Genomic DNA, 72,089 nt, shown 5'->3' on the forward strand with positions numbered 1-72,089 from the left:
GGTGTTATTTTTACATAGGGAGCTTCAATTGCGTGGAACAAGCCTTGCTTTTTTTCCAGGAGGTCAAACCAAGGACAGGCCCCACTGCAACTATTCGATCCCTGGCCGGCCTGCAGAGGTGGCCCTAGTTTGAGACCTGTTTGAAGTTTCACCTGCTGAGAGAACTTCACTCAAGAAACATTGTTGTGCTCCTCCCTCAAGGCCAGTGGGTTCAGGAGCCAGGGGCCAATGTGTGTTACAGTCAACAGCACAGAATCAGGGAGCTCTTGTGTTCATAAGTTTTTTTAAGTGTGATTTTGTAGCTGACATCTGGCGTGTCAACATAGAGCACCACATTTAGGACAGTGACCCCAGTGAGAGCAACGGTAGACATGTTTTCTACAATTTTGTATTTATCCTCAATGAACAAGTGACCTGCTTTGGCTCCCAGTGAGCATTCATGAGTGAGTAACTTTGTTGCAGATTAAACTGCCAGCCCCATTGCCTTCATTTTGAATAGTAAGCAATCAATTATTGAAAAGTAAACATTTGCAGAACATTATTCATTTGTCTAATAGGAATTAGCTATTAAGCACATTGTAGTGTCATGACTAGCACAGGAACTGCATAAATGTTAATCCTGTTACCTTGATTTTGTGTAGAAATAACTTTATTATTTAAAATTAGATTTTTGTAGAAATATCAGGAATTAATAATTTTTCCAATAAGCACCTTGCAGTTTAAAAAAATGATTTTTGAAATATTTTGAAATTATTTAAAAAAATATCACCATTCAACCATTTTTGTATTCGAGTTGGGCTGATATGGCTGCACAAGTTATATATTGATATTTTGAGCTTATTGATGATATTAAATATATATCCTGTTATATATATATATATATATATATATATATATATATATATATATATATATGTAATAGCATTAAAAGTGTTTTTTAATCAGAGGTACCATCATTTCAACCAAACAGCCATTGTAGCCAAGTAGTTTTAAAATGTTTAATGCGTGAAATTAAAATCTAAAATAATGAAGGCATGTTTTCCATGGTTTTTCACTAAATTAGCACAAGAAAAAACAGTATTTAATCATTTCATTAGATGCACAAATACAACTATACAGTACTAAACAGCAATATATTTACTTACATATATTTTTACTAAAAAAGTATTTGTGTAAGAACAGGGAGTGCAAAATCAACACCCTGTGTAGTGTGTAGTGTGCAAAAAGTTCACTCACTTTTTGTAGCCCAGATTAGTTTTATTATGATACTATATAACACTGAACTATTATTATTATTATTATTCATATTATAATTAATATTATATGTGTTTTGCACAATTGTAATATATATTTTGTCATATTTACTTCATCTGGGGCTTGTATATTGGCAAAAAGCTGAAGGTGCTCTTGGGGGGGCCTGGAGTCGCTAGTTCCGGGGCGTGCTGAGTGACTCATAAGCCAGGTCTCCTAACCTAAGCAACCAAATTGACCCGGTTGTTAGGGAGGGTAGAGTCACATGGGGTAACCTCCTCGTGGTTGCTATGATGTGGTTTGCTCTCGGTGGGGCACGTGGTGAGTTGTGCTTGCATTCCGAGGAGAATAGCGTGGGCCTCCACTCGTGCTGTGTCTCCGTGGTATCATCCTCCTTCACCCAGATTGAGGTGAGTCACTACGCCACCACGACGATTTAGAGTGCATTGGGAATTGGGTTTTCCAAATGTGAAAAAAAAAAAAGAAAAGAAAGTGCTCTCGTATTTGTTGCTGCCTTCACGTGCTATTGGAAATACACACACATTGTGTGTGTGTGAGAGAGATTTTATGCAACTGGTAGTGCTGTCATGTTTAAATGCAAAAACACATGTATACAGGTTAGTACAGGTTCCGTTCTCACTCATGCGAACCTTGCCACTTATCAACCCTTTTACCATCAATTGTGTTACCTTTCTGAATGCATAGTCAAATAATTTTATTCAGTGTGAGATTTGAGAATTTAGTAACTCTTTGTCACACAAAATGTTACATTTACTTAAAATTTACTTTGAAATCTCACCGTTTCAAAATAGAAAAGGCATCCGTTTGACACTATGGCCCCTGTGTATTCCGAGAGAAGTTGCATGTTTGGTATGATTGGTCATACTGTGCTGTGCTTTATTTCCTGTTTCCTGTTTGGAGGGAGTCATCTATCACATCCAAACGGACAACAGAATTTGGCCCCATGCTGACACCCTGCGAAGAGGAAGCCATCGCTCATGGACAAACACACACCAACATTCATTCAACATGTGTGTTAAAATGTAACATGTCTTAAAACTGTGTGAGTGTAAGTATGTTTTCAGCTGAGGTATTCATTTTCTCTCATTCTCTTTGATGGTATGAAGTGGACTTGCAGCCCCCCTGTTACGCGGCCTCCTGCGGTGGGGTCAACTCCAGCAGGCCACGAAGTCTCTAAGTCTCCACGTCTGGCGCTCTGGGCGAGTACAGGCTTGTACCAGCACCAGCCTGAGGTCCTGTCTCTATTCTCTTTAGCCCACGCTCGTGTCTTGACTCTAATGGCTCTCTTAGCACACTGGAAGCGCTGAGGTGGAACATGTTTAGCCCCTCGCTGTTCTCAGGTTGGGCAAAGACAGGACGCACTCTTTAGAACCCCTCCTGAGTTTAGCAGGCCACTGCAGTGCCTGAGGTCCCTGTTATCCATCTAGCTGATACGGACCTGTTTATCCGTGTGACACTGGACAGGGGCCGACTGTGTATGTGTTTACGACTTTGTCCATGATTCCTCTTGGTACTGGGAGCCAAGCACATAAGAGCATTGCTTCAACACCTTAGTGCAGCACTACAGGCAAATTGAACCATCTGCCTGTTTTCTTTCTTTCTTTGCTAAAGCAAGCATAACCATTATTATCTCACATACTTATTATTCTTCTTAATTGTAGACAGAAACTTCATCTCACTCGTCCCGCACTGTTTCAGCAACAAAAATGAATGATACCTCAAACCATGTGGCTTGTTTAGCAGATGTGTGCAACACTGAAATGTAAAATAATAAAATGTAGTAATGTTTATGCGTATTTAACTTTTTGCTAAATGCAAAAGTGTTCCATGATTCATAACGAAAGTGTATTTTAGTTTCCTGGTCTCCAGTGTTTTCACTGATATAAGCATATTTTTATGGATAATGTGATGTTTAGCATATTACTTTACAGAGTCATAATATCCATCATTTGACAGAGCCTCAACCATTAAGGAGTGGGTAGAGGACAAAAAGTGGCCCGAGTATCATTACGTTGAAATCATTAGGCTCTTTTCCACTACCGGGCCAGTGTGAACCAGGGCTATCAACTTGCCAGCCGGGGCCAATAGCCTCAGACCTCAAGCCACGAGACCAAAATCGACCTGCATTCCCACCATTGGACCAATAGCCCCACAGTGTTGCCCTAAAACCCGCCCTTAATACGCTGCCTTGGTGCCAACGTCACACACCCCGCCCATTTCATAAGCAAGAAGGAAGCTCAAGTTGAGGGATCATGTTATATATTTTTCTAGAATATCGAGTTTATATTGTTTGTAAACATTAGCTAGCTAGCCAGACAATTTAGCATTGACAACTCTCTGACTGTAACTGCCATGGTGTTCCGAGTGGTCTCACACTAACAAGATATCGAACCATGACCTTTGGGCACCGCTTTGTCCATTGTGCATTTTAAAGTATTTGTACTGTGCCCAATTTTTTGGTTTTTCTCGAAAATGTACCGTTGTGCGCTGGAGACACAACCAGCAAGTTCAGCGATCTTGTTGCTGAAATCTCTGATCTGACGCCGCCTTTAACATTGACCCCGCCTCAAATCCCATTTGGCCTTGTTTGGCCCAAGGGTAATCAGCAGGCCAATGGCCATTGGTCCCACGGTGGCACAATGAAGCAACGGAAGTCACAGTTAGGAACCCAACTGATCCTGGCATGCACTAACATTTGGCACGATAGTGTAAACAAGGCTATTAACTAATTCAAATTTTTATGGCAGCCAACAACTGCACAAGTTAAGCCTGAACTCATTTGTACTCCAACTAACATAAAAATGGTTGTTGTTTTCCAATTAGAATACTAGTTTTGGAAGTTTTTACATTGCTTCTTATGGAGACAGAAAGCAGTCCAGTGGCAATTAGAGGGTCTGTTCCAAAACAGGAGTCTCATAAGAGACCGATCTGGAACACTCTTTATTTCTAGCAACTCCATGCATCATTCAAATAGCACTCCTCACACGCAGCACGCAACAAACTCATCTCACAACTGCTTTTAATGGATTATACGCAGGGCCTGATATTAACACCCGCCCATCTGCCAAATGTGTGACCCATTTGAATTCTACACAGAACATTCTAGTAAAAAAGCTCTATATGAAGGAAGTCAAACTTCTCAAACTGCTGACATTATAAACAGCACTGACGAGGTAATGAGATAACAGTGCGTCCCTCATCAACATTGATTACAAGTTCAAGTTCAACTACACCTCATCATCCAAACTAGTTTTACTGCAGTAACACTAACTGGTAATGGAAGCGCAGCGTAGTTCTAGTGGGAAGACTAGCAGCTGTACATCATCACATCATTAGCTGGGTAACTCCTAGCCAATTGCATGTAAGCCATTGCTTTATAAGTCTGCTCACAATCTATCACATTGCTGTTTCAGTGCGCTAACACAGCAACCTCCACCACCCCACCACCACTAGTTGAGCCCTGACCCACACAGGGGTAGGCTCCTCGCCATCGCCTCCTATCTCCGGCAGGATATGATGGTTCCGAGTACAACTCCTTCGGACCGCCAGATGGGGCCTACGCCAAAGAGACACATTACTTTTCTGTTTTACATTCATCAAATAAATGGCATCTTAAACCTCACTCAAGCCTGCGTGTCTTCCCGATACAAACTAGTATACTGTACATGGATATAAAATCGATTAGGGCAAATCTATAAGACTTAATTTTTATTATTAATAATTATTCTGTCATTATTCATTCACTTTTATCAAGTAAATAGTAATAGTGACTGAGTTGAATCTACCTAACATCTCCTTTTATTATCCATTTTGTACTCTATGTAATTCTTTACTGTGAAAGTTGTAGTTAAAGGGTTCTAAATACGTTTTCATTACAAGTACTATTGTTGATTTTTTAGGAAGACTATCTATATTTGCTTAACCACAGTAATGCGGAGCCATCCATGGTACATTACACAAAAAGTACATTTTGAATGGTTAAAGGGGTTAAACTCTGGACTTCCATATACCAATGGACAAATGATTGACAACGTTTTCCTCCTGTTCTATTCTACTCCTGTTATAACTGGCCATGTTTTCCTTCAGATATTCTAAAAGATGACACATCATTTGGCTTGTGTCCTGCTTAACTCATATCATTCTTATTCAAATAAAATTGTCCAAAACAAATGCATGCAGTTACAGTCTCCAGTTAGTTTCATCACTTTTAGTGGGATGAGGGATTTTGGCCAGTGAAAATACAGAGTGGCTAGTGATTTTGATATATCACTAGCCACAGTGGCCTGTTAGACAAAAAAATTATGTTAAGCCCTGGTTATAATTATCTGTTTATAGTTAATATTTCTCTCGCTCTGTCCGCCATCTTGGATTTATTTTTGCACTGAAAAATGTCCTCATCATGGTACACTCTGGGATCGCCTACCTGAAGGATACATACGATGATACATTAAAATTTTGTCAAAACGAGATATCTTAAAGTAGGCAGCATAATAAAGATACCTACATTTTTTAACAGCTTTCGCTTTGGCAGCACACCTGTGATGTCTTAAAGTACTGCCTCTGGAGGCAGCTATCATCATTGTTTCGCCAAAAACTAGATGGCAAAAATAAATTAAATTAAACTAAATAAATATTAGCAACACTTTACAATAAGGTTCCATTTGTTAACATTGATTAATGTATTAGGTGTCATGAACTAACAATGAACGCTATATTTTTTGTACATCATTTATTAATCTTTGGTAATGTTAGTTTACAAAAAAGTACAATAGTTCAGTTGTTAGTTCATGCTAGTTCATAGTGCATTAACTAATGTTAGCATATACAACTTTTCATTTACAAAAATGTATTACTATATGTTGAAATAATATTACCAGAACCAAGTTTAATACATGATGTAAAGTATTGTTCATTGTTAGTTCATGTTAACAAATGGAACCTTATTGTAAAGTGTTACCAAATGATTTGCCAATCAATGGGGTAAGAAAAAAAAAATGATTCAAAAGGGAAAAAAAGTTTATTTTTCTTACCCCATTGGCAAACAGTTTTTTCTTGTTAATAGCATAAACCCCCACCAAATTTTTGTATATTTATCTGAAAAAAAGAATTAAAATCCTGCTTCTCAAATATGTGTCTCTTGTTTTAAGGATGTTTACTTATTATTACCAGAAAATAAGACACAAATACTCATCCAAATGTTTTGCATTTTTTTAAAACACCTCAATACAAATCATTGGGGTTTCCAACCACTAAATCATACGCATAATCTAGAAGTAGCCCTAATGATGGAGCAGATGGATGACCTCTTTGCTTCGGGGAGAGTTGTATTTGTGGTATTGGATCGTTTTATCAAATGATATCGCACACACATAACACACGCACAAATGTATTAACACTTTATAGTTTTGCGAATTAACTGTTTCTATCACTTTAATGTGCATTTTGACTTATGTAAAAGTCTAGAAAATCCACATCTGCCTAGCGTATAACATTTTAAACGAAAATTGAGGGTTTATGCGCATACCAAGCGTTTCCATTCAGATTTTCTTCATAAAATTAGCCTAGTTGGAACCCCAGCAATAAAGAATTAGGAATGAGGACTTTCGACTCAACAAGCAACCTTTCGCTAACAACATAGCAACTACTAGCAATTTTCTAGCAACCATATAGCAACATGCCCCACTCATACAGTATCTTGGCAACAGAATATCATAGAGACATGAGGGTTTTGACTTTTATTAGCAAATACACTAAATGCCGATGGAATATGTAAAATGGATCAAACAACCGTGGGTTACAGAAAATGCAATGGATTAACAAATAAACTGCCAATATTTGTTTTGTTTATGTAATTGAAGGTGTAAAAATGCCTTTCTGCATTCTACCAACCCAATTTAACCCCTACCCATGACATTGCCTTTACTAGAGCCATGCTCTACCGAATGAGCTATAGCAATCGGCTGGCACCAATCACATTCTTTTAAGAAAATGTACCTATCTAGTTTTATTTTACCATGTGTATCAGGCAAGCAAATGCTAATATTATGAGAGAATAGAGTGAAATGCTGAATGCTGTCCATTAAGACTGAGATGAGATGTAGAAGTAATGGAGAGGTTTTCTCTCTTCCGCCGTCTCACAGGTGATGTGAGGTGAATACATGTGAAATGCAGTGGCTGTGAGTGAACACGAGGGAGATGGGGGTAATGAACATTGCCATGTGCAGTTAGGTCAAGATGTGAGGGAAACAATGTCAATTAAGGTGGGGCAGAATGACTTTTAAACAATCTAATTTACAGCCCGGGCAAGAGGAGGTAAATGTGCGGCTTGTGAAGCATGTTAAAAGAAGAACGGCTATTTAGAGGTAAAAGTCAAACGTGAGCGGCGTGTTTATGGAAATGCAGAGCAGCGTGGAAGTAAATTTACTGAGGATGTTGCCTTACACAGGAGCGAAGAGGTCTACTGATATCACTGTTTAAAACAGATTCCCACCTGGTGGGTCCCAACTCAAAAATGGATCACAGGTCTGTTCTGATGTGTAATGGACAACAGGGAAGAACAATACTAAATGCAAAAAAATAGAGTTAAATTGACATGGTTGTGCATATTTAGGATGGCAAAATAAAGGGCTATTAACTTCCAAAAGGGAGGAGAAAATGCTGCACATATCTGTTGATGCATTCAATCAAACTCTACAGTATTTTGGGGCAAATTCACATGGTTTGGCCCAGTGGTTGCTGTTTGATGTGTTGGGCTGTTAAATCACATGTTTGCTGTAGTTTATGCATTTTAAAATTGCCAAAATTCCTTTTCAGCATACTGTATATTATATAAAAAATTTAGCAGTGTTGAGCATATGCAGCTTATGGTAATATTAATAGGCTCACTGAGCACTTTATTAGTACTACTATGGTTTTCTGCTGTTGTAGTCCATCCGCCTCAAGGTTGGACGTGTTGTGCATTCTGAGACGCTATTTTGCTCACTTCAATTGTACAGACTGGTTATCATAGTTACCGTCAGAGGTGTAGTCAGGACCAGACCCTCCAAGTCCTTGACCAATATCAGACTCCATAATACCCAGACCAAGACTAGACCAAGACCTGTTGGTCCAAAGAACCAAGCAGTGCATTTTTATGAACCAAGATTCTACATGTATATTTAAAAATCTTCTTCCACTACTGTGGCTGTCCACCACAGTAGAGGTCTGCATGGCAATTGGTCTGATTTTCACTGTACACCCATTCCTTCTATTCCCCCACCAACCTACCCCTCAGGTGTCACAAAGCTGTTTATTCTTCTACTGTAATAAAATTATGATAAAACGTGTCATATATGGCTCTTTATTGCAAGCATCATTTTAAAAAGAAGAAAAAAATCCTAAAGGAATGCTAATAGATTGTTAATTTATTAATACAGTTTTGGTTTATCCTACAGATTCTCAATGTATTCTTAGTGAATACTTATCGGATTCCTTTTGGATTGGTTCAAAATTATGCATCATAAATTAACTCTCAAAACACAGATGGCTGGTGCACATGTTAACATTAATTGCCAAATTCATCTTTGCTAATCAAAGTTACACAGAAAGATGGAAAATTAATTGAAATCTGTTGTTGGAAAATGCCAATCAGAGACATTTAAGTTTAAAGGATTAGTTCACCCAAAAATGTCCCATTAATAAGAATACTGGCAACTTCCGCAACGTAACAAGCTTATTGGGTTCCGCGGCTACACCAAGTAAAGTCATGGCCTCTTCATGGCAGTTACAACCATAAATCACAAATGAATGATTTGTATTGTTAGACCATAGTTCTTGCTGTTACAATTACTTCTCAGTGTAATGTTGAAGATGCCACGCTAACTAGTGGTTGAAATAATTATCACATTTAATGCACTGGTAATACAATGAGGTCTTGACTAAGAACATAAGCCGAGACCCAGATCCAGACCAAAACTTTAAGTGTTGAGACCCAGACCAAAACATTGAGTAACAAGACCCATATCCAGACCAAGACTGCGCTTATATGATCTCAAGATGTCTTGAGAACAAGACCACAAGATGGTTACCACAGCCTTTCTATCAGCTCGAACATGTCTGGTCATTCTCCATTGATCTTTCAAATTAACAAGGCATTTCCATCTGCAGAACTGCCGCTTGATGTTTTTTGTTTTTGGCACCATTCTGAGTAAACTCTAGAGACTGTTTTGTGTGAAAATCCCAGAAGATCAGCAGTTACAGAAATACTCAAACCAGCCCATCTAGTACCAACAATAAGGTCACAGTCTAAATCACTGAGATCACATTTTTTCCACCATTCTGATGGTTGATGTGAACATTAACAGAAGCTCCTAACCCGTATCTGCATGATTTTGTGCACTGCATTGTTTCCACATGATTGGCTGATTAGATAATCACATGAATATGTAGGTGTACAGGTGTTCCTAATAAAGTGCTCAGTGAGTGAATATTGAAATGTTAATTTTAACCCTATAAAGCCTGACATATGATATATTTGTTGGAAAATTATTATTATAATTTTTTAAATGGAGCAGTTTTTTATCTACTTTATAGACAAAATTAAAAAAAAGAAGAAGAAGAAAAACTCCTGCAGCTAATTAACATCTGTTACCTTTGAAGTAACATTTGCTATGTTGTAGTTTCTCAAGTTCTGAATTTAAATAGGTCATCGTTATTTGTGGTCACACTGCTTTTCACAAAACAGATGGAGACAATTTGATTCAACATTTTTTGCAATTAAAAAGAAACAAACAAACATTTGGGGGTGCGGGGGCATACATACACGCACACACATACATTCAAACAGTGTGCATACACAAATCCTTTCAAACACAAGATTAGAAAAGAAAAAATAAACTTAAGGACTTATTTTAAACATGAATCATGCATGTACAATGCTGTCATTAGCTGAAGTTTGACTGTTGCTCTGTCCAAGATGAAGCAGCAGATGGGTTGAAGTGTTGAAGGTGATTTCATCATATGTAATGGCTGTTCTCAGAGTTGGGAAAACTTGTAAAAGTAACATGTCTCATGTTGATTTTACCAAGTAAGATGTGTTCTTGGATGAACATATTTTGTTGGTCCTGGAACAACATTCTAGTCAAACTAAGTATACAGTATAGAGGGAAATTAAAGGTTGAAATGAAAGGTTGAATATAATGTTGTTGAAGTCCAGTGACGTGCGGTGATGTCTTAAAGAGGCTAGGCACTGAGTTATGAAAGCCAGATTACCTGATTTATTGTTTAAGCTAATAATACGTAATAACAGTGAACATTACGCACAAGCGCGGCATATCAAGAAATGTACAAATCAGGATGTATATATACAGAGTGTACTCACTCTCTCTCACGCACACACACACACACACAAGCGCGTAAACAGTGAACGTTACGCACAAGCGCGGCATATCAAGAAATGTACAAATCAGGATGTATATCGTGTATTCTCGCTCTCTCACGCACACACACACAAGCGCACAGCCACATAGCCAATCTTTTCTTACATACCAATCAGTTTGAAATGATCGGATAAGTTTTGGGCCCTTTTGCTGTACTAGTCCATCTAAGGCTGGCGTAGACCTCCCTCTTGCAATTAACTCAAATTTGGAATTAAAATCGAGCTTGGAAAAATTTCTTAATTCCGTGATTACGGCCGGTGCTGTCATTTTGATTTTGAATTTGGCTAGCTGTGGTGTAATGACGTTAGCTACGCAAATGTCCAGGAATATCTCGATTTGAATTGGTCCATGTCTGATACGTAACGGAGATGATTACGGGCATAACATATTTACGTCAAAAGGCACAGCAGATTTGTGCTTTTTGCCGTACATGTTAAAGAATACAGGATCGAAGTGCGCATGCGTAACATGGGTTTTCCGCTTGTCGTCTGCAATGAATGGACCGTAAAAGCACTGCTTATTCTACCATTTGTTTTTAGTTGATTATGCGTAACTGCTACATTTGTCATCATAACGTCTAAACAATTGGAATAACACACATATTGCATATATAAATCACAAGAATAAAAAGTAAAAATATAAATACAAGTTTATTATTTAATAAACATTTTATTTTTGAATTTTGGCAGGGTAGGCAGTGCCTAGTTTGCCTACCCAGACCGCACGTCAGTGTTGAAGTCCCAACTTCAGCCCTAACCATTTCCCCTCTCAAAAATCTGATTGGTTGATTGGAATATTGTTCTAGGAACATGAAGGATGATGATGATGAAACACAAAATTTACAGGAAATTACAGGAAGCTCCTAATAAATGTGACTAACTGCGTTATAGTGTTACTTTTTATGGAAGTAGCGCACAAGTTACATTTGTGTAATGTTTGCATAAAAAATCATGGGGCTGGTATTTCTCCAACAAAGCTAGTTTACTAACTCTTTTGTCAGACCAACACACAAGATATTGGATTTTTAAAATCTGAGTCTGCTTGGGTTGAATTAACCAGATATGCATTCATAATTCGTAGTTTCTGTTGTTTATTTTTATCATTCACTTTCATTCACACAATAGCAAAGTTGTCACTAACTACGTTTCATCCAAGGGTTTTTGGCGAAAAATGTTTTAGCGCATCAAAATAAAGTTGATGGAAACGCAAATTTGTCTGCACAATATTTTTCCGTTTAACTTTAGTGCATAAATTGTATGTCGATACTTCAGATGTCGCAAAACACTGGTTTGGATACACTTTTTGTTGAGAAAATTGGCATTAACGCAAAAATGTAGTGTCACATGACAGACTTTACTATAATTGTCAGCCTGTGTTAATTATGATGACGGTATACATCCTTGAAAGCTAATTTATTGTATATGATTATGGATGGATATTAACAGCATATAGATCCGATGCTGCAAACATGACACTTCCAGGTGTGCCAACACAAATATTTCATATCATGCACCTGTAACTGGAGAACAAATTAATGGCCACTCTATGTTATTCATTTAATCATGGTAGACATCCGTTTATTTATTAAAGTTTCTTTTCCACACCATTCAAATTAATAGACAGCAGTCATGAAATTAGCCCACAATAAAAAAAAAACATATAATTTCTGTGCACGAAGATGTTTTAATTTAAAAATAAATACCAATACTATGAGAAAAGCTTCAGTGTGCTTTTTTGGAACACTAACATTTTGCATTATGATGCAAAAATGTATTTTAAATGACAATCAATTTCAGTTGGTTGTTAAAAGTTGCTGGACAAATATGAGGGACACAATGCAGTTGTGAGGCTTTATATTAGATGATAGTTCAAAATAGCCAATAGAATATCAGGAATGTATCATATGAAAAACCCTGATATTACACTGTATATATGGATGAATGCTCCTTATACTAAGACCAAAATATTCCCCACTACTTGGTGCAGGTTGCCAGCTTGAACAGGACAATGGCGATACACTTTCGGGTCGGAACCGGTAGCAAACTGCGATAGTCGCAACATCAGGACCAATATTATAGTCCTATCAGAAGGGCAACTGTTCCCTTTTGATTGCAATTCCTCGTCTTCTGATTGCATTCATTTGTGAAATTAAAATGAGAGTAATCTGGCTAATTTTAATCAATTGTCTCAATACTCTCCCCATTTTACCAAAACTTTGGAGGAAAAGAAATTAGGGACATCTGGGAGGTGAATTAGCATTAAACACATTTCTGAATGGAAACGGCTTCAGGGCAGATTTCTTTTTGTGATAAATCAAAACTTATGCAACCAAGGGTTTTTTTAGGCATGACGTTATCACACATGCCATTTTTATCGATAAAAGTCCATTTCAATGGAAACGGCCAGAAGATGACAAGTTGCGCAAATTTGTTTACGCATTTTCACTTTGTCAATAACAAAATAGCGCAAAAACTGGATGGAAACCAGGCTATTGTTTGCAGCAGTTCAACAAGATATTATAGTTAGCGATTTTTTAATCTCATTAAGATTTTAACCAGAAAGACCAGATCTGGATGTTTAGCTTGTAGATGTTGTCACTACACCACAGCAAAAATATCTTTCTCCACTGAGCTGTGTATTCTGATAAAGAAAAATAGCAAGCAACATTTAGCAACATGGCAAGCAAGCAACATGGCAAAGAAGAGATTATATATATATATATATATATATAATCATTTGTTCAAAATGGCAACATTGCATGCTATCTTATGACTTGGTTTGCACGAAAAAGCAAGACTATTATTCCCACAGATACCAACCACAAAATAAACAGATTCACACTGTGTTAAGTTAAAAGAAGTTGAAACTTTGAAAATCACATCTTAAGATTCCTGCATTCTGTTCCGCTTCGTCCAGCTGTCAAGCTGTCTGTTACTGCACTGCTTGTAAGTTTTGTTGAGGAGAGCTGACTGCCCCTTACTGACATGACTGATTGGCAAAGTTACATGCAGGGGCAGACTGGGAACACAAAGAAAATTTGTCGAAGATTGTTTGGGGGGGATTTGAGGCTGTCCCCTTTTATGACACCGTTTCATGGCCCTCTTCAGCTTATCGTGGCTTCCTTCATCATGTTGCAGCCCACTTTGGCAGTCCGCCTATGGTTACATTTACTGTACTTAAAGATTGAATTGCATTTATGGTAGAAAAAATTGCACTTTTATAACAGAATTTACGTCCAGGTCAAGAATCATGATTAATTGCTTTAATTTTTGAATACTTTTTTAATATAATGAATTGCACTATATTAACACATTAAAAGTTTCCTAATTTTAGAATCTAAAATTCTGCTATACTTTCTGCAATCTTACTGCAAATTCGCAACTCATTATGTTCACATGCAAATGAGATTTGCAGCCAGCTCTTCATTGTCGCCAAAGGTTTACCGCAGGTTCACCAAACGGCATGTTTGTCAGATCTCTCGATTTTTTGTAAGGTTAGTGTTGGGGTTTGGCTAAGGGTTTAAACTTTATATTTAGGTTTAGGTTTGAGTTAGGGGTTAAAAGTAGGAAAAATTGTAACAAAATAGTTTGTTGGTTCGTTAATTTGTCTCTATGGGAGAAAATGTCGAACTTGTACGATTTATTGCCATTTTACCATCTCGTACTAATTATTACAAAATCCCATTATATACTGTTGAAATTCACTAGATCCACTCCATATTCCACCATACAGCACTGCCCCAGACCCACACACACCATGTATGCCATTAACATATGGTAAAACACTACAGTCATCCTGCATATGTTCACCCATGAGATTCATGCACACTTTCCCACTCCCTGCAAAATAAAACCAGCAAAAATAAACAGTCAAAAGGAGAAGGAAAAAAAATAAATCAACCTCATACAATAACAGAAGCCTTGTCAGCCATTTTGAGTGACAAATCAGCATGGTGCATGGCAGAGGTTTCAAGAGTGCTGGAGGAAAGATCTGACAGGTGTTTTAAGATGTCCTCAAGAGAACGGCTTCCTTTCCCGGTCCTGACAGGGTGCTAGGCCATGGCGGCCCCTCACAAAGAGAGAACACATTATGTTCTGTTCCTCTTCTCTCCTCTTTTAGAGTGCAGAGTGCTGATTTAGACATAACGAACGGAGACACAGATGTCGGAGTCAAGCTCTTCCTGTGTACGACAGAAGGAAGAGCAGAGCGCCAAGCAGACAGGCCAGAGCTGATGCTTGGCAATATTCAGACCTGCCTGTGATCTGCGTGCAATGGCATTAGACAAAGCACACAACATGCAGCATATGTTTTCGCAAAAGCTCAATGCTCAATACAAAAAACGTGGCATTGATTCAACAAGGTGCTGAAAGCATTCTTTAGAAATGTTGGCCCATATTGATAGGATAGCATCTTGCAGTTGATGGAGATTTGTGGGATGCACATCCAGGGCAGGAAGCTCCCGTTCCACCACATCCCAAAGATGCTCTATTGGGTTGAGATCTGGTGACTGTGGGGGCCATTTTAGTACAGTGAACTCATTGTCATGTTCAAGAAACCAATTTGAAATGATTCGAGCTTTGTGACATTTTGCATTATCCTGCTGGAAGTAGCCATCAGAGGATGGGTACATGGTGGCCATAAAGGGATGGACATGGTCAGAAACACACATTAAATCAACAACCCTACAATACACATAATATATTGTATTTGGAGAAGAAAGGAATTAAAAGGGGTTAAAATGCACTCTAAGTCCTCGTGATGGCGTAGTGACTCGCCTCAATTGGGGTGGCGGAGGATGAATCTCAGTTGCCTCCGCATCTGAGACCGTCAATCCGTGCATCATATCATGTGGCTTGTTGAGCACGTTAACACGGAGACATAGCACGTGTGGAGGCTTCACACTATTCTCACAACTCACCACGCGCCCAACCGAAAGTGAGAACCACATCATAGTTACCCCATGTGAATACCCACCCTAGCAACTAGGCCAATTGGTTGCTTAGGAAGCCGGACTGGAGTCACTCAGCACACCCTGGATTCGAACTTGCGACTACTGCTGATGAGAATAGATCCTTAAATTCTGTAATAGATAAAAATGTGTTTGTCATGCATTGATTCAGTTTTACACCCCTAGTCGCAAAGTTTTTTTAAGGAATCCGTGCTGTGTGTGACTAGAATTAAATATTTATTTTATTTTGTTTTGTTTAAAACAAAACTAATAAAATGACTATAACCCAAACCCCAAATGGATTGTGTGGATCTCTTCTTTGGACAAACATTTCACGAAACGAGTCAAACTTTTAATTCTCATCACGCAGTGAAATGATCTCTGTGCTGAATTCAAACTTTGATGAGTGAATAAATATTCACTCTATAATAATTCAATAATCTAAATATTTACCAGCCAGTGGCTAATCAAATACATATTTTGTTTCACATTGAGAAAATTGGATGCAAATGCGAGTGCTTTACTCACATTAGACAGTTGTACATAAAGTAAAAGATTGATCTTTGGATTTTAAGAATGGATATTGCAATCATTCAAATAAAGATCACTATTCATTGGAAAATCAATGTTTTTACCCACCATTAAATACCATGGTATCATGTCCAAAACAGGATCTCAAAAATACCATGAAACTTAATCACTATAGTACTTCAGGGTACACCAAAAATCATGTGGAAGTACCATCTAAAAAAAGCTATAGTATTACCATTGTACTTTTTATGAGTGACAAGTCATGCTACTTCAAAAAATGTTGCACAAACACACGTTGAGAGGTTTACCACATAAATGCACTTAATAAGACACATACAAAGACTTAGACACAAGTATAGGAACTTTCAAGCTTGCATTAATTGATTCAAGCAAATCAAAAACATTACAGCAGTGTTGAAACATTTTCAAACCCATGATTACTTAATCTTGAGGAGTTTCATAGCTCAATGCGCATTGATGCTTTAACTGACCTTGGAAGTGCACAGAGAAATGTGTGAATAGTATCTCAAAAATAACTGTAACAAGCTTCCCTCTGAGGACTTACTCTTATTTAACTGCTAAATTGACCTGAATGTCATCTGGCATCTCAGAGGGGATCGCTCTCCATTTCTGAATGCATCAGATGTGCTTGTAGCTGCTTTGCTCCTCACAACATCTGCGCCTGATGATGCACCACCCAGCGAGAGGCGTTGAGACCCCATCAGTAAAGTTCTTTACAGTCAAGCCAACTGTGTGTAATGCGAACGCGTGTTTGTGTGAGTGTATGGCTCAAATCTTCGCACAATCCCAAATTAAAATGTCACAAGCCAACAATTATGATCATGAAACATCTGAAAGAAAGGATTGTGTATGTGTAATATATAAGTTTGTTATATGATTCAGTGCACTGAAAACATTGGTAGACAAGGACTACAGAACAGAGAAGGCCTACAATTAGCAGATAATAACAGATCTGTGCTTACAAAATTTGCTGATATTTTTGGTGAGACAGTAATTATGTTTACATGCAAGCCACTAATTCGTAGACCCAATGAAACTGCTTGACATACGCTGACAATTCTTATTGAAATTGGCAGTTGGGGCCAGATGTATGTAAAGGGTGTGTCCCTTTCATACTGTAATGAATGAGGCAGCGAAGACAGACGAAGGTTGAGGACCCAAATGCAGTTATCTTTATTGACTAGAATACAGGCAAAACACAAAGGAAAGCCCACAATGGGGAAACAAAACATAAACTAAAACAATACGGCAGGAGGACACATACCAGGCTACAACATAGAACGATCGACAAGGTGTGAACAAGAAACAGGGCTTAAATACACAAGGACAGGATGATTACAAATGATGCACAGGTGTGAACAATGACACAAAATGGCAGTGATGACGGCAGGTGGATTGTGGGAAATGTAGTTCGGATGTAGTCACATAGAAAATAAAGCCATATTTAGCTGTTTTTTTTTTTTTCACATATACAGATTGAAAACAAACAGGTATACAAGACAAACACATTATAACATTTTAAACACTCAGGTTATCACAAATACGCACAAACAGAAAATAAATAAAATAAAGCCAATAAATAATAAGTAACAATAAAAGGGGGGTGATCGATCAATCAAGGGGTAGTGAAGAGAGACGTAAAAAAAAAGGCTGCCATTTACTGTAAAACTTGTTGGAAACACCTCTCAGAGAATATTTAATCTTTTCTAATTTCAGAAAAAACATAACATCCCTTAGCCATTGAGCGGTGGAAGGGGCTTTTGTAGATTTCCAGTGTAGAAGAAACTGTCGTCTCGCCAATAGAGATGTGAAAGCAAGGATGTCCAATTGTTTTGATGTGAATCTTTTGTAATCCTCTGGGCATCCGAATATGGCAATATGGGGAGAGATAGTTACGTTCATCATAAATATTTCAGAAATAATATCAAAGTACCTCTGCCAGAAGGAAAAAACTAGCGGGCAAGAATGGGTCAGATTGCAGGGAGAGGTATGGCATTTGTCACAGCTGTCGGTGACAGTGGGAAAAATTTGTGACAGGCGTGCCTTGGAGAAATGGATCCTATAAAAAACTTTGAACTGTATCAAAGTTAAACGGGCACAGGTTGAGCTGGAGTGAATTTTGCTGAGGGCAACGTCCCACCAAGTGTCATGCAATTCCAACCCAAGTTCACCCTCCCAGGCAGCCCTAACTTTAGCGGTGGATGAGGTGATTCAGGAGTTTGTTATAAATTTCTGAGATGAAAGACTTCTGAGGGGGGTCTGGAGAGAAAAACTCTTCCCACAATTGGAGTGGGGGTGCTGAAGGAAAGGTTGGGAACAAGGATTTGGCGCAGTGTCTGATTTGGAAATAACGGAAGAGGTGAGATGGGGGGAGTTGAAATTCACTTGACAAATCTGCAAAGCTACAGAAAGTACCATCTCTATAGAAATCTTTAAAAGTTTTCAGGCCTTTGTCATACCATGTAGAAAATGTGGGATCAGACAGTGCAGGTTGAAACAAATGGTTTTTTAGTAAAGGAGCTGAAGTAGATGGGGAAGTGCATTTAAGAAACCTTTTCAGTTGGAACCATATTTTAAGAGTGGAATTTACTACTGGGTTATCTGTAAAGCCAGAGATGTTGGTAGAGATAGAGGAGGTAAGCAAAGCAGACAAAGAGGATGAATGGCATGAATGTAACTCTAACTGGCACCATGGGGGATGCACAGATTTGGACCAAAATGACATTTTATGAACATGTGTCGCCCAGTAGTATAATTGGATATTAGGGAGGGAGAGTCCGGCATTTAGTTTACATCTCTGAAGAATTGATTTACTTATTCTGGATGTCTTTCCACACCATAAAAAGCTAGATATATCCTGATCAAGTGTTTTAAAGAAGCGCTTAGGTAAGAATAGGGGGAGGCATTGGAATAAAAACAAAAACTTGGGTAAGATGTTCATTTTAACTGTGTTGATCCTACCTATAAGCGACAAGGGCAAGCCCCTCCATCTTTGAAAATCAGACTTAATTTTAGACATTAAAGGGGAGAAATTGGCAGAAAAAAGGGAGGTCAGCTTTCTGGTTACATTTACTCCTAAATACTTAAAACCTAAGGGGCTCAATTTGAAGGGGATATCGGACTGACTAAGATGACAAGCCAGAGCATTAACAGGATAGCATTCGCTTTTGGATACATTAACTTTGTAACCTGAAAATGAGCCAAATTTCTGAATAAAGGACAAAATTACTGGTATAGAGCGGCCGGGGTCTGAAACATATAACAGCAAATCGTCCGCGTAAAGGGAAAGTTTAAATTCCATTCCAAAACGTGATATACCAGAAAAAATGGAAGATGATCTCAGATATATAGACAGAGGTTCTATGGCCAGCGCAAAGAGTAAAGGCGATAAAGGGCAACCCTGTCTGGTGCCTCGAGATAAAGGAAAAAAAGCAGATTGAATACCATTGGTGGAGATGCTAGCTAGTGGGGATGTATAGAGAAGACGTATCCATGAAATGAATGTATCAACCAACCCAAATTTATTTAGTACTGCGAGTAGGAGATCCCATTCGACCCTGTCGAATGCTTTTTCCGCATCAACTGAGATGACCACCTCAGGGGTTATAGTGGAATTTTCTGAGTATATTATATTTAAAAGGGTGCGGACGTTGTAAAATAACTGACGCCCCTTTATAAAGCCAGTTTGCTCTTCTGAAATCGGAGGCGTGGAAGTAGGCGCCGTAGGAGGCTCTAGAGGCGGAGGTCTGGAAGGTTCTGGAGATGGAGCCGAGGGAGGTGGCGCCGTAGGACACTCCAGAAGCGAAGCCCTGGAAGGCTCGAGAGGCGGAGCCCTGGAAGGCTCGAGAGGCTTGAGAGGCGGAGCCAAGGGAGGCTCAGGGGGCGGAGCCGCAGGAGGCTCTGAGGGCGGAGCTCTGGAAAGCTCGGGAGGCGGAGCTCTGGAAAGCTTGGGAGGCTCGGAAGGCGGAGCTCTAGGAAGCTCGAGAGGCAGAGCTCTGGAAAGCTCGGGAGGCGGAGCTCTGGAAAGCTCGGGAGGCGGAGCTCTGGAAAGCTCGGGAGGCGGAGCTCTGGAAAGCTCGGGAGGCGGAGCTCTGGAAGCTCGAGGCGGAGCTCTGGAAAGCTCGGGAGGCGGAGCTCTGGAAAGCTCGGGGGTACTGGCTCTGGAAAGCTCGGGGGGTACTGGCTCTTGGACGGTCATGGCCACTGGCACTGGCTCTTGGACGGTCGAGGCTACAGGCGCTGGCTCAGGGACGGTCGAGGCTACAGGCGCTGGCTCAGGGACGGTCGAGGCTACAGGCGCTGGCTGAGGGACGGTCGAGGCTACAGGCTGGCTCAGGGACGGTCGAGGCTACAGGCTGGCTCAGGGACGGTCGAGGCTACAGGCTGGCTCAGGGACGGTCGAGGCTACAGGCGCTGGCTCAGGGACGGTCGAGGCTACAGGCGCTGGCTCAGGGACGGTCGAGGCTACAGGCGCTGGCTCACTGACATCGGAGGCTACAGGCGCTGGCTCAGGGACGGTCGAGGCTACAGGCGCTGGCTCACTGACATCGGAGGCTACAGGCGCTGGCTCACTGACATCGGAGGCTACAGGCATTGGCTGGTTGGCCGTGGTTAGCGGAGGCTGGAGAGCAGAGGCCTTTCTTCTCCTCCTCCTCCGGGCGGATGAAGTTAGCAGCGCTGGTTCATTGACCACGGCAGGCGTGGGGGTTGGCTCACTCACCGTGGCTGGCGAGGAAAGCCCATAGGCGGGAGCTGGGATCTGGAGAGGTGGCTCCCCGGCAGCGAACTCCTCCAAGATGAGTCCCACGTACTCCCGCCAGGTGCAGTCTCCGGGAGTTCCCACCACGGGTGTTTGGGAACACCGAACCGGTACGCCACCTTCAGAGTGTGGTCATCCCAGCCGGTGCAACTGGCCACGCTGATGAAAAAGTGGGAGAACTCCCGGACTGACAGATCCGCCTGGGTCAGTTCGGCGAAGAAAGCTGCTGGATCCATTTTAGGTCGATCGTTCTGTAATGAATGAGGCAGCGAAGGCAGACGAAGGTTGAGGACCCAAATGCAGTTATCTTTATTGACTAGAATACAGGCAAAACACAAAGGAAAGCCCACAATGGGGAAACAAAACATAAACTAAAACAATAGGGCAGGAGGACACATACCAGGCTACAACATAGAACAATCGACAAGGCGTGAACAAGAAACAGGGCTTAAATACACAAGGACAGGATGATTACAAATGATGAACAGGTGTGAACAATGACACAAAATGGCAGTGATGACGGCAGGTGGATTGTGGGAAATGTAGTTCGGACAAAGACAAGTGAAACCAGGGCAGACAACAAGGGAATCGTGACACATACATAGACAATAACCTTTTGTTTACATTTGCCGCCATATTTAGTCAGTTTTCCAGAAAGAGAAAGACTGTACATTTTAAAAGTAAATATTAAATTGTAAATTTTTAGGAGTAGGATATAGCTAACATAAATGGACTAAATTAAAATGATGGGCTGTCAATCGATTATAAAATAATTAATCACATGTAGCAGTATTTACTGACAAAGTCCCCCAAATAAAGATAATTTAGTATAATAATAAAATAATTATAAATATAATATATATAATGTAACATTACATCACATATATACAGTATGCTGTGGTAACAGACACGTTAAGCCTTTCTACAGTACAAAAAGTGGATTAAATGTCAAATAAATCGCATCTCGAGATCCATCCATTCTGTTGTGTCTTTGAACACAAAAGCACATCTGTGGAAGGCTATGCTGCCTGTTGCTCTTGATGGTTTGACGAGGCATTTTGCTTGTGCAATTGGAGCACTTTCAGCTCCCAACGGCCACATCAAGGTGGAACATCTAGCTTGAATTTGTCCAATGGTAGGGACATTCCTTAATATGGAATTTAACTACAGATCGAGGGCATGATCCATTCATCCATCCATCTTCAACCGCTTATCCGAAGTCGGGTCGCAGGGGCAGCAGCTCCAGAATGATCTGGAGCTTTAAAACAATTTAACCCGTTATTTTTATTTGATTAATCATAGTAAATTAATGCATTAAATCAATGTGGCAGCGGGGGCGTGGTCAAGCGCCCATCCGGGAGAGGAAAATGGTAAGGGCGCTTACACCTTAGCTAAATTATGCCTAACACCTGTCTCTAATTCCAGTGAGCCCGAGGAGAGCGGCATAAACACACACACATGACGGACATGCCCATAATTCTCTCTCTCTCGAACCATCGTCACCGGCCGCCTTTATCCCTCGCGCGCCTCATCAGGCCGATTGGGGACCGGGCGTGCGATATTCCGACCTGGCCCCGCCCCCCTCCGCTCCACAATCAACAACCCTAATTAAAATATAATTTCTATCCATTGAAAGGTGTGGTGTAGATCTAAAATAATTAGTGAAATTGTGATAGTCGCCATGGAAACCTTTAAATCTGAGACTTTGCATACATGCGCAGTGCAGAGCTGGCAGGACAACCCTCTACTACCAATCTTTGGTATATACTCTCATACAGACATATTTAGTGATTGGAGGTGGAATGGGATTGAGTAATTTATGTCAATGCAGGATATAATTTCAGGACACTACTTCTAAAACTGATTGCACAGGGGATGACAAGTTCCACGTCGTGGGTAGGACGAGGCACATGTATCACACACCGTTGAAAAAAACATGGGTGGTGCCAAACACCATTTGTTTTGGTTGGTGAATTATTGGTTGCTGAGTGTTTACTGGTGAAATGCCCACAGACGGGTGCCAAAAGTGAGTTGTTGTTTTTTTAAGTAAATTATGTAATACTTTGAAGAGGAATGCATATTTTATTAACTCTACCCCCAAACCCCAACCCTAAACCTAACTGTCAGAATGTGAATTGTGAACTGTAATGTTGTTGTGGTTATATTTTAAGGACCGTTTTGTTTACTTTTGTACAATAACAAATTTGGCACTGTGTTGGGCACCTCTTGAGGTCCAATGTAAAATCTTAAGCAAACCCAATTGAGAAACACTGGAATAGGGTAAACATAAACATTACGTTAAGAATCTACAATCATATTGACAAAAATATGTGCAAGTAAACATAGAACAGAAGAGCACTAAAAAGGGAAGGAAAGGGTAAAAAATCAGGCTGTAGGAAATGAGTAAAAGAGAGAGAAATGAGGGAACGTAGGGAACAGAGAGAAGCATTAGTGGCTTCAACCAGCTGCCAAATGATGGTCTTGATTGCCGGAGTTGGAGTGTAGAAACAGAAGGTGTGAGGGGTGATTATCCAGCCTCCATCCCTGATGAACAGATGTTAATAACAAAGCAGCGCATTCATTGTGTTTAATAGCCAAATGCAAGAGGCTAGGCTGGGCCTGTCTCTCCTCCTCTCCCAGAGAGATGGGCTTGGTGCGCTCGCGTTGGCAGCTAGCTAGTCATAATGAGCCAGATATTTGCAAGAAAAGGTAATGATAATCAGTCACTGAGCTGAATGCAAACACAAATGATGGAATCGTGCAACGCAAAGAATGAGATACAGAAAATGTGCCCTTGGAAATATCTACGGCTTTTTTATCTTCAGCAACATCCTAAATGATAAGTTATTAAAATCATGTGAGCTAGTGCTAATCGTAGCATTAATATGGAGTTGCTCATATCGCTAACATCTGGCCTCGTGTCAAGAATGACTCACTCCTGTGCTCATTTAACTGTGCTAATATATATATATATATATATATATATATATATATATATATAGATAGTAGGACGTTGTAAATTCTGACTTGTCGAATTGAATGGAACACAGTATTATTGAGATGACCCTCCAGAAAGTGACATCATTTTTGTGTTAAAATTACTTTCACAAATATCATCGTAAATCAAACAGAAGAATTGACAAATAGCAATTCTGATGTTTTGTGATGTTGGGTTGTCTCTTGAAGAATCCATCTTGTTTGATGGAATTACAGAAATCTGTATGTTGTGGAAATAGCTACTGTTTATTCTTTATTAATAGATTTATTGTAAGTACTTCTTCAAAAGGGTAGCTTGACTGTAGTTTAACTATTTTATACATTAAACAGCTTGTAGCTTGACAAGCTACACTTTAAATGTAGCTTCCCCAATACTGGTGGAGACAGTGCCATAGATAGGGGACACTGGCCCTATCTCAGAGCTGGTTGGCCAATTGTGTGCCCCCCATGATGCCCACAGATGTCACAGAAATGGCGTAAACCATTAATCAGTTTAGTTTTTCTGACACATGATGGCATGTTGACCCAATATCCTGTTAAACTCGTAATAACTTGTGATTCGTGATTTTGCTCCATATATTTAACATTTTCTACATATGTGCCGGCACATGAGATCTGGAAAATCCTTTATGCATCCTACTTAAGTTTGTGAAGCAAAGTCATTAAACTAAGGTGACAGAAGACTAGAGTCACATCAGGATCTCCTGTTGACTCTATATATGTAATTTGATTTCCTGACATCTCTTTCTTAAATCGTCAGCGAACATCAGAATATCATTCTTACAATATGAATTTAACCATGTATTACGCTGCATTTCCCCAAAAAAGTTATGGGCCAAATGACGAGTTGATACCTCAAACTCCTGTTTTTTTTTCTACCTCGATATGACACGTCTAGAGATGCAGAATAATTGTAGGAATAAACTGAGACAGAGCTATATTGCCTTATAACAGATTCTCGAGTGCATAGGACAAGTTTAGGGCACACACACAAACTCTCTGAGCGAAATCAGGGAGTTTCATTAGAGACTGTGTATATTTGAGAGCCCATGTCCAGTTTTGTGAGAGAGTGAAGGAAATCTGTGTGTGTGAGTGGAGAGATTCACGCTCGTGCAACCGGTGCTCGACATTTAACTGGTGTTTTATTACACCATAGATCTATAGTCCTTTATGCTGGACAATGGTCTATTAAGCTATTCATTTTCATTTATCTTCACAATACATTTGTATTGTATTTATTTTTCTTTTGATTTTACTTTGTGAATGTATCATCCTTCTATGTGCCCCCCTTGGTAAACACACCCCCTAGTTTGAAAACCGTGGCGTTAAAAGCTTAAAAAGCTCACTGAACTAATAATTATGTGGATATCAATAGATGTATAAATAAATCCACAACATAATGTTGGTCACTCTGTATGAATTGATGCCCCTCTTATGCCCCCCAGTTTAAAAAAAATCCTTGAATCAACCATGGATGAAGACCTGAGTGGAATACAAAGTAAAATGTTTGAAACAATTACTTATTGTATAAGAAAACATGCACCGAAGCCACTAAAGACATTAAGTTGTCAAGCGGGCACAACGAAGGGTTAACAGGCTGTGGAAAATCGCATTAAGGCAGCATTCATTTTTAGCTTGTTTATGAAAGATAAAGTGAACATCCAACAGCTGCAAATGAAATGCCATTCCGTGTTCCATAAGAATACACAATTTACTTATAAAACATTAAAATGCCACCAAACGCAATGAATTATTGAAACGGTGCAGATGCAGCAAATTGAATGGCTTTGTTGTGTTTCCCTGAACAGGAAACGTTCATCAACGATGTAGTTCTTATTAACTTAGCATTTTATTTGCTGCACTTCCCTGAAATGTGCCGTACGGAAAAGTTCATCCTGAAATAATGTCACCTCTCCAAAGAAGGTGAGAAAGACAAAAGAGGGCTGGAGGTCACGTCTTCTGACTCTCAAAGGTACATAGAATATTGAGGAGGTGGAAAGGCAGTATTTTGTGTACCAGACGATCCCACACTTATGATCTTGAAACGATGCCTCCTGTCCAATAAGAAGAGGCAGTGGTAATGGCTGCACTTGAGAGATAAGGAGGCAGGGCAGGCGTTCTGACTGGTAGGCCTTTGTGAAGTCTAAATATCCTTTATTGTGTCATTCAGATTGCAGAGTGTGTGGACCACAGAGACAGATGAGTGAATGGAGGACTCCTGCGTGTCTAAGTGTATCTTCCATGGACATACAAAGGCCACTCTAGAACATGCTAAATGTTTTACATAATAATTTTCAATTATGCATAAACATTCAGAATGTGAAAGCAGCTCAGACTGCAGATTTGTTCTGTTTGAAGGTGTTAGATAACTGTGTGGCTTGTGTGTATGTGTCACTGCAAAGGAGAGATGTCTGTCACAGTGTTTCTCTAATCTATGCATGTATGCTGCATATCTTATTGAATTCCTGTTTGTTGTAGAGGAAAGCACTTGACCATGTTTACGCTGACTGCCAATATGTGCCAGTGCTGATGCTTGGCCGCAATATCTGTGGACCTGTGTCAGAAGCAGTCCGTGTTTTCACTGACATAAAAGCCAAACAACAACATAACTTATCACATTACTGCATATCTTGCCCACAAACTAAAATGGTAAATCAGTTTACTAACCTTACTCCTAGTTTTGAGAACATATTTTAATATCCAAAAAATTTATTATGCTATCATGGGCTGGCATTGGTATGACGGTCCGAAATTATTTCAATATATAATTTAATTCCGTAATATAATCATTACATTATATGATTTAAATTTCAGATGGACAGAGAAACTTAACTGCTTAAGTTAACTGCTCCTGAACTTAACAGTCTGCTTTACCTGTGTATTGTGTCAAAAACTGAAACAGGTTGTTCATCCAGACTGATCCCACCGTGAATTTGGTGACAGCAGGTCGAAAGTTCATTGGCTGAAATTTGTCTGTTCTTGCAGAAATTGAAAGCACTGCCCCCAATGCATGGGCACAAGTGAGCTCCAGTTTCTCGGAGATGAAATGTCCACAGAATGGCGCCAAAGGCAAGTTGAAGTCAATGCTTCATTTTAGTTCTTAATTATTTAATACAGTCTACAAGAGTGTATATTGTATTAAAGGTGTCATAACTTTTTTAATAATTTTATTATCTTCCTTGAGGTCCAAGTATAACGTTAAACCTCACTCTCCTGACCTCAAGAGGTGCTCTAGCAACTGATGCCAGTGGCTGTAGCCTTTAGCCTCCTTGTTAGCGCACCTGCCTCTCACGCTGGAGATGCTGGTTCGAGTCCCAATCCGAGTGGTGCGAGCAGGGCCGTTTACAATGGTGCTGTGACCCGGATGAGAGTGAGGTTTAGGGGGGTGAGTATAATGGGAGCTGGTAGATACCTCTGCAGCGTGTAAACCTCACTCTCCTGACCTCAATAGGTGTGCTAGCGACTGATGCTAGAGGCTGTAGCCTTTTGCCTCCTTGTTAGCGCACCCGCCTCCCATGCCGGAGACGAAGTTCGAGTCCTGTTTGGAGCGGGGCGACAAGGGCCGGTGACATATGCAAGCCCAAAATTGCTTCCAAATATGTTAAACTGTTTATCTAAAGCACGGCAGCACCAAAAACTATCAAAAAGTCATGACATTTGAAATATTCATGAATTCATCTGTGTATTCGCGGTTTAGCGATCAGAGGCCTGTACCATGAAGGTCACTGAACGAACTCAAGGTTTCAGGATTGATTTCAGGTTGACAAATTCAAACCTATCCAATCAGGCTTAATTGGTACCATGATGCAGCTCATCAACTTTTTCTGTCAACTCAGGCTACAATCCTGATTTTAAGATTAGATTACGCACTTGTGTACATGAATGACTTCTCGTGAGAGACCCAGCAGGATTTACCTTTCTGCTGAAAGCTGATTTTAAATTCATTTAAACTGTGCACAGACCTTGTTTTTAAAATATATATATATAAAAAAAAAGTAAATGCATTTACACTGCTCAGGAGTTGAATCATGAAGACTTATAAAACATGATTTACACAGTACAAGGTATAACTTTAAAATTAAGAAATTAAAGACATTTACACAAGAAGAAACAGCAGCTGCTACGAGAGCTCAAGAGGACTGCTGCAAACAAATTAATGTGATATATATATATATATATATATACACACACACACACACAGTATATATGTATATTCACTTACGCTATGCCAGCCTATATTTAAGTAATATCACACGAGCAAAAGTGCGATATGGCCCTACACTGCACTGCTGTGAATCGGCCGCAGGCCGAGTGCCGTAGGTAATTACAGCCTTGCTGATGTACAGCCATATAGCACGATTGCGAGTGTAATATTGCTTATATGCCATATAGCACGATTGCGAGTGTAATATTGCTTATATACGACAGTTCAATGAACAAGTAAATTTAAAAAATTAGGAAAACGCGAGTAAGGTCATAAAAACGCATTTGTGCATGGAACTACTTTACTACGATACGGATCAGAATCTGCCATTGCTGGTTCAAAACAAATGATGCGTCCAAACCTCCGTTAGGAATTCAAAAAGTTCACTTCAGAAATAGTATCATGGCTTGTGATGTTTATAACAAGTTATTGGATAAACAAGGATGGATTGATGGGTGTGTGTGTCTATTTCCCTTTGTCTGTGTGTGTGCAAGAGATAGCGTGTGCGACCACCTATTGCCACTCCCAAGCAGATATACTGTCAGCGTTCTGAAGGGCAGCTTTCTCAGCAGGGGTATTTCTCCCTATTTCGTGGTAGCCGTGCAAGAGTCGATCACTATAGAAACAGCGATGTCCTCCCCCATTTTTAAACAGTGTGTATCCAATGTGGAAACTTGGTAAGCGCCTGGAGTTCTATAATCAAACAGTCTGGTGTGTCTCTCTGCTGTGATAAGCCTTAATCCTGAAAATGTTAATTTAAAGCCTTTTAAAACAATGTCCTAGCTTAAGTAATGTAGTGGTAATACGAGCTATCATGGAGCGCTGTTCTATGTAAACAATGACGGATTCACTTTACGTCACCAACTGGCTCATATTACACACAAAAATGATCTTTTGCCACCACCTGCTGGCTAACATCACATTTCAAAAATAAAGACAGTAACTCCTAACAGATATGCACTAGTCTTACACGTTAGTTTAGAATGGCACGAACACAAGCGGAGTGATAAACACAGTGAAGCGTCAGAGTGCTGATGGAATGTCTCTCGTCTAATAAGATTTGAGGACCGGAACTAACTGTTGTGTGTGTATATATATATATATATATATATAAAGGCTGGCATATCGTAAATGAAATCATATAGGCCCACAACAACAAAACACAGTTTAATCATTTTAAAAGCTTACATTTATTTTAAATATAAAAGCTTGTATATTTATTTTAATTGAAAACTTTATGTATCATTCAAAACTATATATAGGCTACTATTGATTACAAAACGAATCGACACTGTAAAGATGAATATTCTCCCTAAGTTTATTTTCCTTTCTCAAAATCTACCAGTTAGTATATCAAAAAGTGTTTTTAGTATGGTAAGCTACTTTGTAAAATATATATGGGATAATAGGAAGCCTAGAATTAATCTTAAAATTCTTAAGTTGTCAAAAAGGCTCAGAGGACTAGAATTCAAAAAGTGAATAAATTATTATAAAGCTGCCCAAATTCAACCTCTATTGATTTGGATGAAAGAAGTATATTTCTGGAACTGTATCAAATGGGTGGATCTATTAGTATATCCCTATTAAAGCAACACATTGAAATCAATAAATAATATTTGTATTAATAGTACTTTTAGAATTTAGTTAGAAACAAAATAGTAAAATTAAGAAAGATGGTTAATTTACCAGAAATTGCTAAAGATCCTGATTTCATACCAAATGGATTAGAAAATACATTTAAGTTTTGGGCAGATAAAGGTCTGAAAAGATATCACCAAATGTTAATGGATACTATTTCAAACCTACCAAAAAATATGCACTTCCAAATTCACAATTATTTACAGGTATATTTATTAACAGAAGTTGAAGAAAAAGGAAATACATCCATTAATATATTATATAATTGATACATAAAATAAAAATAATCAAACATTTTAAAGAGTGCACTTGAAAGAGATATACTGGACACTGTGAAAAAACTGAAATGTAGGTGGGAGGATGAATTAAAAATAAAAACTATCCAGCAAGACTGGAAGAAATATCATATTGTGACAAGGCAGATGAGGAATTAGGATCTAAACCCAGCTTTTAATAAAATAAAGATGAACAAGGTTACTCAGAATAAAAAGGAAACAAAACACGGATCCAGGCACAGAACATGACAACACATGTGAAGACTGAACAAGAAACCAGGGGAAACAAGGGCTTAAATACACAAGGGCAAACAAGGGAATGACTCGAGGAACACCTGGGGAAAACAATCAAGAAAGAAAACTACAAAGGTATACAAAACTAACAGGAAACAGGAATGGGGAACTAAACAAGAATTTCAACATAAAAGTCAAGGCAAAAAATGGAATCCGTGACACATATAGCACATTCCATACAACTCAATCCAGTGTTTGGAGGGAATATGCTTGGAAGATGCAAATGAGATTTTTTTATTACACCTGTTATTCAAAGTAACTACAATAGCATGGTAATGGGGGATTGTTGGAGAAATTGTAGAGAAAAAAAGGCTAATTACAGTCAAATTATATATGATTGCTCTAAATTGACAAATTATTTGTCAATTATACAGCCAAAGTATTTAATATTTCAAATTAGAAATATTTCATAGTTAATTTAATATTTAACTGCACAAAAGAAATATATTTAAAAAAAATAAAAATTATTTGGGTTAAAATGCCATTTTACTTATGAAATAAATCTGAACAAAATACAGGTGAAACTCGAAAAATTAGAATATCGTGCAAAAGTTCATTATTTTTAGTAATTCAACTTAAAAGGTGAAACTAATATATTATATAGACTCATTACAAGCAAAGTAAGATATTTCAAGCCTTTATTTGATATAATTTTGATGATTATGGCTTACAGCTTATGAAAACCCCAAATTCAGAATCTCAGAAAATTAGAATATTGTGAAAAGGTTCAGTATTGTAGGCTCAAAGTGTCACACTCTAATCAGCTAAACACCTGCAAAGGGTTCCTGAGCCTTTAAATGGTCTCTCAGTCTGGTTCAGTTGAATTCACAATCATGGGGAAGACTGCTGACCTGACAGTTGTGCAGAAAACCATCATTGACACCCTCCACAAGGAGGGAAAGCCTCAAAAGGTAATTGCAAAAGAAGTTGGATGTTCTCAAAGTGCTGTATCAAAGCACATTAATAGAAAGTTAAGTGGAAGGGAAAAGTGTGGAAGAAAAAGGTGCACAAGCAGCAGGGATGACCGTAGCCTGGAGAGGATTGTCAGGAAAAGGCCATTCAAATGTGTGGGGGAGCTTCACAAGGAGTGGACTGAGGCTGGAGTTACTGCATCAAGAGCCCCCACACACAGACAGGTCCTGGACATGGGCTTCAAATGTCAAACGTCTTACCTGGGCTAAAGAAAAAAAGAACCGGTCTGTTGCTCAGTGGTCCAAAGTCCTCTTTTCTGATGAGAGCAAATTTTGCATCTCATTTGGAAACCAAGGTCCCAGAGTCTGGAGGAAGAATGGAGAGGCACACAATCCAAGATGCTTGAAGTCCAGTGTGAAGTTTCCACAGTCTGTGTTGGTTTGGGGAGCCATGTCATCGGCTGGTGTTGGTCCACTGTGCTTTATTAAGTCCAGAGTCAACGCAGCCGTCTACCGGGACATTTTAGAGCACTTCATGCTTCCTTCAGCAGACAAGCTTTATGGAGATGCTGACTTCATTTTCCAGCAGGACTTGGCACCTGCCCACACTGCCAAAAGTACCAAAACCTGGTTCAATGACCATGGTATTACTGTGCTTGATTGGCCAGCAAACTCGCCTGACCTGAACCCCATAGAGAATCTATGGGGCATTGCCAAGAGAAAGATGAGAGACATGAGACCAAACAATGCAGAAGAGCTGAAGGCCGCTATTGAAGCATCTTGGTCTTCCATAACACCTCAGCAGTGCCACAGGCTGATAGCATCCATGCCACGCCGCATTGAGGCAGTAATTAATGCAAAAGGGGCCCAAACCAAGTACTGAGTACATATGCATGATTATACTTTTCAGAGGGCCGACATTTCTGTATTTAAAATCCTTTTTTTATTGATTTCATGTAATATTCTAATTTTCTGAGATTCTGAATTTGGGGTTTTCATAAGCTGTAAGCCATAATCATCAAAATTATATCAAATAAAGGCTTGAAATATCTTACTTTGCTTGTAATGAGTCTATATAATATATTAGTTTCACCTTTTAAGTTGAATTACTGAAATTAATGAACTTTTGCACGATATTCTAATTTTTCGAGTTTCACCTGTATATTTAAGATAATCAGAATAGCAGCTCTGAAACAGATTCCATAATTTAAAAGATGGAGAGTAACGATTTAGGAAATATACCAAATGGAGAAAATAACATTTATAATTAATAATACAATTTTATTATAAGGGATTTGCTTGAAAATATTATTAATTTACATAGATTGTTTCCTCCAGATTTTTGAATTTTAAACAAAATTAGTTAAAATACTTTATGATGTCCTATCTAATTTAATATTTTTTTAAAAAAGGATGCCTTAACTTTCTTTCCAGTTCGTTTGAAATAGAATGTAAATTAACAAATTACACTTTATTTTGCACTTATTTAATAATTATATTATTTATAGAATATGTTGTGAATGATTATTTTATATGGTTACTCAAAATAGCATGGTGTTTTATTATTATTTCTCTTTCTTGATGTACAATTTGTACATTGTCTTTAGTAAAAAATGTAATAAAAAAAATAAAAAGCATAAAAAAGACTACTATACTAGAAAGTGTGCACTTGGAATACTGTATGTAAAAAAAAATTGGTATGCAATAATAAGACGTATTTGTTCTTTTTTTTAAATATGTATTTTTTGTATTGCTTATAGCATTACAACTTAAAGTAAAATACTGTATGTTCATCTGGAGTCCATGAAAGAAAGAAGGGTTTTGGGTGGCATTCTCCCCTTTCCATAGCAATCTTGATCTTTTAATATTTTAAAAACAATTATTATGCAGGTATCATATTATTCCATCTTACTGGCTGTTTTATAGAGAGCCTAATATGTTATGTTTATATTTTGCGATGGCTAAAGAAGGTAAATGAAAAGCAATTACATTTTAAATAAAATACAACACTCTATCTGCTGAAAATCTACATTTAGATTCTGAAATAAATAATTTATCATGAAGAGTCAACTTTTTGGGATTTATACAATTTTGTTTGTAAAGTGTGTTTTAAGAGACACAGGGGAGTGACTTGATTGTGTCAGAAATGTCATTTTACTCACAGGTGATTGGTTAAGCATCTGCTAGCCATCTGTAATCCAGAACGAAACCTGCTACGTAGCAGGTTAGCCTTGTAGCGTAAATTGCTATGGCGATAAACACCGCTAAATGCTGACCAATTTTCATGGTGCCTAAAGCCTGGGGTTGAGGCAAACTAAACGTACAGTGTATGTACGTATGTAACCTCCGTTCCCTGATGGAGGGAACGAGACGTTGTGTCAGAGAAGCGACACTAGGGGTCTCTCTTGAGCGCCAATATTCACCTCTGGACTATGAAAAAAGGCCAATGAGAGTTGGCAACCAGTATTTGCATGTCCTGCCCCCGGACATACGGGTATTTAAGCGGCGCAAATACGGGAGTTCATTCAGGATTTTTCTGAGGAGCCGGAAATGGTCCGGCCACAACAGTGGCTCGGCTCAGCGACGTGGCAGGGGAGACACAACGTCTCGTTCCCTCCATCAGGGAACGGAGGTTACATACGTAACCTAGACATTCCCCTTCTGTCGCTCTCTCCACGTTGTGTCAGAGAAGCGACACTAGGAGTCCACTTATAAAAGTGCCATGCGCTGAGCCGTGAACGTGAACTGCTGATACAGGAGCGAGCAGGTATTCTTACGTGCAGGACGACCAACTGTATCAGGCTGCACGTACCCTTCCCCAATGCCCCATTTAAGCCATCAGGATTCCTTATCGTTACCCTGGAGGGGAACAAGGTGCTGGCCGCCAACCTGGGAACAGGCCAAGCCTGGCCGGGCCTCTTTTCTCTCTATGTTTCTCGCATAGAGCAACTAAGGCCGGGGCCCTTACACGCATTGAGGGAAGGGGGTCTTAGCCCTTATTCAGGGCGGAGAAGACCCTGCGGAGGCCACGCCTACCCGAGAGGGGAGGCAAGTTTAAGTGGCAAAACCATCAGAGGCCTGCTTAGGGCCTATATGGAAAAGTCGGTGCGGTGGTGGATCCAGCCTCATAGAGGGGGGAACATACAGCAGGGCAGCCGAGGCAGCCATGACTGCCTAAGGGAAACACAGGAGTCAGCTCGCCAGAGGGGACATAACCGTGGTGTTACACACAGGGGGAGTCCGAAGGAGGCCTTACCTGTGGAGCACCTATACCAGTACAGGGTAGCTTGCGGTACCCGCAGTGGTTTGGGTCAGCGAGTTCCTCCGCTGAACTGCGACCCACGAGGGCTAGGGAGGAATCGACCAGTGTCCCAAACCTGAGATCTCCTGGGAATGAAGGCGCACTGTTTCCCCTGGTTAGGGGGAAGGGCGCTAGGTGCAAGCGATTCACCCGGTCAGATCGTGGGTGTGCCACCGAGTTCTATGGGCTCGGTACCTGAGAAAACATGGGACGATACTGACTCAACTCGGAGATTGTAGAATCTCGCAAAAGTGTTAGGTGTTGCCCAGCCCGCTGCTCTACAAATGTCTGCTAGGGCAGTGCCCCTAGTCAGTGCCCATGAGGACGCAACACTCCTGGTGGAGTGAGCTCGGACCCGCAGGGGGGGGCACGGCCTGGGTGTGATAAGCCAGGGAAATGGCGTCGACAACCCAGTGGGCGAGTCTCTGCTTGGAGACAGCTTTCCGTTTCTGTTGTCCCCCAAGGCAGTCGAAGAGCTGCTCAGAGCATCTGGTGCTCTGTGTGCGGTCCAGATAAATATGTAAAGCATGTACTGGACACAGCAGTGAAAGGGCTGGGTCTGCCTCCTCCCGGGGCAGCGCTTGCAGGTTCACCACCTGATCCCTGAAGGGGGTGGTAGGAACCTTGGGCACATAGCCCGGTCGCGGTCTTAGGATCACGAGAGGATCTGCCAGACCGAACTCCAGGCAAGCTTCGCTAACAGAGAACGCATGCAGGTCCCCGACCGTCTTGATGGAAGCGAGCGTGATCAGCAGGGCAGTCTTGAGAGAGAGGGCCCTGAGTCCAGCTGAGTCAAGCGGCTCGAAGGGGGGGTCTCTGGAGTCCCGTAAGGACGACCGAGAGATCCCAGGAGGGGAACAGGTTAGGCCGGGAGGGAGTTATCCTACGGGCACCTTTTAGGAACCTGACGATTAAGTCGTGCTTACCAAGAGACTTGCCGTCTATCATGTCGTGGTGGGCCGCGATAGCGGCGACATACACCTTGAGGGTGGAGGGGGACAGCCTCCTCTCCAGCCTCTCCTGAAGAAACACGAGCACTGACCTAACTGCGCACTTCTGCGGGTCTTCGGCTCGGGAAGAACACCAGTCCGCGAACAGACGCCACTTTAGAGCGTAGAGATGCCTGGTAGAGGGGGCTCTAGCTTGATTGATTGTATCTATGACGGTCGGTGGTAGGCCGGCTAGATCTTCCGCATCCCGTCCAATGCCAGACGTGGAGGTTCCAGAGGTCTGGGTGCGGGTGCCAGAGCGTGCCCCGTCCCTGAGAAAGAAGGTCCTTCCTCAGGGGAATTCGCCAGGGAGGGGCTGTCGTGAGGAGCGTGAGGTCCGAAAACCAAGTCCGGGTAGGCCAGTAAGGGGCTACCAGAATGACTTGCTCCTCGTCCTCCCTGACCTTGCATAGCACCTGTGCAAGAAGGCTCACTGGGGGGAATGCATACTTGTGCAGCCCCGCAGGCCAGCTGTGTGCCAACGCATCTGCCCCGAGGGGAGCCTCTGTCCAGGCATACCAGAGCGGGCAGTCGGAGGTTTTTTGGGAGGCAAACAGGTCTGCCTGAGCCTTGCCGAACCGGTCCCAAATCAGCTGGACTGACTGGGGGTGGAGCCTCCACTCTCCGCCAGGCAAGCTTTGTCTTGACAGCGCGTCCGCTATCACATTGAGGTTGCCGGGGATGTGAGTGGCACGCAGTGACTCCAGTTGCTGCTGACTCCAAAGGAGACGACGGGCGAGCTGTGACATGTGGAGGGAGCATACTCCGCCTTGGCGGTTTATGTAGGCTACGACCGTGGTGCTGTCTGTCCTGACTAGGACGTGTTTGTTCCGAATTAACGGGAGAAACTTGTACAGGACCAGAAAAACAGCCAGCAGCTCTAGGCAGTTGATGTGCCAGCGCAGCGGGCCTTGGTTCCAATGGCATGCGGCTGCGCGCCCGTTGCCTACAGCGCCCCAACCCAATTTGGAGGCGTCGGTTGTGACCAGAACGCGTCGGGACACCTGCTGCAAGGGTACTCCTGCCCTTAGGAAGCAGAGGTCTGTCCAGGGTTTGAAGGTTTGGCGGCAGGCAGAGGTAACTTTTATGTTGTGCGTGCCGCGGCGCCATGCTCATCTCGGGACTCGAGTCCGGAGCCAGTGCTGAAGTGGTCGCATATGCATAAACCCCAGCGGCGCGGCCACCGTGGAGGATGCCATATGCCCCAGGAGCTGTTGGAAATGTTTTAGCGGGACCATGGCGCCTGGCTTGAAGGAAGCGAGGCATTTCAGCACTGACTGAGCACGCTCGTTGGAGAGACGTGCTGTCATTGGGACTGAGTCTAACTCCAGACCGAGAAAAGAGATGCTCTGGACCGGGGAGAGCTTGCTCTTTTCCCAGTTGACCTGAAACCCCAAACGGCTGAGGTGGCTGAGCACCTGGTCTCTGTGTGCGCATAGTAACTCTCGGGAGTGGGCCAGTATGAGCCAGTCGTCGAGGTAATTGAGTATGCGTATACCGGCTTCTCGGAGCGGGGCAAGAGCTGCCTCTGCGACTTTCGTGAAGACGCGAGGGGAGAGAGACAGGCCAAAGGGTAGGACTTTGTAATGATACGCCTGGCCGTCGAACGCGAACCTTAGGAAGGGCCGATGTCGAGGGCGAATTGAGACGTGGAAGTACGCGTCCTTCAGGTCTACCGCTGCGAACCAATCTAGATGCCGGACGCCAGATGGAATTTGTTTCTGGGTGAGCATTTTGAACGGGAGTTTGGACAAGGTCCGATTGAAAACTCGCAGGTCCAAGATCGGTCGTAAGCCACCGCCTTTCTTGGGTACAACGAAGTAAGGGCTGTCGGTTGGAGGGACAGGCTCTATCGCGTCCTTTAATAGAAGGGAGGCGATTTCTTCACGCATGGAGTGGGCATTTTGGCCGTGTACTGCGGAAAAATGTACGCCCACGAAGGGGGGCGGAGACCTGGCAAACTGAATTGCGTAACCGAGTCGAATGGTCCGGTGCAGCCAGCGTGACGGGTTGGGCAGTGAAAGCCACGCCTCTAAACTCCGTGCTAGGGGCACCAAGGGGACGGGTTTTTTGGACATACCCGGCGGGGCTTTGCAGCGGTGCGGAACAGGTAACGCGGCGTCGGGAGGCAACGTGGCGTCCCGAGGCTCTGGTGCTGAGAATAAACTCAAAGCACTTACCTTGCTCCGCGCACCTGGCGGGGGGCGGGTTCGTGACTGAGGAGGAGGTCTGATGTTGGCGTCCTCTGGACTCGTCTGAACCGGCTGGCCGGGGAACAGTCGTGGGGCTCGAGGCGGGGACATCGCGTCCATGGAGCCGGGACTGTTGAGGCCTGAAAGCAGAGTGCCTTGAGAACGGCATTTGCGGGCCAGGTGACCCCAGAGACAACAAGGAAATAGCTCTATAGAGTGTAAAGAATTTAACAAAAAATTCTCCTTCCGGCCCTCCACCGGGGAACGGAGTGGTCTTACCAGCTCCGGAGCTAACGTCTCGGTCTCTGGGTCTGTCATCTCAGGAGCACCTGGGAGCCTTCTGGATCCTCAAGGGGGTCCGTGAGACGATGGGCGTCCAACTTCTGCGGGGAGCTCAACGCTGGGGCTGAGAGCTGTGCCCACTCACTTGTTAGTTGAGGCGGAGCACCACTTTCTTTCTTTCTTGAAAGCCGCAGGAGGACGCCTTCGGTGAGCAGACAGGGCATGGCCCCTGGCGGCAGGTTTGCGGCAGGGCAGGATGCTTTTTTGCTTGAAAATAGCCTTGGTCTGTTTCTTCACCACTGAGGACTGCTGGGTGAAGTCGTCAAGTGGTGTCTCCGAATGGACGGAGCTGGGAGACGGGGGCATTTGAGAAAGCGTGCTTTGTCTGCCTCCCGTACTGCCTGTCCATCATTGTGTTTCTGGACCACGGAGTGGCCATCGCCTGTTTGAGAGCAGTTACTGCAGCACGTCAAGAACAGGACTACCCAAGTGCAGGTTTGAAGTGCCCTGGCCCGGTGGACTTGCAGGAGGGGGCCATGGCGTGGAGGGGGGAGCGGTCTGGGACCGTTCTACCACCGAGGGTAGCGAGAGCTGAGGAGCGAGGAAGCTGGGCTTGCTCAGCTCGTCATGCACATCCAGGAAGGAATCCGGGGGCGTGGCTGTGAGCGGCGCACATGCCCGCGGAACCAATTAAGCCCGGGGAAGCATAGCGGACCTTCTTGCGTCAGGCTCAGACTGGGTGGAGACCCGAAGGTGGCGGCCCAGGCGAGTTATCCGCATTCGGCGCCGCTGTTACGCTCTCCGATGCAGCGGTGATGTCATCATCCAATGCCGGGGAGCTCGAGGGACCGGTAGGCTGTTAAGCGGACCGCACTAATCCCGAGCTCGGGGGAAGCAGGCAAGCGTGCCGGCGAGGCGCGGGGGGCGGCTGAAATGGCTCTCTCTCACTACAAGAGAAAGCAGAGATCGCAACGCTGCCGCGGTTATGTTCTCACTCTGAAAACATAACCCATTGGAGAGCATGCTCATCCCGAGCTCGGACGGAAACAAGCAAGCATGCCGGGGAGGCGGGGGGTTTTGAGGGGGTTCACCCGGCGAAACGGAGCCCGTCACTGTCCCCAGATCGTTTTCATCGGCCGCGGCGCCTGCCTCAATCCCATAGGAAGGAGGCGAGGCGCGGGGGGCGGCTGAAGCGGCTTTTTCTCACTACAAGAAAAAGCCTACGACCGCAATGCTGTCATGGCTATGTTCTCGTACTGAAAACATAGACCATTCATAAAAACACTGCCTGCGTGTGATCGCAACCCAGGAATGCAAGGCAGTTTTTATGGCCGTCAGAGGTGGGGAGAATCAACGCATCCAGAAACTACACAGAGGCGGACATTCGTCTTTAAAAAGACACGTCCTGAGAAGGACGTTCAACGCCGCTGTGTTTTGCTCTTTTAGAGTGAAATTCACTCTTTTAGAATAACTCTTTCGAGTTGTCTGCGCTGTCGAAGCGCCCAGGGGCAAGAATGCACAGCCGTGCACGAATGAGAAAGCCGCTGTTGTGCGCCGTCAGATCCAACAGCATGCAGAGCGTCAGAGGATTAAACAGGAACTTGGTGTGTAACTGCATGCACGACCATCGGCTCCGAAGAAATTTTCTGAATGAACTCCCGTATTTGCGCCGCTTAAATACCCGTATGTCCGGGGGCGGGACATGCAAATACTGGTTGCCAACTCTCATTGGCCTTTTTTCATAGTCCAGAGGTGAATATCGGCGCTCAAGAGAGACCCCTAGTGTCGCTTCTCTGACACAACGTGGAGAGAGCGACAGAAGGGGAACTAAATCTTACCTGGCTAGCCACCGAAATGGCTTATTGGTACAGGCCACTGGTTTAATAGTGTTTTAAACCGCCCCATTATGCAATAACAGTTCCTTTGTGAAGTTTGCATCATATTATGACTGGTTCACAAGCAATCCACACTGATATCAGCTGAAAAAAAAATGCACATCTAGTCCAAAGCACGGTGAAACGACACGCACACATTCAGTATCATCCTGCACTGAGGTGCACGTTGTAGGAAAAGCATCAAAACTGTCAAAGATGTCCATCTAGTGCACGTTTTCTTACAAACATTAAAAATAGCGCAAATGGGTGCAAGAATGTGTCCAGGACGCGAGCAGTTGAATGAAACAGAAAGGAGTCTCCTTCTTAGAGTTGATTTGACACTGAATCTTTTAAAATCATGCGAGATAAATGACAACGATCGACGACATCTGTCTAGTGCATGTTTATATACAAAAATAATTCAAGATAGTCCAGATGGGTCCCCTTTGGTGTTCAGGGATATGTATGCTACACCAGGCCTGTCTGTCCTGCTCTCTCTCTCTCTCTCTCTCTCTCTCTCTCTCTCTCTGTGTTTACAAACATGTGGATCTAAGGGTGCAGTGATTTAAAATAGCTGTTTATGTTGTTGCTGTAGAGGTGGTCATGAATTGATGAGTCCCCTAGTGAAGTCGAGGAAGAAGAGAACGAGGCATTTCTGCAGCTTGGTTTCAATTAATGTACTCTTAGAGGGGAAACACAACCTCCAAAGCACACTCATCATTGATTATTGGAATGCCATTACTTCCTGGTTTTCCTGGAACCAAAACCCATCTTTCTGAGTCTGATCAGAATCAGGTCAGATCAGTAGCACCATAGGAAAAGGTAAACACATTTGAATTCATGCAGAGATGTCTGACTGGAGATGGTGTTTGTCAGTAAATCGCCAGCATGGGGTCGATGTCAGGGTACCGGAATATTTGATAGCAACAATACAAGTTCCAGTGTGATCAAGTTAGTTCGTCAACTGAAGGAGGTGCTTAAAGTGAATTTATTAAATAGAATGGAGGGTGTAGATTTGTTGTGTAACACTAGCCAGACTGCTGAGCTGTTGTTGTTTTGAACAATTAATGTGGTTTTCTTGCCCCTGACCACTGACTTTAGTGGTTCCTTAGTGGCATATGCGTACTGATAAAATATGTTTCTTTAATGCACTGAAAATAACTTTGGATAACAGTGTCTTTTTTATAGTTCCTGGTTCAAGACCAGCAAGTTATGGGGCATGAGGCGGAGGGTATTGTCCCTGCCCAGAAGCACCTTTTCTGCAGTGGAAATGTGTGGAAAGGAGTCAGATTGGGCACTGTATTGGTGTAAAAGAGGTTTTAGAGCATGCAATGTGACGTGATATGGTAAAATGTACATTCCCAGAACACTGTGGGTGGATTGAGTGATAACAAAGTATAAATATAACATACAGAATGTTATATAATGGTTATTTTTAGGTTTTATTTTATATAACCAAAAACAAACCTTCCCAGAACATTTTATGCTTTTTTGTGACAAATAAGAAAAAAGTAATCCAATTGTTATTTTTGGATTGCATTTAGCATAAACAAATTTTTCATGTTTTGTATTATTACATTTCCCATTATTTTTCATAAACATTGTAGAGAGGCACAATACAACTATGACTGACATTGGATGCAACCTCCTGACATGAAAGCTTGAGTTTGTCTACATGTTACCTCAGAATGGTTTGTAACCAAGGACCAATCAGCTGTAAGCTCAAGGCTAAATCATTAAAAAGCGAAACTTTGTACTTTTTTTATAAATATAAAATTGACTTTGTGTTATTTTAGAATAGGTAAAGAATTGTACACATAATTTGACCTACAACTGTGTATACATACGGTTAGAAAGACAAGATTATTTAAAATAGTAAGCCATGATTATGGATTTCTATGCATCCATTTGTGGTGTGGAAAAACATGACAGCGACAAAAATAGGAATGTAGAATTCCATCAACTTAAGGTTGCATTTAAACCATATGTCAAACCAATATGTATCTGCAGTGTTAGCAGCTTCATAGAAAATAACAATCTGGTTTTGTTGTCTCGCGCAGTTTTTGCATACACAGTCTTAATGACTTCAGCACTGTGTTTTACTTTCGCACTGGAGAAGAACATTGAACACATCACAACACTGTAACAGGGGTCATGAAACATGAATAACCCAGAGCAGCACGGAGCCATTCCGATTTCATGATGACAACAAGACTTCTCTCAATATTCAAGACAATACAATTGAACAAAGTGAAAGAGATGAGAGCAAGGGGAGAAAAAAAGCACCCTGATGAAAGTGGAGGCCGTTATTTGAAATTGAAAGAATATGAGGATAGTTAGTGGCTGTATTCCCAGCGGAGGCCTGGCTGTCACGGGCGCGGAGCTCCACTGTTTAATGTACACTCATGCTCCATCACCCTTCCTGTTCCATTATTCCAATCTCCAAACTGCCGTTTCATGCACACTTGGGCCGACCCCATGCTGCTCCCGCTATTTATTGAATACATTTTTTACTCCAAAAAATTTTTCCACCTGAGCTGCCACTTATAACTTCCGTGGCCATGAAAGCATGCAAGAGGGAGTGAAAGAGATGAATAGAGGAAGAGAGAGATAGATAAAGAGAAGGAGAGATGAGGGAGAAAGACAGATCCCTCTGCTTGATGACAGCATCCATTTGTTTGTCTCGCATCTCGAGTTGATGCGGGTGAGCTAGCATGGAATAAACTAACAGAGAAAGTAGTTTATTTCCTTTTTTATGTACTGTAGTAGACCATCACCACTCCTTTTCTCTTGTCCTCATGAAAAATAAAAGCAGAAAATAGGTTGTCCCCAGCTGTGAGGAGATGTTCAGATATTATAGAGAGGGTAAGTACACAACAGGCTGGTGCATTATTCAATACCAATGCACTAGATCAATTTTAAAGAGTACTGGACTGATAAAAAAACAAAAGAAAAAAAAAAACACTGAATGTGTATTTAGCCAGAAAAATAATATAGGCGAGTACACATACAAAGATGTGAATGATTGGTCAATGCGTTGCAAGCACGCTGTCCTGTTGTACATATTTAACATGCATACTTGCGCTACTGTGGTCATTCTCCTATCTCAGTAACCTCAGTACTCAAGGAGGCAATACAGTTACTTTAAAATGGCAGTGCCTTGCTCAGCAAGATTCTCTGCAAACTGTTGCTTTACTATGACAGCAGTTGACCTGAAGGAGCAAACTGACCATAGACAGTTTATGCTAATATCCGCTATAGTGCCCCCTGGGTAATGTTGAGAATCCAACACATACTTGCATTGCCTTATAATTACATTTAGACACATTTTGGAACTCAACAAGGTTTAAAAACAAGCTTGCTTAGCTAAAAGGTAGATAGGTAGATAGATGTAAAAAACAACAGTTTAACTAACATTAGCTACCTTGCTAAGCGAGAGTCTCATTAAATCAACCTTGTATACAAGGTTGGCCAATTCATGGCAAACGTGCAGCCCCTTGGTACACACAGTAGACCTCAACTTTACAAAGAATACGTTCTGGCAAACTAGCCACAAATTTGCCACTCATTATTTTCACATGCAAATGAGCTTGTGATTCATTGTAATTGTTCGCCAGTAATTTGCAGCTCGTCACTGGTAGTGATAGACCTGTAGCAAACATTTGGCAACACTGGGCAATTTGCATGTGAAAATGATCAGTGGTGAGTTTGCAGCAAATTAGGCATGCATTCTCGATTTTGGTAATCCAGGGGTTGACTGACCATAGGGAGAACCAAGATTTTTCAACATGAAACAGGGCCGAATGTGGCCGAACGGGCCGCGTTAAGCTGAAATGGGTCACCGTGTTATGCCGAAGGGCCCGCGACAGGCTGAAGATGCCCGCAAAATGCCGCAATGATATGCCGAAGGGGGCCACGAAATGCAGAAAAGGACAGTGCCTCCACCCCCCTTACACCCCCTCCTCAGCTCAAAAGTTTAAGACAACTGTTTTAGCTAACTTACTCAGCAAAGTAGCTTGCTATAAACATTATGCTATAAGCATTTTTTACAAAAAACTAAAATGATTATATCACTGTAATAAAGTAATGTGGTGTCACCATCAATAAAAAAATGCAAACTTTCCTTGCATGTTGAAGCGCAAGTATACAAATGCTGATGCAAATGCTTGGTTAATGCATTGCAAGTCCCATTGTACACAGGGTAAACAACCCAGTGCTCAAATTTATGACATTATTATGTGATTACTTGGGTCACTAGCTATAAACATTGACAACTCAGCTAATTTCTGACACATTTATCTATGCAACAATGTGTAAAATCAAGCTTGTGTTGTTACATGGTAGCTAGGTAGCAGGGCTGACCCGAGGGTTTGTGCAACCCTAGGTGAAATCATGAAAATGGACTTTAAAACGTCCATAGAACCATTGCAACTGTGATGAGCAGATTTTTTAAATAGAAATCACTAAAAAAGAAGCATTGTACTGTATAGTTCGGTAGATGACAAATAATGAGTCCAATAGCTTTTTGTCCCAACATGATGTTTGTCTAAAATATAATGGAATATGTGACAAGTTACCATTTAATCGCCGGGGGGGTATTCGAGCGCAGGTCAAGCCTCGAGCTCTTCGCCCAGGACGGCAAGCCACACATGTTTACACTATCCTCTAAGCAGGATTACGTTAACTTGCAAACTGCTCAAATGTAAAAAATGAACTAGTATCTACTACTACCCACATATCTAAGAGTAAAAGTGTATTTAGAGTTGGCCAGTATGTGTGCAAGAGTTAATAAAAGTTCAAACATCAGTGAAAATCAGGTAACTACAGCATATTTTAAATAGCGTCTATAAATACGACAGCTCAAAAAATATATTGGTAAACAAATGTAAAGAATAAACACATACCTCTTAGAGAGCAGAGATCTTTGCAGATAGGATGGTTTGGATATTTTCCGGATTAATTGCTCATATTTTCACTCTGTGAATTTTTTGCCACTTTATATCGTCAGAATTGTTATTCATTCCGAAGCAGATTATTCATGAGAAAACATGTAAAGCCCTAATGATTTTACAAGCATTGTTTCTGCTATCCTTAAAGGGGACCTATTATGCTAAATGAATGCTATTACATGCTGTTTGAACATAAATATGTGTTGGCAGTGTGTGTACACAACCACCCTATAATGATAAAAATCCACCCAGTCCTTTTTTTAATCCCCATTAATCATAAACACTGTCTCAGAACAGGCCCTTCGCAGATTCTGTACAAAGTGACGTGACTTTGTACAGGCCCTGTCCACAACTGTTGACGGACACTGCTGGCGGACATGTTTGTTTGTATGTGTTGTTTCGTTATAGCGCATAGCGAACATTGTAACAGTATTTGTGTGTGTGTATTGCTCATCCATCATTACAAAACTGCTGAAAAAACTCTACAACATATAAATACATTTATCAAATAAACATTCGGGAACTTCCTGGTTCATTCTCAAAGTCATCAGTGTCTGACTAAGGTTAAAACTCATAGGGCTGCACCCCACTATTTACTCTGTCAGTCATATTGCTTATGATGTCTTGTTATCTGAAGCAGAAATGTCAAAACTCCGCCCTATTCTGGATATGGGAGGGGAGCACTAGCTCATTTGCATTTAAAGACACACACACAAGAACAGCTCGTTTTTATTCCCACCCAAAAAATTGCATTTTCAACATGGTATAATAAAAGATCTGTAGGGTATTTTGTGTTGAAACTTCACAGACACATTCTGGGGACACCAATGATTTAAATTACATCTTGTAAAAAGGGGAATAATAAGTGCCCTTTAACACAATTTAAGCCTCAAAGACACAAAGCAATATTTTTCATAACTTATTTTCTGAGTTTCTATCAGGCGTGCACATTAATAAGCGATGTGTGCGATCTCTGTCTAATAATACTGTTCTAAGAAGCCAAGCTCCAGTTCCCAACAATGATTCGCATTATGAATACATGATACAGATTAGTGTGTAATACTTAGCTTTACTTCTTGCAGATTTTATACAGTATACACTTCTGTTATTTTGTTGTAACTTTCAGTTATTTGTCTTTTTGTGATTTTTCAGAGATTATTTTATACTTAATATGCTGTTTTTATGTTTCACTGTCATTGTGATTTGTATGTTAAATGATCAGGTCCACGCATATTCATTATCAGCTCACTGATCAACAGTTCTGCTATCTCCTGATCAGAGTACTGTTAACTCGCAAACTGCTGTGAGTGACTTAATGTGCTGTTTAGACTCGAGAGCTACTGTTCCCAAATCAGCATACTGTTGACTCAAGGACTGCTGCGTGTGACTCAATTTACTGTTGGCTTGAGAGCTACTGTCCCCGTATCAGCGTACTGTTGACTCAATAACTACTGCGAGTGACTGTATTTACTGTTGGCTCAAGAACTGCTGTTCCCATATCAGCGTACTGTTGATTAGAGAACTACTGCGAGTGACTCTATTTACTGTTGACTCGAGAACTGCTGTCCCCGGATTAGTGTACTGTTGACTCGAGAGCTGCCATCACCATATCAGTGTACTGTTGACTCGAGAGCTGCTGTCCCCATATCAGTGTACTGTTGACTCGAGAGCCACTGTCCCGGGATCAGTGTACTGTTGACTCGAAAGCTACTGTCAGGGATCAGTGTACTGTTGACTCGAGAGCTGCTGTCCCCATATCAGTGTACAGTTGACTCGAGAGCTACTGTCAGGGATCAGTGTACTGTTGACTCGAGAGCTGCTGTCCCCATATCAGTGTACTGTTGACTCGAGAGCTGCTGTCACCATATCAGTGTACTGTTGACTCGAGAGCTATTGTCAGGGATCAGTATACTGTTGACTCAAGAGCTGCTGTCCCCATATCAGTGTACTGTTGACTCGAGAGCTGCTGTCCCCATATCAGTGTACTGTTGACTCGAGAACTGCTGTCCCCGGATTAGTGTACTGTTGACTTGAGGGCTGCTGTCCCCATATCAGTGTACTGTTGACTTGAGAGCTGCTGTCACCATATCAGTGTACTGTTGACTCGAGAGCTGCTGTCCCGGGATCAGTGTACTGTTGACTCGAGAGCTACTGTCAGGGATCAGTATACTGTTGACTCAAGAGCTGCTGTCCCCATATCAGTGTACTGTTGACTCGAGAACTGCTGTCCCCGGATTTGTGTACTGTTGACTTGAGAGCTGCTGTCCCCATATCAGTGTACTGTTGACTCGAGAGCTGCTGTCCCCATATCAGTGTACTGTTGACTCGAGAGCTACTGTCCCCATATCAGTGTACTATGACTCGAGAGCTACTGTCCCCATATCAGTGTACTGTTGACTCGAAAGTTGATTTTATGGGATCAATTTACTGTTGACTCTCAATCAGCTGTGAGATGTAATGTTGACTCGAGAACTTTTGCTACTCGAGCGCTCAGTTCGTTTTGTGAACTAGTTGAAGCGGCTCGTTGGAAAGAGTAGTTAGGAAAAGCAGATATCACCAGTTCAAGGATCATATTACTCTCAGTAATAGGCTCATTTCGAGTCGGAGTGTTATGCATGTCCGAGAAACAGGTTAAGATAGAGTAACTTGTGGATCAGTGTTGACTCGAAACACTCATTGTGTTCACCATGATTTGGTGAAGTGGTTCAACTCGATCACTAAAAAGAAACTATTTGTTCATGAACTGGACATCACTACTCTCCTGAATTTGTGCATGATAGAAACCATTGGATTGCGGAGAATTTAAAAATACAAATCAAGCTTTTATGGCTTGAAGGAAACTTAGATAGTTTAAAGAAAGATTAAATATCAATTATATTAAACCAGATGTATTATTATTCAGGAAGCAACGTGCTGACTATTGACAAATTTAACGCATGAAATCAAGCTTGGGTTGCTAGATGCATTTTTTGTATTGTCTATTTACTCAGGTTTATTTGGATAATGTACACATGTTATGGCTTTAATTGGTATTTGTGTGCTTAGCAGGTGGAAGAAACACAGATTTTCAGATGCAGTCTAACCCTATCACACACAGATCAAAAGCGGAAGAGGAGAGAAGTGACACTTATTTCACCAGCGCTCTGTCCTGCTTTGTAATGACCTTGAAAGCGACGCTTTCCAACAGAATTACACCAGCTTTGTGTAAATAATCAAGGGCTGACCTTTGGGATTAAACCCTGTAATTGAAGTGATACTTCAAAGCGACGACCACCACCTTCACAAAATAATTTGTGTGTGTTTGAGAGAGTGGAAAAAGAGGGGACCATTTGAGAGGGACACCATCCAGTGGATGTGTGTGTGTGTGTCCGTTTCATTGGACAGGGACAGCTCTGTGGGAAGGTCTCATCTCCCCTACAGCTGCTCGCTACATCTCCATCTCATCATTGTTCCCGCTCTGTCCTTCTTTCTCGTCTCCTCTCACTCATTAAATGAGTGACACAAATGCAACATTAAGTTGCGTTGAGGCCACAAATGGATAAATATAATCAAATGATCTGATGTAATGTATTCTTTTCCACCATTGCACAAATGTGTATTGAGAGTCATTTTCCAGGGTGTGGAATGACTCTCTTCAATAACATTTTATAGTTTTTACTTTTTTTTTGCCAATCCACATGCAGATAGATAATGGCGTATTTTATTGCATGTTAAAACAAAAGTTTAAACTTTTAAATAATGTATATTTAAATCAATCTGGCCTCTGTGAATGCAAAACAATGTCGCAACAGCTAATACACCACTACAGCATCGACAAAAGAATGACTGCTGTTGAACAAAGACCTAACACCTTTTCATTAATATTCATGGATATCACTGGGGGGAATTTATCATCATTTATCAACATTTAAGGCTAATTATTATGACTGACATGATGGGTAAATGAGGTCAGTACAGAGTGTCAAAAACATTACAGACCCTGATGTACAGAGGAGTTTAGCATATAGAGAGCTTTTTAAAATGCTGTTTCACACTTTGGCCCATTCAAACGCAAAAGTGCAAATCAATAAATGACTTTGATCACCAATTAAATTAAAGCAATAAGCTTCAAGAGGCCGTTGTTACACACAACAGATTTTATATAATGACGGCAACCGCAATATGATACATGTCACCTAGATTTAATAAATAAATGTACTAATAATAATCAGAATGTACATTTCTACTGCTATGTAGTTAATTATCCAAATGTTAGGTAATATTGTAAATATGTAGACTTTGCACATTAATATACTGTAAAAATCCAATGACAAAAAAAAAAGGGGGGGTGGGGGTGTTCGCAGTCCTTTTCTGAATATCGCGGCACCGTTTTGTGGTCCGTTCTGCATAATGCGACTGTGCAATGTGCCATCACAATTGAAATGAAAAAATTGTATTATGCATTGGGGTATATCTATGCCTTCAAAAATGTAACTGGGTTGACAGTTGTTATGTAAGAGACTTTTACCCCACAAGTCTTGTGGGTCTTTTATTTTGAAGTTTGGGTTCTCAGTGTTAACACACTATACGTGGCCATAATATGCATTGATTACATTTTGTTATAGTAATTTATGATGACACTGATACTACTGCAAAGATAGGTTTGTAAAAGTGTGTTCCCGTCTGTCGCTCACTTCGATGTTGTGTCGAAGAAGCGACACTAGGGGTCTCTCTTGAGCGCCGAATATACCTCTGATCTATGAAAAAAGGCCAATGAGAAGTAGGCGGACAGAATTTGCATGTCCCGCCCCTGGACATACGGGTATAAGGGCGGGGAAATGGGTCCGTTTCATTCAGAAATTTTCTTCTGAGCCGATGGTCATGTATGCAGCGTGCTGCGAGTCACACACCTGTTCCTCTACCTCTGAGCGATACTGCTGTTGGATCTATGGGGCACTTCAGAGGCTTTCTCCTTCTCTGCACGGCAGTGCAGTTTTCCCATTGGTGCTTCGACAGCGCAAAACTTAAAAGAGTTTATAAATGAGTGATTTTCTCCAAAAGAGTAATTCCCTCTAAAAGAGCAATACACAGCGGCATTGAATATCCTTTTCAGGACGCGTCTTTATAAAGATGCCTTTCCGCCCCTGTGTAGTTCCTGGATCCGGTAGAGTGTCTGGGCTGCGATCACACCGAGGCAGCGTTTGTGGATGGTTCATGTTCTCACTACGAAAACATGACCATGGCAACGTTGCGGTCACGGCTTTCCTTCAATCGAAAGAATGCCACTCCAGCCGCCCCCCTCATCACTCCTTCTTCCCACGGGATTGAGGACGACGTGGATGCCGATGGAGGCGATCCAGGGATAACAGCGGGCGCGGTTTCGCTGGGTACGTCCCCGCGAACCTCCCGCCCCCAGCACACTCATTGACTTCCGTCCGGGCTCGAGGCAACAGCGGCTCGCCTCACAGCCAGCCTGCCTATCCTCTGGAGCCCCCCGAGCTTGATGAGCTCGCTGCTGCATCGGAGCGTGGTCCGGCATCTGATGCCAACACATTCTCACACCCCAACTTGTCACATACGGACGCTCGGACAGGACCCCTTGGTGTCGCTTATTGACGCGCCTTTGGCGTCGTTTTACGACGCGTCCGGTTTGGAAACATAAAAAACCGGTTGGAGGGCCATTGTGGCGTATTCCTTTTGATTTTCATTGATCGAGGTCTCGACTTTCGACCCGTTCGCAGCGTGAGCTTACCCGAGACATGACATTTCAACGCTACACGCTTTGGTTCGGAGATATGTAGAACGTGACGTGTCCAGGGTTTTAAACATCACAAAACAGTTGGAGGGCCATTGCAGCCTATTCCTTTTGATTGTTATTTATCGCAGTCTCGACTGTCCACCCGTTCGCGGCGTGAGCTTACCCGAGACGTGACATTTGAACGCTGCATGCTCCGGTTCGCGGAGATCCATGGAAGTCTATGGGACTGCCCTGCGCGTCGAAAAATGACGCCAAAGGTGTACCCGGCGCGTCAATATGTGACGAAACTGCCCGAAGCGTCCGTACGTGACGAGTCGGGGTGAGAATGTGTTGCTGATGCGGATGACTCGTCTGGGCTGCTGCCTTTGGGCCAGCACGCCCAGGCTGAGGCTGATGGGCAAGCATGTCCGACATGGAACCCTCCGTCCTCCCCACAGCCATCGCGTCTGGATGATTGGTTCCTGGGGTCTGTGCGCCGCTCACAGCCACATCCCCCCTCGGTCCCTTTCTTCCCGGAGGAGCATGATGAGCTGACAACTGCATGGAGAGCACCCCTCTCCACTCGGCACAAAGCCCCTCGCTTATCCGCTCTCACTACCCTTGACAGTGGAGCGGCCCACGGGTACAAGGCGATTCCCTAGGTGGATAGGGTTCCCTAGGCGCTCAGCGACCGGCCTCGCAGTCAGGGCCATGAAGGCCACAGCGCAGTCACTCGGGCAGGCGATGGCCACACTTGTGGTCCAGGAACGTCATCTGTGGCTGAACTTGGTCGAGATGCACGAGACGGACAAGACACGCTTCCTCGACGCCCCTGTCTCCCAGTTCGGCCTCTTTGGCAACACCGTCGAGGACTTCACCCCCGAGGACATCCTCCTGCGGCTAGAAAACATGCAGCTCTGCCTCAACCCGGGCCCAGCTCTCAGCCCCAGCGTCGAGCGCCCCGCAGGAAGCGCACGCCCCCCATCTCAAGGAGCCCCTCGAGGACCCGGAAGGCTCCCATGCGCACCTGAGATGCTCGACCCAGAGACCGAGACGTTCACTCCGGAGCTGGTAAGCAGACCACTCCGTCCCCTGGTGGAGGGCCGGGAGGAGAGTCCTTATTTAAATGTATTTCATTTGCAGCACTCCCGTACCCACATTCTCAATAAAAGAGCGATTTCCTTTGTCTCTAGGTCACCTGGCCTGCAAATGCCATTCTCACAGCACTCTGCCGCCACACCTCAACAGTCCCGGCATGCTGGACGCGGACCCCCCGCCTTCAGCCCCACGACTGTTCCCTGGCCGGCCGAGTCTAGAGGACGCCAACGCCGGACCTGCTCCTCAGTCACTAACCCGCCCCCGGAGCAAGGTATGTGCTTCGAGTCTTTTCTCAGCACCAGAGCCTCAGGACGCACCTTTGCCTCACGACGCCGTACTACCTGCTCCACTCCGCTGCGAAGCTCCGCCGGGTACGTCAAAAATAATCGTCCTGTTAGTGCCCCTAGCACGGAGCTTGGATGTGTGGCTTTCACTTCCCAACCCGTCATGCTGGCTGGCCAGGACCATCCGACTCAGGTAGACCTGTTCGCCTCCCAAGAGACCTCCCACTGCCTGCTCTGGTATGCCCGAACAGAGGCTCCCCTTGGGGCAGACACACTGGCACACAGCTGGCCCAAGGGGCTGCGCAAGTACGCATTTCCCCCAGTGAGCCTTCTTGCACAGGTGTGCAAGGTCAGGGAGGACGAGGAACAAGTCACTCTAGTGGCTCCCTATTGGCCCACCTGGGCTTGGTTCTCGGAACTCATGCTCCTCGCGACAGCCCCTCCCTGGAAAATTCCCCTGAGGAAAGACCTTCTATCTTAGGGACGGGGCACGGTCTGGCATCCGCACCAAGACCTCTGGAACCTCCACATCTGGCCCCTGGACGGGACACGGAAGATCTAGCTGATCTGCCACCTGCTGTTAGGCATGATCAACCAAGCCAGAGCCCTTTCTACCAGGCAACTTTAAGCCCTAAAATGGCGCTTGTTCGCGAATTGGTGTTCTTCTCGGGTCGAAGACCCACAAAGGTGCGCAGTCAGGTCAGTGCTCTCCTTTCTGCAGGAGAGGTTGGAGGGGAGGCTGTCCCCATCCACCTTGAAGGTGTATGTAGCTGCTATCGCAGCCCACCACGACGCAGTAGACAGCAAGTCTTTGGGTAAGCACGACTTGATTATCAGGTTCCTAAGAGGTGCCCGGAGGTAAAATCCCTGTTGGCCCAGCCTGTTCCCCTCCTGGGATCTCTCAGTGGTCCTCTCGGGCCTTCAGAGACCCCCCTTTGAGCCGCTACAATCAGTTGGACTCAGGGCCCTCTCCTTAAAAACGTCCCTGCTAATCACGCTCACCTCCATCAAGAGGGTCGGGGACCTGCAAGCGTTCTCTGTCAGCGACACTTGCCTGGAGTTCAGTCCGGCAGATACACATGTGATCCTAAGACCGCGGCCGTGCAACGTGCCAAGGTTCCTACCACGCCATTCAGAGACCAGGTATTAAACCTGCAAGCACTGCCCCGCGAGGAGGCAGACCCAGCCCCTTCGTTGCTGTGTCCGGTACGTACTTTGCGTACCTACTTGGACCGCACGCAGAGCTTTAGACGTTCTGAGTAGCTCTTTGTCTGCTTTGGTGGACAGTGGAAAGGGAACGCTGTCTCCAAACAGAGGCTCTCCTACTGGGTGGTGGACACCATTTCATTGGCCTATCGCACCCAGGCCGTGCCCCCCCTTGCGGGTCCGAACACACTCAACAAGGAGTGTTGCGTCCTCATGGGCACTGGCCAGAGGCACCTCCCTGGCAGACATATGCAGAGCAGCGGGTTGGGCAACACCTAATACCTTTGCGAGATTTTTCATTCTCAGGGTAGAGTCCGTTTCGTCCCGTGTTTTCTCAGGTCTGAGCCGATAGAACTCGGTAACACACTGACGGACTGACCGGGTGGATCACTTGCACCTAGCGTCCTTTCCCTCGGTTGAGGTAAAACCGTGCACTTTTTCTCCTAGGAGATCCCACTCACTTGGCTCCCTGGATGACTCCTCCCTAGACCTTGGGGTTCGCAATTCAGCGGAGGAATTCGCCGACCCAATCCACTGCGGGTATTCAGTCAGGGCTCCTTTGTGGACTTCCCCCCTGAGTGTATTTTCCGCGGTACGGTGGACCCGTGTCTCCCTTGGGCAGTTCCCACTGCCCCCAGTCGCCGTGTCTGTAGCAACTCCTCCCTCCAAAGAGGCGGGGTCTACCACCGCGCCACTTCCCACATGTGACCTAAAAGCCCATGTGGTGTGTATCGGCACTTTTACCTCCCCTTCTCTGGGCAGGTGTGGTCTCCGCAGGGTCTTTCCCCCTGAAGAATAGGAAACTGGGTAAGACCCCCTTCACACGATGCGTGTAAGGGCCCCAGCCATTTTGCTCTATGCGAGAAACATAGAGAGAAAAGAGGCCCGGCTAGACTTTATGGGGCATTGGGGAAGGGTACGTGCAGTCTGATGCAGCTGGTCGTTTTGGCACGTACCTTCCCGCTCCTGTGTCAGCAGTACACGGCTCAGCGCATGGTGTGATTTCAATTGGACCATCTAGGTTATGTATGTAACCTCCGTTCCCTGATGGAGGGAACGAGCCGTTGTGTCCTCCCGGCCACGTCGCTGAGCCAAGCCACTGTTGTGGCCGGACCATTTCCGGCTCCTCATGCAAATTCTGTCCGCCAACTTCTCATTGGCCTTTTTTCATAGATCATAGGTATATTCGGCTTTGAAGAGAGACCCCTAGTGTCGCTTCTTCGACACAACGTCTTATTCCCTCCATCAAGGAACGGAGGTTACATACGTAACCTAGACATTAATGTTCAGAATAAAGACAAAAGAATGGTGATAGAGGCATATCTTACTTTTACAGATGTGCGAATGACTTTCGGCTGCAGATGGCACATGAGTGAATGGGCACTTGAGAGTATTTAAGTAGATTTTATGCCTTATGTAGACTAATTCAACAAACAAGCAAACCAAAATATAGCTTGACATAATCTTGCAGGGTGGTGTATTCAAGTTGAATACTGACTAGAAAACGTAAACAAAGTAGTAGGTTGAGCATCAGACCACACCTACTGATGACGTGGACCAATGGCAGCAAGAAGGCGTTTAGCAGTCGGTCAGATGTTTTTCTAAAATTTCGCCCAGGCGTGCTGTTATGAACCACCGGAACAAATGCAAAAACACCTTCTTTTTGGCTAGATTGATGTCATACCCATTCGTTCTTTGATTTCGTATAAAGTATATATTGGCCTTGATGGATTGCTTTCAGGTGTTTCTAGTTTGTTCATTAGTTCTGTGTATTTATAGCCCTGACTTTCTTCCTGTTTTTGTCTTGCAGGGTTTGTTGTATTTGGTTCATATGGTGAGTCCTTATGCTGCATTCCATTCAACTTGTAAAGTCGATTTTCCAACTTCTTACTAGGAAAAGTGCAATGGAACGGCAACTTCCAAACACGTGCTGAAATGTTCAACTCTGATTTCGCCGACATGCAGGTACGTGATGTCACACAAATATGTCTTCACCCAGGGAGATATACAAAGTAAGTGATAAACATTAATTTTTATTAAATAATATCAATAAATGTGTCAAAAATTCCTATAAACATGTTATTAAAGCATGTTTAACAAACTACTGCAGAGACAGGCATACAAAACATGATAAATAATACTCTCTTTTGATAATCATACACCTGTTGCACGAATACTAGCATTGCAGCATTGTTTATCAATTGGGTTGCTAGGAGACATCTCTGGTGACAGTTGAACCCCTGCTAAGCTAACAGGATCGCTAAAGATTCAATCTGATAATGGAATGCCTTTATGGTCGGAGATCAGATATATCAAGCAGGAATATCCCACATCCGTCTTGAATGGAACACAGCATTAGCCTTGTTTCTTTGGTGTTTTACATCTTGTTTATATTTTCAAATAAAGTTTCTGCACTTGAGTTCACTGGCTATGACTCAACATTTCAAGTTTGTCTTCAACATTAACATGGTTGACAGTTTTACAGTTTATTTAGCCATTACTAGATTTATGCTCAAGGTCTTGATACTTCCAGAAGTTAATTAGAAATATATTTTAATGCTGATGTTTCTACAAATATCTACTTGTTAATTATCAAATTTTCTGTAAAAAATCATGGTAACAGTGATTACAAGATCAACCCCTACTGGCAACCATTTGATTGAGTCAATTTGTTCCCTCAATTTAATTGAGTAATTTACATTTACATTTTCATTTATGCATTTGGCAGATGCTTTTATCCAAAGCGACTTACAGTGCACTTATTACAGGGACAATCCCCCCGGAGCAACCTGGAGTTAAGTGCCTTAAATTGCATCGCCAAAACTTTTGTAATTAAGTTCAATTAACTATCAAATTAATTATCAAGTTAAGATCATTAATGACTCTTGATCAGTCAATAAATAAACTTAATTCTCCAAAGAAATGCATATTTACCTGCACTTTAACTGCACATGCACAAAGAGAATTAGCCAACACTAATGGTGACATCACACAAAACAACTATTTGCAACAAAACAACATAAATAATACTAAAAAAGAGACAAAATCTACCATAAATCCTAATTATTGAAATGCACCCATAACTGCCATTTGACCAAGGAAACATAATTTAGAAATTCAAGCGCAAAGCATATTGTGGAATTTTGTACACAAAACTTTTACGTTTAGACTTCAAATGAATTGTTAACCCTAATGCTCAAATATAATTAATTGTTTTGAGTAGGGTGAAATGAAATCATCTAAATCAGTTAAACATTTTTTTTACCTTGCTGAGTATTTATAACTTTCTCTTTCTTTTGAGTTCACGAAATGGACAACTATTAAGTAACCTGAATTGTGTTATTGTTTTAAGTTGAATGAACTTACCTCTTTAAATTTACAGGAATTCAAATTTAACTGGGCAGGGGATTTATATTTCCCTGCATGCTTTGCATGGCACACGACAGGGAGGGTAAATGTTCAAAGGAAGTTTTATACAATAATGTGTCATTTGCAAGATGAATGTGAAGGGGAGACTTGTTAGTGTTAAATGTTTTATTGTGTTATTTAGAAGAGTTTCGGTTATGTTTAAGTTTTGGGGGTTACCATTTTGAATAGAGGAGCTCCAGCTTAGATTGAGGACAGGTGCGTATTAACGCACAGGCTTACTGGGGCTTAAACCCCAGGACCCATGGGTGCAGGGGGGCCCCGGACTCCCAGGATGGGAGGCCCGGTCATGGCATCTGCCACGCATACTCACCCGTCAATGTTTGCGGGAGACACGGAAGTAAACACAGAGACGGTGCGCAACGGCTCAACCCGTCCGTGTAGCACATGGTCATTGTAACCCGCACACACACACACAAGATGAGACAGTCACAATGTCGGAGGAAACTGCTTTTATTAATAGCAGTGCAGGCAAAAGTACAAACAGGGTAAATCCAGAGAGGAGTTGTCGAGGGAAGCGTAGGGTCAAAAGCCGGGGAATCAAAGTGGAGTAAAGGGGCAAATCCGGGAGAGAGTGGTCAACGAGAGGGGGGTCGAAGCCGGGAAACAGGATCAGAGTAACTAGACGGGACTAGTGGGGAGCAAAAGACAGGGGAACAAGGGGAGCTGGCAAGCTAAGAGGAGGACAAGAGGAGTTCAAAACTAGACGAGACTAGTGGGGGGCAAAGACACGGAAAACTAAATACAATAACCAACCGGAGTGAGACGAATGTGCTGTGGTATTTATAGAGGCGAGTGCAGGTGTAAACAATGATGTGGTGATTGAGACGAGTGCAGGTGTATATAATGTTCTGGCGATTGGGAGCGGGCATGTGAGCCCGAGGGGGGAGATAGTGTAATAGTAGTGTGATAGTGTGATAGTGTGACAGAGCATGTGAGCTCGTAGGAGCAAAAATGTGCGTGCAAGCTCGAGCGAGCAAAACGAGCGTGGAAGCCCGAGGGAGCAAAACGAGCGTGCGAGCTCGAGGGGGCGGAGTGAGGGAGCGGGGTTCGTGACAGTACTCCCCCCTCTAAAACGGACGGCTCCTGACGGCCGCGCTCTGTTGCGAGGAGCGCGACCTCTGGGAAGTGGTGCTGGACAATTCCAACAACCAAAAAAACCCTGAACAGACAACCCACAAAATACACAAACAAAATTGAGGGCAGTCCAAGGGGCACAGAGGGAAATGAGACAGTCCATGGTGTCAATGGGCAGTTTCAAGGCAAGGTCAGGGGGAACATAGCGGACAGGCGTGTGGTCGGGAGATCTAGGGGGCATCCAAAGGGCAGAGACTGGGTCAGGGGGTCTGGAAGGCGACTGGAGGACAGGGACTGGGTCCGGGGGTCTGGAAGGTGACCACCGGACAGGAATAGGGTCCGGAGGCCAGGGAAGAGGCCACAGGACAGGAAGGGGGTCAGGAAGTCTGGGCTGAGCCGTGAAAGGCGGTGCCGTCAGAGGCGGCACTGTAGGCGGCTCTGGAGGTGGGGTTCAGGAAGGCTCTGGAGGTGGAGCCGAAGGAGGCTTTAGGGGCGAAGGCCTGGAAGGCTCTGGAGGTGGAGCCGAAGGAGGCTTTAGGGGCGAAGGCCTGGAAGGCTCTGGAGGTGGAGCCGAAGGAGGCTTTAGGAGCGAAGGCCTGGAAGGCTCTGGAGGTGGAGCCAAGGGAGGTGGCGCCGTGGGAGGTCCCCGAGGCGACGACCTGGCAGGCTCTGTAGTCTCGGGGGGTAGAGCCGTAGGAGGCCCGAGAGGCGGAGCCATAGAAATCTCTGGAGTCTTTGGGAGCAGAGCCGTGAGAGGCTCGGGAGGTGGAGCCATAGGAGGCTCTAGTGGCAGAGTCCTGGAAGGCTCGAGAGGCTTGGGGGGCGGAGCCCTGAGAGGCTCGAGATGAGGAGGAGCCCTGAGAGACTCGAGAGATGAAGCCGTGAGAGGCTTGAGGGGTGGAGCCATGAAAGACTCGAGGGGCGGAGCCCTGAGAGGCTCGAGGGGAGGAGGAGCCCTGAAAGACTCGAGAGGGGAAGCCCTGAGAGGCTTGAGAGGGGGAGGAGCCCTGAGAGACTCGAGAGGTGAAGCCGTGAGAGGCTTGAGGGGTGGAGCCATGAAAGGCTCGAGAGGAGAAGCCCTGGGAGGCTTGAGAGGTGGAGATCTGGGAGGCTCAAGGGGTAGAGCTCTGGGAGGCTCAAGAGACTTGAAAGGCAGAACCCTGGGGGGCTTGGGAGGTAGAGCTCTGGGAGGCTTGGGAGGAGGAGCCTTGAAAGACTCGGGAGGAGAAGCCCTGAGAGGCTTGGAAGGAGGGGGAGCCCTGAAAGACTCGAGAGGAGAAGCCCTGGGAGGCTTGAGAGGCAGAGCTCTGGGAGGCTCGAGGGGTAGAGCTCTGGGAGGCTCAAGAGACTTGAAAGGCCGAACCCTGGGGGGCTTGGGAGGTAGAGCTCTGGGAGGCTCGAGAAACGGAGCCCTAGGAGGCTCGAGAGGAGGAGCCCTGGGAGGCTCGAGAGGAGGAGCCCTGGGAGGCTTGGGAGGAAGAGCCTTGGGAGGCTCGTGAGGCGGAGGCTGCGAGGGCTCTGAGGGGCGAGCAGAGGCTGGCAGAGCCTTGGAAGACTCTGAGGGCGGAGCAGAGCCCGGCAGAGCCGTGGAAGACTCTGAGGGCGGAGCAGAGCCCGGCAGAGCCGTGGAAGACTCTGAGGGAACCTCTGCGGTCTTGAGTACAAGACGAGACTGGGGAGAAGGGGGCCGTCTTCCTTCTCTGACGTCTTCGGCCAACAGGGGATGTGGCCATGGGGATGGTCGAGGCTACAGGCTCTGGCTCGCTGACCGTGGCAGACATGGGCGCTGGCTCGCTGACCGTGGCAGACATGGGCGCTGGCTTGTTGGCCGTGGCGGGCATGGGCGCTGGCTCGTTGGCCGTAGCGGGCATGGGCGCTGGCTCGTTGGCCGTGGCGGGCATGGGCGCTGGCTCGTTGGCCGTGGCGGGCATGGGCGCTGGCTCGTTGGCCGTGCCAGGCTTCGAGGCTGAGGCCGTGACAGGCCTCGGGAATGGGGCCGTGTCGGGCTTCGTGACTGGCTTCGGGGCTGGCTTGTTGGCCGTGGCAGGCATGGGCGCTGGCTCGTTGGCCGTGGCGGGCATGGGCGCTGGCTCGTTGGCCGTGGCGGGCATGGGTGCTGGCTCGTTGGCCGTGGCGGGCATGGGCGCTGGCTCGTTGGCCGTGCCAGGCTTCGAGGCTGAGGCCGTGACAGGCCTCGGGAATGGGGCCGTGTCGGGCTTCGTGACTGGGGCCGTGACAGGCTTCGGGACTGGGGCTGTGTCAGGCTTCGGGACTAGGGCCGTGTAAGGCTTCGGGACTGGGGCCGTGACAGGCTTCGGGACTGGGGCCGTGACAGGCTTCGGGACTGGGGTCTTGAAAGGCCTCGGGACTAGGGCCGTTTAAGGCTTCGGAGCTAGGGCCGTGTAAGGCTTCGGGGCTAGGGCCGTGTCAGGCTTCGGGACTAGGGCCGTGTAAGGCTTCGAGACGGGGGCCGTGGTAGGCTTCGAGACGGGGGCCGTGGTGTGGAACGCTGGTTCAGTTTCTGCCTCCCCCACAGTAAACGAGGAACCAGTGTACAGTAGGGCGAGGTCAATAAACTGAGCCAGGTTGAGAGAGCAGCGACCACCAGGCATGAATGATGAGGCTGGCTCATTCAGTCCAAATTGAAAAATGTCTTTCAGAGCCACCTCATCAAAATTCACCTGGTTGGCCAGGGCACAAAAATCCATAATATAAGCCTTCAAGGGTTGGCTCCCCTGGCGCAAAACCAAGAGTCGGGCCGCTGGCTCCATAATGTCAAGGACGGGGTTATGCGTTACACCACCGCTGCCTTGCACGAAAAACTCTTGGCAAGCGCCCGAAGAGCCGTCAAACCTCTCAGGGGGTTGAAGGCTCACGGCGCTCAGAAATGCACTGGAGGCATAAACGGGCTCAGGGGCAGACACAGGTGAAACAGGGTGAAATAAATCAGAAATAGTGCATACCTGCTGCCCCTGGGCCGTGAGCGCGTGGTCATCTCTCCAAACAGTAGCTCCTCGCACTGAATGTGACGTGTACCTCCACTCTAGTGAGCTGCGCGAATCCTCAGCGCGGGGCATTGTGACTGTCTACGGTGGGGTTGGTTATTTTGTAACCCGCACACACACAAGATGAGACAGTCACAATGTCGGAGGAAACTGCTTTTATTAATAGCAGTGCAGGCAAAAGTACAAACAGGGTAAATCCAGAGAAGAGTTGTCGAGGGAAGCGTAGGGTCAAAAGCCGGGGAATCAAAGTGGAGTAAAGGGGCAAATCCGGGAGAGAGTGGTCAACGAGAGTGGGGGGTCGAAGCCGGGAAACAGGATCAGAGTAGCTAGACGGGACTAGTGGGGAGCAAAAGACAGGGGAACAAGGGGAGCTGGCAAGCTAAGAGGAGGACAAGAGGAGTTCAAAACTAGACGAGACTAGCGGGGGGCAAAGACACTGGAAACTAAATACAATAACCAACCGGAGTGAGACGAATGTGCTGTGGTATTTATAGAGGCGAGTGCAGGTGTAAACAATGATGTGGTGATTGAGACGAGTGCAGGTGTATATAATGTTCTGGCGATTGGGAGCGGGCATGTGAGCCCGAGGGGGGAGATAGTGTACGAGCATGTGAGCTCGTAGGAGCAAAAACGAGCGTGCAAGCTTGAGCGAGCAAAACGAGCGTGGAAGCCCGAGGGAGCAAAACGAGCGTGCGAGCTCGAGGGGGCGGAACGAGCGTGGACGCTCGAGGGGGCGGAGCGAGGGAGCGGGGTTCGTGACAGTCATATGGTGACCATGTGCTAGCTAGGTTCCCCCTACTTGACGTATTTAAGAAGTGATTACTTATTAATTTTAAGTTCAGCCAAAGAGTTACATTTTAAGTGAAATGCCATCAAAATGTACGAGTTAGCTTACTCAATATTTCAAGTTTAGAGCAATCAACACGCATTAGTAGTCAAAATCTGACAGTTCTACTTACTTGAACTTGTCATTTATTAACTTACAAAAAATTATGTAGCTGATTACCGGTACTTCAAATGTTTTGAGTTGTGCTAACTTATTTGGGTTTATAGTGTATGGATTTTTAAGTCCTAAGTTTAATGTTGGTCTATCTTTATGCTTAAATGTACAGTAAAGTGTTGTATATTGTCTGCCATCTTTTTATGGCCATGCCAGAAGTACATTTCCATTCTTTGGCAAATTGAATGGGTAATAAAGACTAAACTAATCTACCCATGGATGAGTTGGAAACACTGGGTAGGAAAGAACACTTAAAAATAAAATAAAGTTACTAGATTGTTACTGAACAAATATTGCCATCAGCTATTCATTTTTAAAGACATTGTTTACACATTTCGTAAGTTAATGATGGTCACAAAAGGCACCGGTTTCACGAAATGACCCGTAAATGGTGGTATATTGTGAATGTGTTGACAACTATGTAGAGATCATGCGCTCAAACATGTTCATCCTCATTGCAAGTGAATCCATATTGAATGTCTTCTTTTACCGTGTTATATCTAAGGGAGTTTTTTCCTTGCTGCAGTCACCCCTTGGCTTGCTCTCTGGGGGGATTTGTATGGTACTATTTTCTACAAAGCTGCATTGAAACAATATGTATTGTGAAAAGCGCTATACAAATAAAACTGACTTGACATTCCTTGGAAATCAGTGGTCTTCGTGAAGAGCTATTCGTGAAGTAGAGCTTACTCATGAAGACAAGCAAACAAACATACAGACAGGCACACATCCAGAAACGTGCACACGGTTAGATTGATCCCAGGTCCTGCTCTAGCTAAGGGCCTCCTTCCCTCATTAATTTTATTGAGTCCTCCAGATGGGAAACAAAATATTAATTTTATTCAGCCTAAGGCGTGGAGCCGTGTGAAGGTGCTCCGTAAATCAGAGGACTCCGATGAAGCTGCAATATCGCAGGAAGACCGCAGAGGCCTACGGGTGGGCCAAGGCTTTAGTTTGTCATAAATGTAATTAATTGAATGGCGTGGAATGATGAATCGATCAGAACAGGTGGAGCAGACGTTACTTCCTTAGAGTCATGGCAACCGCACACCAAATTATGCAAATTAATTGGCCCTACCAATGTGGCATAAAATGCAAGTGCTACTACGCTGCATGGTACATTAGTCGGTTCATCCAATAAAAACTGAATTCTTTACAAGTGAATCCTTGAGTCAAAGTGTGCAGGGAAAGCTTTTCATTTTTAGCACAGATGTGAGAGTCTGGAAGCATTTTGCAGCCCGTTTCTGGAGGAAAACGGCATAGGGAGAGTCGCATGTGTGAATGTGAGAAAAAGTGAGAGAGAAAATGGAAGAACAGATGAGACAGTCTCTTGACCATGACCACAATGACATCTGGTATGTAAGCAGTGAAAGTGTTGCTTATTGAAATTCTGTTGCCTCAAAGTGATCATCTCAGACCTGTGTCCAACTATAATGTCTCTTCGTTTTTGACCCATTCAAGCGAGGAGACCAAGTATCACTGATTTGTCCACAATGTTGCTCTACCACCTGCTGCTCTGCTGCTCAAATTGCTATTGTCAACACACACACACACACGTTGGTGTGGCTTATGGGGACTCTCCATAGACATAATGATTTTTATACTGTACAAACTATATATTCTACCCCTAAACCTAACCCTCACAAAAAACTTTCGATTAGTACGTTTTATAAGTGATTTGAAATATGGTGCACTAGAAATGTCCTCATAAACCACATTTATGGCATAATACCCTAGTAATTACCAGTTTGTAACCTTAATAAATGTCCTCGTAAACCATCCAAACCTGACCCCCCCCCCAACACACACACACACATACATACATACATAAACACACACACACATACACACTACATGGCTCTAATTAAAGAGATAGTCCAATGAATGCCACTCATTCGTGATGGAGCTTGTCATATGTTTGGATTATGCTAATTGTCCATCCATCTAGGAGCTTATATCAACTTAATTTACACAAATCCTCTGACTTGGTCCTCAGAATTCATGTCTGTTATGATCAAAGGCAAGACAGATAATTCTCACAAGAAGGATATTACATATGAATATCTGGTTTAAGGATTTCAAGAAATGTGAAGTGCATTTTTGAAGCACAGACAAATATGTCCGTCTTAAAGGAATATTTCGTGTTCAATACAAGACAAGCTCAATCGACAGCATTAGTGGCGTAATGTTGATAACCACAAAAATGTATTTCGACTTGTCCCTCCTTTATTTTTTATTTATTTTTATTTAAATAAATAGGTGAGGCACTTACAATGGAAGTGAATGGGGCCAATCTGTAAACGTTAATATACTCACTGTTTCAAATGTTTAGCCATAAGACATAAACAATATGTATATTAACATGATTGGCTCTAAAATCGCTTACTAATATTTTCTGTGTAAATCTATATCTAATTTTACTTTTAATATTTTAGCTTTGTTGCCATGACAAAGTATTTATAACATGTAAGTTGAAATGACTTGGCAAGTAATTAATGAAAGTTGCACTTTTAATGCCTGTTGCTATACCTGCATGTAAATGATTTATAATGCATTTATTAATGATTAATTAGTCATTAACCCTTGTGCTGTGTTCATTTTGTGCTAACACATTTTGTGTTCCTGGTCAAAAATGACCGGCCCACTAATATTGTTTGTAAATCTCTCATAATTTGTTATCACAACAATTATATTAAGGGTTGGTAAAGCCATAAAGAAGATGAGAAAGACAGGTATTATATAATGTTGTAAATGTCTCAATTTTTAGAATGCATTGAGCAAATTTGTTTCACGCAAGCAGTGAGTTTTACTTCACTGCAGTGAGTTTTTGTTAGGGATCCCATAAAATATAAATATACTGATTATTGATTAGCATGTTATTTTATCAATATATTTTATTTGAGGCCTCGATATATTTAAATTAGCCAACATTTAAATTAGAAGCCCAATTGGCGTGCTTTCCAACTCAATCAGTTAGCCTCTGATTAACAGACTGGTGTAATAGCATTGGGAGACCACAAGAGGGCGATAAACCTGAAGTCGGTTGTGATCACGATCGCACACACACAGGATGAGCAGTAGTGGCACAAATGGCAGTCCAAAGTTACAAATGTTTTTTTTACTTCTTAAAGAATAAACAAAGTGGGGGCCAGGGAGCTCAGCGAGTACTGACGCTGACAACCACCCTGGAGTCGTGAGTTTGAATTCAGGGCATGCTGAGTGACTCCAGCCAGGTCTCTAAGCAACCAAATTGGCTCGGTTGCTAGGGAGGGTAGAGTCACATGGGGTAACATTTACATTTATGCATTTGGCAGACACTTTTGGCAGACGCTTTTATCCAAAAAAACACTTACAGACTTACAGAGCCCTTATTACAGGGACTTATTACAGGGACAATCCCCCTGGAGCAACCTGGAGTTAAGTGCCTTGCTCAAGGACACAATGGTGGTGGCTGTGGGGCTCGAACCAACATCCTTCTGATTACCAGCTATGTGCTTAGACCACTTCACCACCACCGGCGGCGTGTGGTAAGTTGTTTGTGGATTGTGGAGAGTTTGTGGGTTGTGCCTCCACATGCTGTGAGTCTCTGTGGTGTCATGCACAACAAGTCACATGATAAGAATCGTGGATTGACATGTCAGAAGTGGAGGCAACTGAAACTTGTCCTCCACCACCAGAATTGAGGTGAGTAACCACACCACCACGATGACCTACTAAGTAGTGGGGATTGGGCATTCCAAATTGGGAGAAAAAAAGAAATAAACAAAGTGAAGTTGATGAGTTTGCAGGATAGTGAAACTGGTGTAACTAAGGTTGCTACCTGTCCTGTAAAATATGGGATCATCCCGTATATAAAAGATAAAATTATGCATCCCATTTTGAATCAATACAGGACGATTTGTCCCATATTAAAGCTGGTCAGATGGCATCACGGTGAAATCGCTCCAGATCACCAGTTTTACATTGATATAAGTTGAAAAATTTGCCTACAGTGGGTAAGAGGCCATCTGAAACGTCCACACTTTGTGCTAAAACATGCTAATACTGTGGAGGGTGTGGTAAGGGACCGTCTGAAAGGTCTACAAATGCTGGTAAAACTGTGTTTTTTCTATATAAATGTTCAATAAGATCAAACAATATATGAATACAATCATAAAGACAAGTACAGGTGAACAAAATAAATAAACAAATAAAATAAACAAAAATTAAAAAAAAAGAAGCAAATATGTATAAACCATCCAAAATATATACATAAGATAAAAAAGACAAATAATTAAAAAAAAAATCAAATAAATATATTTTTTACATTTATTTTATATTTCATTGGTCAGGAAAGTTCTAATTTTAGCATATAAGATAGGATATACATTTTTATTAATAACACATATTAACTCCATGCATTTAATGCTAAAACTGTGGAGGATGTGGTTAGGGGCCGTGATTCACAATAAGTGAAAAAATAAACAAGTGGTCCAATTTTGTTTTTGAAAATTTTCTTTATTTTATTCCAATTGTATTAAAAATAAAAAATCATAAGAAAAAAAAATTATCTTGGTAAAAATGACCGGAACACACTATAATGGTCAATGAACCCCTATATAAAGTAGGAACCCAATGTGTTACACTAAACACTTTATTATTATTATTATTGTTTTTTTAGTGATTTGTTTATTTTTACAAAGTGAAGTACAAGGTAGATGCTGTTGATAGAGCTTAACTTACATTTACTTCAACTTAAAACTTACAGGTGTCCAAATATGATTTCCTGTTATTAACAGAATTCAACTAAATAACATGACTTAAAATGACTGTAGGATCCAGTTTAATTGAACAAACTTTATTTTTATGAAAACATGTTTACAAACACTCTAGCACACACACTAGACAGTAGAAATGTCTGAAGACATCATGTGTCACACATCCGTGCCCACACGCTTTTCTCGTGTCATTCTCCCTCAAAATGGCAGCGCAAGACAGAAGGAAAGACGGCACAGATCACGAAAAGAGACAAGAACGAGTGACATCTTTCTTCTAATAACAGAGAAGGTCCCTTCCAACAGCACTATCCTTCTCCCTTTTTGAAATACATGTGTCACTGCAAAGTGACAAATAGCACATATTAATTAGGTACTAGACTGGGCAAGATTGCTGTTATTAACAGGGAAGGGGAAGGTCGGATTTAATTGCCTGTGACATCAAAGTCAAGTGACTGGTATTTCAAGCATCATTTAAAATGTTTGATATGGAAGCCATTGTTCTCACATAAAGGAGCGTCTAAAAATACAAAAGGAGAATGATGGGGAGGAGAGACAGTGCTCAGGCGGTTATCTGCAGCCTGACTGCTAATATCTCTAGTTCTGCTCGTAAAATGACTGGCTCCTAATGGCTCCTAATCTGTACTCTTCGCTTTTGAGCTACTTTTTCTGCATCTACAAGGGTTTGTACAGTTGATTTTGACCCTCAAGCTTATTTCATCTTGAAGTGTTCACCTGTTCTATTTTTGGAATATTTGAATTTAAAACATTTCGTATTCCGCAACTGATCAACTAAAAATAATATGTTATATATTAAAAACTAATTTGGAATTTCTTCCAAATCAACAGACGTAGGGCACTTATGAGCTGAAATCATTCAGCTATAAAGGATATTAATAGCATTGCACATTTACTTGTACCTGAAACCTGGAACTTCTTATCATTATCAGCGAGCAATTTGACATAAATAAGTGCATCACTTTTAGTGTACAATTAGGTTGATGGCACTCGTGATGGGGATTACAGAGAAATGGTATGAACCGGCGGCGGTCTGGCTAATGATCGGGAGGGGCAAACAGTGCAGAGAGAGCACCATACGGTTAGTCGACCATCACCATGGCAACAGCACGCTCGCATTCTGTGGTCCCCAACCCTAAAATTAGTGCTGAGGTGCATGGCTCCAAAACTCATTCCAGGCTCACTTTGACAGACATCCATTTTGGTAAGCTGTATAAGCCAAAAGACAGTGACATCACCTACAGTATACCTGTATGCTACCACTAGACAGACAGTTGTGATAGAAAAACTCTATAGTCTGCCTATGAGCAAGCACTGAGTTTGCAGCGGCGTTTATGTGCTTTGGGGGCCCTTCACTCTCGTTGCTGTTTCAAACCCATCCACCATCTGCTAGCCACAACCATTTCGATTTTATCATCAATCCCAGGCTGAGGGTTAAAGGCCCCTCGAGGAAGGAACTCGAGTCCATTCAAAACCATCACATCATGAGTGTATCCATATTAGAGTACACTCTGCCCAGATCTGATGCAGAAAACCTAGTACAGTAAAGCCATCTTGGTCCTGTACCATTCTCTATCTATTTCCATGCTGATTTTATTCCGCTCTAAATGGAATGTTAATGCAAACACTGTCAGCGGCAGGTCTTTAGATGTTCTGTCTCATGCATATAACATAGCTTAGTGCTGCCTCCAGAGTCTGCCGTTCTATAAGACTCACCAGGTGCAAGGCTCGGCAAATTATCAGATCAACAGGGAGGCGACTACAACATCCTGATGATCACATGGCCGCACGCCACATCATTTAGAAAATAGCCTATTCGTTTTTCTTTCTTTTTGCCAGCATTAAAGATAATTTACTGACTTTCAACTCCTGATTTGTACCGAGAAACATTTTAGGAGTAAACCACCAGCTGAGGTGCATGTTAGCGAATTTGAGTACTGTATGATTTTAATGCAGGAGATGTGTTATGTGAAATAGAAATGAAATCTTCACTTGATGGCAAGTGTCTCCATTTTTATGGAGTATATTAATCGTCAGGATAGCATGAGTACAGAGCCAATGAAATACAGTTAGCATCTAACCATAAAGGCAAATAGGAATATAGGATGGAAATGAATTATGGTAAAGTGCATTGCATAACATCTCAAGTATTCTATAAACAAATTCATCTCCATTGTAATTGAATCTTTCAAAGTGACCCCACTTTGAACATGCTTCATAACAAATCTATTCTTTTTACGAGGGGCCTTTAGCTCTTGAAAAAAGGGGGAGTTTTACCTCAAATACTTTCCTTAAAGTATTAATCTCTGTTAAATTGTTCTTGAAAAACTTTGATTTAATTACCAAAATGACAAAAGTATTTTGTCTCAAAATAAATGTGATTATTTCAAGTATTCTCTTTATCTAAATACATTTTCTACAAAGTTGTTCAGTGTTTTGGTAGTTATTGTTGCTTTTAGGGGTCAAATCAAACACACACACACACACACACATATATATACCATATATACATACTGTATGGTATATACACTGGCCAAAACATTATTTGGAATAATGTTCAGATTTTGCTGTTTTTGAAGGCAAGTTGTACTTTAATTCACCAAAGTGGCATTCAACTGATCACAAATATAGTCAGGACATTACTGATGTAAAAACAGCACCATCACTTTTAGAATAAAGTCATTTTTGATCAAATCTAGACAGCAGAATCACTCCAACACCTTATCCTTGAGTTATCATGATAAATTGATAATTTGGTACTAGAACATCACTTGCCATTATATCAAACACAGTTGAAAGCTAGTTGGTTCATTAAATGAAGCTTAACATTGTTATTGTGTTTGTTTTTGAGTTGCCACAGTATGCAATAGACTGCCATGTCAATATTATATAATAAGGTCAATATTAGGTCAAAAATGGCAAAAAAGAAACAGCTTTCTCTAGAAACTCATCAGTCAATCATTGTTTTGAGTATATAAAATGCTTGAAATTGCCAAAAAAAAAAAAAACTGAAAATTTCATACAAAGGTGTACACTACAGTCTTCAAAGACAAAGGACAACTGGCTCTAACAAGGACAGAAAGAGATGTGGAAGACCAGATGTACAACTAAACAAGAGGATAAGAACATCAGAGTCTCTAGTTTGAGAAATAGAGGCCTCACATGTCCTCAGCTGATAGCTTCATTGAATTCTACCCGCTAACACCAGTTTCATGTACAACAGTAAAGTGAAGACTCAGGGGTGCAGGCATTATGGGAAGATTTGCAAAGAAAAAGCCACTTTTGAAACAGAAAAACGAAAAGAAAATGTTAGAGTGGGCAGAGAAACACAGACATTGGACAACAGATAATTGGAAAAGAGTGTTATGGATCTTAATCCCATTGATCTTTTGTGGGATCAGCTAGACTGTAAGGTGCGTGAGAAGTACCTGTCAAGACAGTCACATCTATGGCAAGTGCAACAGGAAGTGTGGGGTGAAATGTCATCTGAGTATCTGGACAAACTGACAGCTAGAATGTCAAGGATCTGCAAAGCTGTCATTGCTGCAGTGGAGGATTTTTTGATGAGAACTCTTTGAAGTAGTTCAAGAAGTTCTGAATATTTCTTTCAAATTGTAATAATAAATGATCACGTTATTAATGTCCCGACTATACATTCTGATCAGTTGAATGCCACTTTGGTGAATAAAAGTAACAATGATTCAATCTCAATATCCTTTTTTTCTTGCCAAAATGCATTTATTTCCTTCTTAGGAAAGAAAACAAAACAATATGTAACAATATAATGCTTTATTAACATTGTCCAAATAAAGCCTTTTACAGTAATAGAGAGTAACATTAAACGTTTCCCAAAGTCTAAGTGGGAGTTTGACTAATTGAAAGAACTAGTTTCCTCATTGGTTGCATATTTACTGGGCATTAAATCTCTTAAACTCTCAACCTCCACAATTTTAATCTGCCAGCAGACTGTGGCTATCCGCTTTCCTACACCAATCATGATTTGCGTTATGGCGTCAAGCGCCACTTTGAGCTGCACACGTGCTTGCAAACAAAAACATCTCATTCTGTGTTATGTGATAGTTCAAATTTGCCGTGCATCTGTGGTCATTTAAATGCGCCTTACTTGGGCCGAAAAATACTTGATTTCTGTAACCAGTTCCATCTAACATTTCCCCATCACTTTATTTCTGACAATGAATCACTTCTGTGTGTGTTTGTGGTGTGTGCATCAGTGGAATAACTCCGGGTGGACACATCGCATATATAACTATATAATAAATAGTATACAACTAAATGCCTGAAAACGAACTACATTCTTAAACTTAATTTTTATAAATATATATATCCCACTATATATTATACTTATATGTTATACTATAAATAAGCAATTACAAACTCACAAAGAATTAAATGCAACCTCTAAAGTCATAGAATATGCATTCTCTATACTATGAATATAATGGTTTATAAACTTCTGAAATAGATCAATCAAGTGTGTATGTTGATGCTGGTAATGTTTCTTATTTGATCATGATGAATGACAGGATAAATTATGTTGTTTTAGAGTTAGCTGCATACTCCTCCTTCATAAAAACCTGTTTCACTCATTCAGAAGTAATAATTCATAACTGACTGTCTTAGTCTCAGCATGAGAAGTTATCAATCAGTATCAGCAAAAATGAAACAAGTGTCAGTACTATCAGATGAGTGATATGATAAATATGGCAATAAATGACGACACTTATCCAATTTTAAAGCAACAGAAAACTGTCTGATTGTGTAGACTTTCAAGCACTGACATAAAATCATCAAATATATAATACATTTGTGCAAAGAGTTAAATTCTATCAAATTTAGTTTATTGTAGTGCCAAGTTGATCATAAAGACCATTGGCACCAGTGGTTTATACAATCTCCTTAGGCTAACGATGCTTTCAGGAAATGCAGCCCAGGTCAATAAACTGGCCGGTGTTTGGTTATTTTTAGATTATCGACATTAGCTGATAACTTGAATTGGCCTGTTAAACATGATTGGCCATTTAACAGAAGGGGTTATTCTGCATCATCAAAATTTACCAATAGGTAATGGATAATGCAAATTTTTTTTAGTGTTCGTTTAAATTCAGCAATTTTGTATACATCTTATTTGCTACTTATTTGCCACCTTGCTGTTTAAATATCAGTATCGCTGGGTTCGTACAGGCTTGAAAAACCAGGAAATATCAGAACATATTTCAATTGCGTTTTCCATGCCTAAAAAAGTCTTAAAAATTTATAAAATTGTAAAATTAATGGAAAACATAATGGACATTTCTGTAGTGAAGTGACATTTTTGTGATTAGCTCTGCTCTAAAATATTTCATTGGCTAGTTATGGCTCTATTTGAGCTCTTTTGAGACTTTTTAATGAATCTGCCAAACCAGTTTACAAATTGGTCTAAAGTATTAATTGATCCGAATCTAAATTATTTTTAAAAAATCCTTATTCGGTAAACCCAAAGGACTGGAAAGGTCATAGAAAAGTCATGGATATTCATTGGTCTAAAGGGTGTAAATCCTGGTACCAGCACTGGCCATAAACTTGTATTAGTCGACCGCTAGATTATTGTGCAACAATATGGAGAGTTAAATAAAAAATGTAAACGCTGCTCAC

The sequence above is a fragment of the Xyrauchen texanus genome, chromosome 41 (genome assembly GCF_025860055.1).
Source record: "Xyrauchen texanus isolate HMW12.3.18 chromosome 41, RBS_HiC_50CHRs, whole genome shotgun sequence".
NCBI lineage: Eukaryota > Metazoa > Chordata > Actinopteri > Cypriniformes > Catostomidae > Xyrauchen > Xyrauchen texanus.